Genomic DNA, 72,089 nt, shown 5'->3' on the forward strand with positions numbered 1-72,089 from the left:
ATCATATCATCATTTGGGGTCTCAAGTTGAGCTTGCTTCTGTGGTAGCTGACCTTTGCTTGATGGATCTAGTTCAGGAGCATCTGTGCATTAATCTTAGTGTTTCTGTGATGCAGAGGCTTTATCTCCTGAAAGGAGGTTGTAGCCAGGTGGATGCTGCTCTCCTCTTCCTAACAACAAGAGGAAATGGCCTCAAGTTATGCCAGGAAAGGTTCAGTTTGGATATTAGGAAAAGTTTCTTTACTGAAAGGCATTGGAACAGGCTGCCTAGGGAGCTGGTGGAGTCCCATCCCTGGAGATGCCACAAAAAAAAAGTGTAGCTGTGGGACTTTGAGATCTGGTTTAGTGGGCATGGTAATGTTGGATTGATGGTTGGACATCAATCAAGATCTTAGAGTTTTCTCCTGACCTTAATGATTCTGTGATTCTATGGTTCATCTGGAAAGAGGGACCCCAGGGACTGAAGCACGTTGTTTGGGGGGCTGGGAAGAAAGTTTCTCCTGCTGCTGAAGAGTCTCTTTTCCTTTCCTCTGACCTCTAGATAGATTTCACCCATCCTCTGCATTATGCTTTCCTCAGTTCACCTATTTTTCATCCTTGCATTTGAAGAGTTGTTTGCTCAGAAATGTGTGCTCCTGTTTCTCTGGTATTTGTTTGTTAACTGCCAGCTCCAGAGTTGGTTTTGCAGGTTTAATTTGATTGTGTTCATGGCTGGCAAGGAAGGCTCTGTAAAAAGGAATCGTTCCACAGAGTGGTAGAAATGTGTTTGCAGCTGGATTAATGACACTGAATATCAACCTCTTCTCATTTATGCTTACCCCTTAAGGTTTGTTTAATGAACTAAAGTTTCACATATTACATAAAGGTGCAGTTCTTTCTACCCATCCAGGAAGGGTACAGAACTCAATATGCCTTTACAGCTGCTGTCTCCTGTAGAACCTTTTTAGGCTCTAAGATCCATGGATCTTTGGGACTTGTGGCAATTCCTCTACTCTTTTCTTTTACTTACTCTTTCCCTTTGAACCTGGAACTCTTTTATGATGAGCACAGAACTGAAAATGACCAACCATGTGGAAAACGTGGATCGGAGCTGTGAAGCTGCCTCCAAATGTTGATGCAGAGGTTTTAAGTCTCCAAGTTGCTCTGACACTGCCTGTGAACAAACAGCCACCATTCCCCAGTGCCAATAACTTATTGAATTTACATATAATATTTTTCCCTGGCAGCGGGGTAGTATTAATTAAAATGCTCATTACAACTTCTAATCTGATACTTAGCAGGAGGCACTTCCTTAGGCTATTACTGAGGGCCCTAATGAAAACCTCCTGTTTCCGACACTGTTTCTTACATTGGTGTCTAGAGGCTGGAAGTGGTCCTCTCTAATGCTGCTCCATCCAGGACTCATCTTAATGCTTAATTAGTTTCCTGGTGAGGTTGCATGGCTGTGCCAGGTCATGCAGAGAAACTGGGAAAGATAAGATGTGTAAAACAGAGCCTGAAGTGGGAGAATTTTGACCATGCTGCTTTCCCCTGTCCAGGTACTGTCATGCAGCCAGTGCTTCATTAAGGGATAGATCTTTTGTCCATCGTCTCAGCTGACCTGTATTTTAATGTGAACATTAAAAACAGTTATAAGATGATGTTGCATAAAAGGCAGTGTCTCATGTTCTCACTTAATCCTCCTGTGTTGCTCCTTTTTGTACCTCTGGCATTTGTGTGTTGACAGGGAACTGCAATTGGTTAGCCTTCTCACTCTCTACACCTCCCTGAAAGGAGGTTGGAGCCAGGTGGTAGCTGATGTCTTCTCCCAAGTAACAAGTGATAGGTCAAGAGGAAACAATCTCAAGTTGCACTAGGGGATTTTTCACTTGGATATTAGGAAACAATGCTTCTCCAAAAGGGTTGTCAAGGCATGGAAGAGGCTGCCCAAGGAAGTGGTGGAACCCCCACCCCTGGCGTTTACAGAATACAGAATTAACCAGGGTGGAAAAGACCTTCGAGATCATTGAGTCCACCCTATCACCCAACACCATCTAATCAACTAAACCATGGCACCAAGTGCCTCAGCCAGTCTCTGAGGTGGTGCTAAGGGACGTGGTTTAGTGATGAACTTGGCAGTACTGGGTTAGCAGTTGGACTTGAAGATCTTAAAGGTGCCTTCCAACCAAAATGATTCTACAGTTCTGTGACAGCAGCTTCAGATCGAATAACTTCAATTTGGGCAAAAGTCAATAATTGAGCAAATCCCTGCACATCTGAAGTGCAAATGAGTGTGCAGAGCAGAGGAGGGTGACCTCAGGCTTGTTTGTGTGGACTGGTTGGAAGAAGCTGTCACAGGAAGTAAATCAGGGGCAGAACTACAGGAGATATGCTCAAGAACATAGAGGTTACCATTTCCAATCACTAATGTGTGTTGCATCAAGAAGATGCCATATGCCTCACTGAGTATCTGATAGACATAGGAGACTTTGAACAGAAAGAGGTTTTGATCCAATGTCTTATCAAAGGCTGTCAGAATAATAGTTTTCCCCCCTTGATTTCAATCAATTGCTGTCTGACAATTGAAAAGCAAACCTCTTCAAGGAGCGTCCTCCCACGCTGGTGCCTGATCCTCAGTGCTCTGCAGCCACAGGCTTGGAAGCAAAAAGGAAAAGTACACATATGAAGAACCAAATGGAGGTTGTTAAACATGAACCATATGTGTTATTTAGCTTTGGAACTCAGTGAGGTTATGAAACCATTCTTGGAAAAGAAGACAAAGCCATTTCCTGTGCATCGAAACAATTGGTGAAAAGCTCGCTGAAAAATGGGGCAAAATCATGGTGACAGAGCCCTGAAATTCCCCTTAGGACTGGAGGCTCTCCCTACTGAGATGCTGAATCAGGGAGTTGTAGGAATGTGATGAAACATGGACATCATAATGATTGGTAAAGGATTCTAAATTCCCTTTCAAGGACTTTGTAGTCCTTGATGTGTGGATTGGAAGCACACTTCTGGTTCTCACCAGCTTTATGGAATCTGATCTCAGTATTGCTTAGTAATAATACTGAACTCAGTATGAATCAGTGTCAACCAGGGATTCAGAATCAAAACATGAGCCAGCACTGTGCCCAGGTGGCCAAGAAGGCCAATGGCATCCTGGCCTGGATCAGGAATAGTGTGGCCAGCAGGAGCAGGGAGGTCATTCTGTCCCTGTACTCAGCACTGGTTAGGCCACACCTTGAGTCCTGTGTCCAGTTCTGGGCTCCTCAGCTTAGGAAAGATGTTGAGTTGCTGGAATGTGTCCAGAGAAGGGCAACAAAGATGGGGAGGGGTTTGGAGCATAGCCCTGTGAGGAGAGGCTGAGGGAGCTGGGGTTACTTAGCCTGGAGAAGAGAAGGCTCAAGGGAGACCTTCTTGCTCTCTACAACTACCTGAAGGGAGGTTGTAGCCAGGTGAGGGTTGGTTTCTTCTCCCAGGCAACCAGCACCCGAACAAGAGGACACAGTCTCAAGCTGTGGCAGGGGAGGTTTAGGCTGGATGTTAGGAAGAAATTCTTCACAGAGAGATTGGCCATTGGAATGTGCTGCCCAGGGAGGTGGTGGAGTCACCATCCCTGGAGGTGTATGGGAAGAGCCTGGATGAGGCACTTGGTGCCATGGTTTAGTTGATTAGATGGTGCTGGGTTGGACTTGATGATCTCAAAGGTCTTTTCCAACCTGGTGAATTATGTGTAAAATAACAAAGTTTAGACTTACCTGTCCTTGGAGTTCTCAAAGCATACAGTGGATGTCAGTGGGCAGCATCATTATTATTTTTTTTAATTGCATGAGAAGGGTGACAAGAAGATGCCAAAGGCTACCCACAAGCCAAACACTGTATGGTGCCTAGTCAAATGAAATCTGAACATCAGTGATTACATTTTTAGTAGGATGAGTGTTCTGACTGAAATGCAGCAATCTGTCACTTGGCCTTTCTGTGACATTCAGTGTATTGAAATTACCAGGGAGAGATTGGTTTTTGACATGCTAAATTAACTAAGTTGGAAATCTGAGCGTTATCATCTCTGCTAATTGTTACAGGGAGAGGGAAGAGTTGTTTGTCTTTTATAGTCTCAGCAGGCTCTTCACAGAGAAATTAATAAAACAATTAAAAATGTTCTCCAAAAAGTTCATCCTTGGAGGTAGAAGAATTGGTTGATTATAGGAAAAACAGCTCTTAATCTGGAGGCTCTTCCTTGCAGTCCAACCTAACCACAACTGGTGTTTATCTGCATGAGATTTCTCATTGTGTAAGTTGCTGCCTTGTCTTGTGGTGTTCAGCGCTGCAGTTCAACCACGAAGTCATAGAATCCCAGCATGGTGGGAGTTAGAAGAGACCTCTGGACACCATCTAGACCAACTCCCCATTGCTACATCATGGTAACTCACAGCAGATGGGGGGAACATGTCCAGAGAAGGGCAACAAATCTGGCGAGGGGTTTGGAGCACAGCCCTGTGAGGAGAGGCTGAGGGAGCTAGAGGTGTTTAGTCTGGAGAAGAGGAAGCTCAGGGGAGACCATATTGCTGTCTACAACTACTTGAAGGAAGGTTGTAGCCAGGAGGGGTTTGGTCTCTTCTCCCAGGCAACCCATGATAGAAGGAGAGGACACAGTCTCAAGCTGTGCCAGGGGAAGTTTAGGCTGGATGTCAGGAAGAAATTCTTCCCAGAAAGAGAGGCTGGCCATTGGAATGTGCTGCCCAGGGAGGTGGTGGAGTCCCCATCCCTGGAAGTGTTTAAGAAGAGACTGGATGAGGCACTAGCTGCCATGGTTTAGTTGATGAGATGGTGTTGGGTGATAGGTTGGATGTGATGATCTTGAAGGTCTTTTCCAACCTGGTTAATTCTGTAGTTTTCTATTTAAATTGTGGACCTGTTGTGAGGGTATATAACAAAAGGGTCCCTTTCTTTAGTGTTCCCTAGGTCATAGATCACTGCTTTCTTCTGTATTCTATTCTGAAGGTGGCCCAAGATATGTGTCTGGGAATCTCTCCAGAGAAGGGGACTCCACAACTTCTCTGGGCAGCCTGCTCCAGAGTTTTGTCACCCTCAAAGTAACAGAAGATAAATAGAATTCTTTCTGTGTAAAATGGAACCTCCATGGTTCCAGTTTGTGCCCGTTGCACCTTCTTCTGTCACTGGATACCACTGAGTGTCTGGCTCTATTCTCTTCTCCCCCATTGGAAGATCCCCTCTGGGGCTGCTCTTCCCCAGCCTCGACAGCCCTACGGCTCTCAGCCTTTCCTCCTCACAGAGATGCTCCAGGCCCCTCAGCATCTTTGTAGCTTCTGCTGGGCTTTCTCCAGTAGTTCCCTGTCTGTCTTGAACTAGGAAGATCAGAATTGTGCTCTACTCCAGGTGTGGCCTCTTCTTTCACAGAGAGAAGGAAGATCTAGCAGCTACAGTAGTAGGTGATGTAGAAGACTTTGGTATCTGGAGACTCTGTTGTTGCTCATGAATAATATTTTTTCATCCTTTTTGTTGTTTGATTTTCTTTTGTTGTAAGGTCTCCAAAGGCCTTGACTTCCTATTTGTAGGTCTTAGATAAGAATTCCTACACCTTATGCTAATAAATACTTGGACAAATATTTGGTGTGGTAGGGAATTAAAGATAATCTAGTTCCAGCTCCCCCACCATGGGCAGGGATGCCTTCCACTCAACCAGGTTGCTCATGGCCTTGTACAACCTGGCCATGATCACCTCCAGGGAGGGGATATCCACAACTTCCCTGCACAACCTGTTCCAGTGTCTCACCACCCTCCCTGGAAAGATTCTCGTCCTAATCTCCAGTCTAAACCTGCCCTCCTCAAGCTCAAATCCATTCTCTCTCATTCCATCACTAGAAGCCTATGTAAAAAGTCCCTCTTCTGCTCTAAGATTCTTTCAAGTACTGGAATGCCTCTGTAAGGTCTCCCCCAAGCCTTCTCTTCTCCAGGCTGTACATTCCCAACCCTCTCATCCTGTTCCCATAGGGGTGGTGCTCCAGCCCTCTGATCATCTTCTTGGTCTTCTATGGACCCACGTTGACGGTTAAACATCCATGTTGTTCTGGGGCCCCCAGGACTGGACACAGTGCTGCAAGTAGGATTCACAAGTGAATGCTGAACCTAAGCATTACTTTTTAGTGTGGTTTTTTTATGTTCAGCATGAAGAGGTTAAATTTAAAGCTGTGCTTAAAAGTGAATGTTTATGTATTTAGAGAGTGACTTTGGCACTATCCTGCACTAGGCGAGGGGCGTGGGCAAAGCCATCATTGCAGCCGTGCATGTGTAGCTGTTAATAGACAATTCTGTGGGCAGCCTGACTTATTGCCAGGCAAATTTAGATGAATGGAAGCATCAGCTATGCCATTTTTGATGGGGTATACAAGTGCATGAATTAGAGGTGGCTCCTTCGCGCACACATCCCGCTCTAGCTCTTGGGAGGCAGCTTCAGGTAGCGACGGCAGTTCATCACGGGCCTGTGACATCCCAATTTATGATGTGTTGCCTGCAGTGGGGTTGTGGTGAGAGCAGTTGCAGTGCCAGGGCTTCAGCACACCCAGCCTCCCTGTGGTAGAGCCATCCTGAGAGCACAGGCTGAATTAATAGGAAAGAGATGAAGATTAAAGGAAGGTGAAGTACAGCGTGTGATTTGTGTGCACGTGTACATCCCTACAGGCACACATAAATCTACAGAGTTCCCTGCTTCCACCCAAGGAAAAGGTTTCAGATAACTCTGGATGAAACCACAGGAATTCAAGGGGATAGTGTGAGCAGCATCCTCTCCCAAACAATGTGGTCAAAGGTGGGCAGCATTATAAAAGCTTTTTGCAAAGCTCTTGAGAGGCAGAGATTGATGAGAGGAGGACAATATATTTAGATGGCTAATGGAGGAAAGTGAAAATAGGTCTTTTAGGAGACCAAGAGGATGTTTCTTTGTCAAATCTTTACTCTTTTTTTCCTCTTATTTTCTATCATATATGGGGAGAAAGGGAGTACAAGGCACTGACAGTTTGATCCAACTGCTATAATTAAATATGTGTGTGAGGAAGGAAGGAGTGCAGCTGGTCTCAGGAAAGCTTTGCTTTCCATTACAGAATCACAGAAAAAATCCAGCTGGAAGAGACCTCAAAGGTCATCCATTACTTCATGCTTGCTCAGTACTGACTTCACAAGACATTTAATTCCCATAAGCAGAGAGGTGGTAGATGCCCCATCCCTGGAAACATTCCAGGTTAGGTTGGATGGGGCTCTGAACAGACAGATCTAGTTTCAGATGTCTCTGTTGACTGCAGAGGGGTTGGACTAGATGACCTTTAAAGGTTCCTTCCAACCCAAACTGTCCTATGATGATGTCCCTGCCCATGGCAGGGGGGTTGGAACTAGATGATCCTTGTGGTCCCTTCCAACCCTGAATGAAACTATGAAACTATTTCATGATGAATACCTGGACACACAAGCACTGCTCCTCTGAAGGCATCCTTGGCTTGCCTGAGCTCCGCCTGAAGGTACAAGAGCCCCAGTGCCAAGGCTGCTCCTCATGTGCACACTGGGAGAAGGCCACAGCATGAGATTTGTAGGGAAGGCAGAGGAGAAGGGCAGGATTTCTCACTGCTGAACCCAGCTGAAATGTTCTTTTGCTCTTTATTAATTAGAGAATCACAGAAAACATCTGGCTGGAAGAGACCTCTCAGATCATCCAGTCCAGCCTTCAACCCAGCACTGAAGGGTCAACACTAAACCATGTTCCTAAGAGCCAGGTCCGTACACTGCTGAAACACCCACAGGGATGGTGACTCTACCACTGGAGGGTTTGAGAACCCTCTCTGTGAAGAGAGCCTGAACCATCCCTGGTGCATCTTGAAACCATTTTCTCTGGTCCTGTTCCTTCCTGCTAAGGAGAAGAGGCTGCCCCCTCCTAGCTCCAATCTCCCTTCAGGTAGCCATAGAGAGCAAGGAGGTCTCACCTCAGCCTCAGTCTTTCCCCCTTAGCTTTCTCTTCTCCAGACTGCTCAACCCCAGCTCCCTCAGGTGCTCTTCACAGGCCATGTGCTCCATGCCCTTCATGAGCCTCATTGCCCTTCTCTGGACATGCTCCAGAACCTCAGTGTCCTTCTTGTAGTGAGTAGCCCAGAACCAAACACAATACTCGAGGTGTGGCCTCACTAGTGCTGAGCACAGGGGGATGGATGTTCACCTCCCTGTCCTTGCTGGCCACTTGTTTCTAATCCAAGCCAGGCTGCCACTGTCTCAGGATGATCCTGCAGAGTGCAACACAGTACATCAGCACCCACTTGAAGGGTAAAGCAGTCATGTTTCTTCATCACAACAGATTTCAGCTGTTCTTTTAATTACAGCCCAAGTTAGTTAATAAAAGTGAAGTAGATGAGACCTCTTCTGAGAAGTATACAGCCCATTGTCACATCTTTCCCTATTTAATGGTAATTAGTAGGTGGAAGAGTGTGGTTCTGCCACAGCACACGTTTGTATACACAGACTCAAATAACTGAGCAGCTGAATTTGGTGTAGGTGGAAGTTGTGTCTCAGAAGTTTTGTCTTGAAGCTTTTGGATTGTGTGGCCTCACAAGCAGCGAGAAACTGAGGACAGATATATAATAATGTGCCCTAATATTATGGCTTGCTGTGTGAAGACACCTGCTTTAAGCTAGTTGTTATCCTTAGAGGTTGCAAAACGTGTGAAGCTCTGTGAAGCTCTCAGAGAGTAGTATGAGCTAGGAGAAATGTCCTTGTCTCAAGAAAGATTGGGCCAGGTGATACTTGAGGTCCCTTCCAACCTGATATTTTGTATGGTTCTATGACTCAGAATCATTGAATGGCTTAGGTTGGAAGGAACCTTTATAGATCATCTATTCCAATCTCCCCACCACAGGCAGGGACGCCATTCAACTAGACTCAGCTGCTGAAGGTCTCGTCCCATCTGGCCTTGAACACCCCCAGGGAGGAGGCATCCACAATCTCCCTGGACAACCTGTTCCAGAGTCTCACCACCCTCATGCTGAAAAACTTCTCCCTAAGATCCAGTCTAAACCTACTCTCCCTTCAAACCATTCCCCCTTGTCCTGTTGCCACCCTTATGAAAAGTCCCTCTGCAGCCTTCCTGTAGGATCCCTTCAGGTATTGGAAGGCAGCTCTAAGGTCCCCTGGAATCTTCTCTAATATTTCAGAAAGACTCTTGAAAAATGATACATCTACTTTATTAGACATTAAAAAAGCACAATGAAAATACTTCCTCTCTATCATACAGTCCCAGGATTGCTTTGGTTGGAAAAGACCTTTAAGTCCAAATTTATCTAACTACCAAGTCTGTGCTTGACCATGTCCTTCAGCACTACATCTCTGCCTCTCTTAAACACCTCCAGGGATGGGGATCCAACTCCTTGGGAAGCCTGTTCTGTGGTTGAGAGCTCTTTCAGGGAAGAATTTTATTCTAATGTCCAACCTAAACCTCCCCTGGTGTACCTTGAGGCCATTTCTTCTGATGCTGTCACTTCTTACTAAGGAGAAGAGACAAACCCCTGCCTGTCTCCAACTTCTTTTCAGGGAGTTGTAGGGATCAAGATCTTCTCTCAGCCTCCTTTTGCCTAGGCTGAATAATCTCAGTTCATTTTGCTGCTCCTCACCAGATCTGTTCTCCAGACCCTTCACCAGCTTCATTGACCTTCTCAGTATATGCTTTAGCACCTCAATGTCTTATAGTGAGGGTGCCAAAACTGGTCCCAGGACTCAAGGTGTGGCTCACCAGTGCTGAATGCAGTAGGACAATCAATTCCCTGGTCATGCTGTTCCTGATACAGACCTTTAATTCTTCTGAGGGCAACCAGGCAAGGCAGAGTAGCACCTGCCATTAGTAGGGTTCACTCAGGTTTTTGATTCTTGGCTTTTCCAGGATTGGGGCTCTGATGTTTAGGAAGTGAATGCCCTCAGACTGGGGAGGAGCTGCATCTCTCCACCACATTTGTCCCTGAGGACTTGCCAAGGGTTGAGTGCTGATAACATTTTCTTTCCATGTTTGCTGGCATCAACCATCTGCAGTGATAAGTGAAGATGAAGAAGCTGGTTGTGGGCTCTTCTGCAGTGGAAATTGAACAGGCTTCCAATAAAGCACCGTTATTTAGGTTTCAAATTAAGGTTTGAGCATGAGGTAGGACCAGATTCAAAGCTGTGTGAACTTCACCCAGCTCCCTTCTCTGCACGTGGTAAGATGTAGTCTGTAATTAAACCTTGTCTGCAGGAGCCCAGTCACAGTGCACATGACAACAGCAGCAAGCAGAAGATTAAAACACCAAATCAAGCTCAGTTTTAATCATTTAAATTTGTGGTTTAAATAGTGTAAATGCTTCTGTATGTGCCCAAGCTTTGCACATCTTGGAGTGGAAAAATCACCTTGGCTGCAATAGGACCTACTTGGTAATTAAATAAGTTCAGCGTAGGGTGTGGGAGAGATGCAGGCTGTGTGGTTCAAGTGCTTTGGTATGAACACTGCACAAATAAAGTTAAAAGTGCAAAGACAGCAGTGCTGGAGCTGCTGGAAATGCTGGAGGCCAAGCAGTTGTGGGAGGGGAAAGCTGCCTCATGGGGTGATAGCAAACGTGGTAGCACAATTCATGGGGGAAAGTATCAAAGTCTTCTGCCTCTGAATTCATAGTTCCACAGTTAGATTTGTCTTATTCTTTTCCTGTGAGTTTGATCACTGCTGTTACTGCCTTGAGTTTGAGTTTGCTTTTTGAGTGTCCAGAAGATGGGCAACAAAGCTGAGAAGAGGTCTCGAGCACAGCCCTTTGAGGAGAGGCTGAGGGAGCTGGGGTTGCTTAGCCTGGAGAAGAGGAGGCTCAGGGGAGACCTTCTTGCTCTCTACAACTCCCTGAAGGGAGGTTGTAGCCAGGTGGGGGTTGGTCTCTTCTCCCAGGCAACCTGTGAGAGAACATGAGGACACAGTCTCAAGCTGTGCCAGGGGAGGTTTAGGCTTGAGGTGAGGAGAAAGTTCTTCCCAGGAAGAGAGATTGGCCATTGGAATGTGCTGCCCAGGGAGGTCATGGAGTCCCCGTCCCTGGAGGTGTTCAAAAAAGGACTGGCTGTGGCACTTGGTGCCATGGTTTAGTAGTCATGAGGTGTTGGGTGACAGGTTGGACTTGATAATCTTTGAGGTCTTTTCCAGCCTTATTGATTCTATGAATGCTGCACCTCACCATCATGACTACTGCTGTAAACTTGCTGTGTGTATGTTCACCTTAGAGTAGCTGTTAAAAAGGGGTTTCTCTCCCCAGTTGAGAGTATTATCACCCTGTGGCTATCCGGAAGGATTGTCTGGAGTGATGTGGGGCTTGGGATGCTGGCCCTGGAGCAGGGGCCGTGCGCCTTGCAGTCTCCCGGGTTCTATAGCGTTGTGCTTGCTTTGGTTTCTGCGCCTCGGCACCTGGGAATTTTTGAGGGGATGGCGCCCTCCTGTGGTGACTCCACGCAAATGCCACCTCCTGCTTCCCCTCCAAACAAAACCGGCAATCGCTCGTTTTTACCTTAGCAACATTTTAAATACAGTATGAAGTCACCTTCTCCACTGCTCGAGAGGCCGATAAAGAGGAAAGGGGGAAAAAAAAAAAGGTTTAGGTTAGATACAAAGAACAACTTTTTTTTTTGGCACTGAGTGATAAGGCATTGGCCCAGGTTGCCCGGGGGGGTGGTAAATGCATCATTCCTGGAAACGTTCCAGGGCAGTTTGGACAGGGCTTTGAGCAACCTGATCTGGTTGAAGATGTCTCTGTGGACTGCAGGGAGGTTGGGCCATGAAAATGATCAGGGGGTTGGAGCACATCTGCTATGAGGACATGCTGAGGGAGCTGGGGGTGTTCAGCCTGGAGAAGAGGAGGTGCTGGGGAGATCTAATAGCAGCCTTCCAGTACCTGAAGAGGGTCTTCAGAAGGATGGGGAGAGACTGTTATCAAGGGCCTGTGGTGACAGGATGAGAGGTAGTGGCTTCAAACTAGAGAAGGGCAGATTTAGATTGGATATCAGGAAGAAGCTCTTTACTGGGAGGGTGATGGAACACTGGAACAGGATGCCCAGGGAGGTAGTTGAGGCCCCTTCCCTGGAGACTGTCAAGGTGAGGCTGGACGAGGCCCTGGGCAACCTGATCTAGTTGGGGATGTCCCTGCTGCCTGCAGGGAAGTTAGACTGCATGACCTTTGGAGGACCCTGGACCATTCTATGGTCTGTAAGGGTCTTTTCCACCCCAAACCACTCTGTGATTCTGTGATCTCTCTGTTGTGCTCAAGGCCACCATGTCATCCATCACTTGCATTTGAGAAAGAGGTTGAAACCTGCTAATAAAGTTCCTACTAAAGCAGAATGTATCATCTCCCTGCATTAAGCTGCCTGGACACCTGGCTGCTGGGGACTCCATATTCAGAGTGGTTATTAGTGTATTGTTTTACTGATGGGCCAGGCAGTGATTGAGCTGAGCAGGAGAATCCTAAATAAAAGATGATGATGTAGAAGTCTCTAAAGCATTATAGAGAAATCTGGAGACCTTTGAGAAGAAACAACAAATGTTTTCAACCACTTTTTTTTCTTCTTTATTTTTCTTTAGTTGCATGTAAGCTACTCCTGAGGCTCTGCAGAGTAAATTCTTCAACTTAAAGTTAGGTAGTAGAAAATAGTGTGTGCTACTTGTGCAGCATTATAGGATAATTAATAATCCTAATGAAAATCAGTGTTCTCAGGACCACAGAGAACTTTACAATCCACTGCTGGTGCCCAGTGAATATTAATTACAGGAAATCAATATTGAGCTTTGGTTTTATTGATTATTTAATCTATTAAAAGTTCAGAATGAAGGCTCTGGCTGTGGTTATGCACACAGTGACCGAGAGAGTCATTGATCATAGGAATGTGCTGCCCAGGGAGGTGGTGGAGTCACCATCCCTGGAGGTGTTCAAGAAGGGATTGGATGTGGCACTTGGGGCCATGGTCTAGTCATGGGGTCTGTGGTGCCAGGTTGGACTCGATGATCCTCGAGGTCTCTTCCAACCTTAGTGATACTGTGATACAAACACGTGCGGAGGAGGGCAACAAAGCTGATGAAGGGGCTGGAGAACTAATCTTATGATGAGCAACTGAAGGAGCTGGGGATAGTCTGAAACAAAAGAGGCTGAGAGGAGACCTCATTGCTCTCTACAACTACCTGAAAGGATGAAGTAGAAAGGCTGATGCTGGTCTCTTCTCACAGGTAATTAGTGATAGAACAAGAGGGAACAGCTTCAATCTGTGAATGGGTAGGTTTAGACTGGACATCAGGAAGAATTTTTTTCCCAGCCAGAGTGGTCAGGCATTGGAACAAGAGGACACAGTATTAAGCTGTGCCAGGGGAGGTTTAGGCTGGATGTTAGGAAGAAGTTCTATACAGAGAGTGATTGCCCATTGGAATGGGCTGCCTGGGGAGGTGGTTGAGTCACCAACCCTGGATGTGTTTGAAGGTGGCTTGGATGTGGTGCTTGGGGATGTGGTGATCCTTGTAGAGTAGGGTTCTTAGTTGTGAATAGAATAGAACAGACCAGGTTGGAAGAGACCTTCAAGATCGTGTCCAACCCATCAACCAATCCAACCCACCTAAACAACTGAACCATGGCACCAAGCACCCCAGCAAGTCTCCTCCTGAACACCTCCAGTGATGGTGACTCCACCACCTCCCCAGGCAGCCCATTCCAATGGGCAATCACTCTCTCTGTATAGAACTTCTTCCTAACACCCAGCCTAAACCTCCCCTGGTGCAGCCTGAGACTGTGTCCTGTTGTTCTGGTTCTGGCTGCCTGGGAGAAGAGACCAACCTCTGCCTGTCTACACCTTCCCTTCAGGTAGTTATAGAGAGCAATAAGGTCACCCCTGAGTCTCCTCTTCTCCAGGCTAAGCAACCCCAGCTCCCTCAGCCTCTCCTCACAGGGCTTGTGTTCCAAACCCCTCACCAACTTTGTTGCCCTTGGTGATCCTGGGGGTCTTTTCCAACCTGAATGTCTCTGTGGTAGACATTGGACCTAGTCAGTGTGCAGTGCTGCTCTGGCATTGCCCCTGAGAGACTTGCAGTTTCTGTCCTGGAAAAGAACTGTAGCTATTTTTCCTTCAAATTCAGCTAGGGAACTTGTCTCCCTTTTACATGCAGTGGGCATTATGCCTGTCTTGGAGAACTGAACTGGCTTGGAAGTTTGTCTCCATGAGAGACCTCTCACTGCTTCAGTGTCACAAGGGAGTTCTGTTTTTCGTGTTTTATAATGAGCTTGCAGCACCTTTTAAAATATTTGTCCCTTTTTTAATACCCTTGTTTTGGGGTGGGCTGGGGGAATTACTGTTTCTTGCCTCCTTTCACAAGTACCCAAAATGACTTTTCCCTTAACAAAGGCTGGACTGAGAGTGTTTTTTAAGTTTTATTTTTATTAAATCCCCTGTCAGAAGTATTTCACTTATCAGAAGTATTTCTCTTACAGATTCAAAACCATTTTCTTTCTCTCTCTCTGAATGTTTTGCTGGAAGATGTCCAGAGAAGGGCAACAATGCTGGGGAGAGCTCTGGAGCACAGCCCTGTGAGGAGAGGCTGAGGGAGCTGGGGTTGCTTAGCCTGGAGAAGAGGAGGCTCAGGGGAGACCTCATTGCTCTCTACAACTACCTGAAAGGAGGTTGTAGCCAGGTGGGGGTGGGTCTCTCTTCCCAGGCACCCAGCACCAGAACAAGAGGACACAGTCTCAAGCTGTGCCAGAGGAGGTTTAGGCTCAAGGTGAGGAGAAAGCTCTTCCCAGCAAGAGTGATTTGCCATTGGAATCTGCTGCCCAGAGAGGTAGTGGAATCACCATCCCTGGAGGTGTTCAAGAAGGGATAGAATAGGATAGACCAGACCAGGTTGGAAGAGACCTTCAAGATCATCGTGTCCAACCCATCAACCAATCCAACCCACCTAAACAACTAACCCATGGCACCAAGCACCCCATGTGACACTTGAAGCCATGGTTTAGTTAGTCATGAGGTGTTGGGTGATAGGTTGGACTTGATCTTTGAGGTCTTTTCCAAGCTTATTGATTCTAGGATTCTCGCATCCCTGAGTGGAAAGCATCCCGAGGCACCTCTCTGTGCTGCACTGCCAGGGATCACTCTGGAGACAGATGCCTTTGCCAACACAGAAGTATGTGTTCCTGGTTCCTAAGAGAGAATTAAAATTGGGAGGGTGAATGGAGGGAAAGCCACTCAGACTCCTGTGACTTAGACAGCTGGGCTGGCAGTTGGTACCGGGATGGCCTATTCAAATATTTATGCCATTTGTTATTTAACTTCCTTAGGGGTTTGCTGGGAATTATTTTGTTATTTTTTGTCTTTTTATTTGGAAGTAGGCTGACTTAATCCGACAGTTGTCAGGTCACTGTGCTTGGGAGTGACATGGGTTGGCAGGAATCTGGGGGCACTGGCAGCGCAGGGGACTCATATCCTGTCTTTCGCTCCGCTCTGCTCCAGTCATTTTGTTTCTGTTGGGAGCAAGAGGAGGTGCTGATAAATATGCTGAAAATATTTTCACACTTCTGCTGGGTGGAATTTTGATTGGGGAGCTGGTGCATGAAGGTCTGGCTTCAGGAAAGCTTCTGAGTCAGTGACAAGGCTCCTCTTGGCTCGGCTGTAGCGGTGGAAATCAACGTTAGAAATGACACCCCCCCACACCTTGAGGCTTCGGTGGGTTGTTGTTTTTAGGGCTTCAGAAAATTCACTTTGTGGGTTTTAACAAAGGATCTAACTTCTGTTGCCCTCTACAACTCCCTGAAGGGAGGTTGTAGCCAGCAGGGGATAGGTCTCTTCTCCCAGGCACCCAGCACTGGAACAAGAGGACATAGTCTCAAGATGAGCCAGGGGAAAGTTTAGACTCAAGGTGAGGAGAAAGTTCCTCACAGAGAGAGCTGAAAGGCATTGGAATATGCTGCCCAGGGAGGTGGTGGAGTCACCATCCCTGGAGGTATTCAAGGGGGGATTGGATGTGGCACTTGGTGCCATGGTTTAGTAGTCATGAGGTGTTGGGTGACAGGTTGGACTTGATGATGTTTGAGGTCTTTTCCAACCTTATTGATTCTGTGATTCTATGTTCAGCTCTTGGTTTTTATTAACTGTGAGTGTTGTGAAAACTGTAGACCAAAGACCAAGAGGTCAACTGTGATCTGTGTTCAGAGATAGTGTTACAGCATGAATAAATGGTGCTAGACATATGGAGATCAAATTAGTAAAGCCTGGTTTCAAGTTATCCATAGATAATACAGTGTGAAATGATTTAATTAGTAAAAATCCCTAGGTATTCTGGGAAACAAAGAGGAACAGATTAGAAGAGACACTATGTCAGTGTGGACAAGGAGATGAGTGAAGGAGCCTCTGTAGCTTGATATTGTTGCTAGAGGAGTGGCAAAAAGGGGAAATCTTGGTTTTGGGTGAGCTGGAGATGTGTTACCTCTGTAGGACGTGCATGGGGAGGAATTGTCACACAAGCGACACATCTGTACAGCTAAGTGTCAGGGTACCTGATAGTCACACCTCTGGTGCTGCATCAGGACATCAATCTCTCCTGATGTCCTCCTTTCCCCAGCATTTCATGATATTTCTAAGTTATTCCTATACTTTAAGGTGGTTATTTGTAATTTGATAGTTTTTTGAGGTGTGTTCATTTTGGAGAGCTGCTGTCTAGAGGCTGATCTTTCTTAAGGCTTTTACAGGTAACTCTGGGTAACTTGTTGTTCATGGAATCATAGAACTGTTAGGGTTGGAAGGGACCTCAAGGAACATCTAGTTGCAACCTCCCTGCCATGGGCAGGGACACCTCACACTACAGCAGGTTGCCCAGAGTCACGTCCAGCCTGGCCTTCAAAACCTCCAGGGATGAGGCTTCTACCACCTCCCTGGGCAACCTGTTCCAGTGTCTCACCACCCTTGTGGGGAAGAACTTCTTCCTAACAGCCAATCTGAATCTACCTATTTATAGTTTTGTTTTTTTTTTTCTTCCTATTCCCCCTACTCCTATCACTCCCTGACACCTTAAAAATTCCCTCCCCAGCTTTATTGTAGCCCACTTCAGATACTGGAAAGTCACAAATAAGTCTCCTTGGAGCCTTCCCTTCTCCAGACTGAGCAAACCCAACTCACTGAGTCTGTCCTCATAGGAGAGGAGCTCCAGCCCTCTGCTCATCCTTGTGAACCTTCTCTGGACACCTTCCAGCACCTCCAGATCCTTTCTGTATTAAGGGCTCCAGAACTGGATGCAGTGCTCCAGGTGTGGTCTCACCAGAGTGGAGCAGAGGGTGAGAATCATCTCCCTGGCCCTGCTGGCTCTGCTTCTCTTGATGCAGCCCAGGATGTGATTTGCTTTCTGGGCTGCAAGTGCTCACTGCTGGCTCCGGTTGAGCTTCTCATCCACCAGCACCCTGAGGTTCTTTTCTTTAGGGCTGCTCTCAAGCCAGTCCCTGCACAGCCTATATTGGTGCCTTGGATTGGCCTGACCCAGATGCAGGACCTTGCACTTGGTCTTGTTGCACCTCATGAGACTGTCATGGGCTCACCTCTCCAGCCTGTCAAGGTCCCTCTGCATAGTCTCCCTTCCCTGCAGCATGTCTGCTGCACCACACAGCTTGGTGTCATCAGCAAACTTGCTGAGGGTGCACTCAATGCCACTGTCCCTGGCTCCAACAGAGATATTAAACAAGCCTGGTCCCAGTACTGATCTCTGAGGGACTCCACTCATCACTGGCCTCCACTTGGACATGGAGCCCTTGACAGCCACCCTTCAGGTGTGGCCATCAAGCCAGTTCTTTATCCACTGAATGTTCTATCCATCAAACCCATCCTGCACCAGCCTGGGGACTGGGTTTTAACAAAGGATCTAACTTCTGTTGCTCTCTACAGCTACCTGAAGGGAGGTTGTAGACAGGTGGGGATTGGTCTCTTCTCCCAGGCACCCAGCACCAGAACAAGAGGACACAGTCTCAAGCTGTGCCAGGGGAGATTTAGGCTGGAGGTGAGGAAGAAGTTCTTCCCAGAAAGAGAGGTTGACCATTGGAATGTGCTGCCCAGGGAGGTGGTGGAGTCACCATCCCTGGAGGTGTTTAGGAAGAGCCTGGCTGAGGCACTTGGTGCCATGGTTTAGTTGATCAGATGGTGTTGGGTGATAGGTTGGACTCTATAATCTCGAAGGTCTTTTCCAACCTGGTTAATTCTGTATTCTGGTTTTGGTTTTCATCTTCAGTGTAGCATCACAGGAAAAATTTAGACTCAAAACTTTGCAACAACCTAGAATGAAAGATCCAAAAATAATTGGGAGAGAAGCACTCACGTAAGAAGTGGCAAGGTTTAAAGTGATTATAGTGGAGCTGTATGTCCCACTTCTTCCACACTTTCACTCCTGAAGTTCAGAGAAGCACTTTACAGCCTGAAGACCTCTGAGAATTTTTAATGGTTCTGTTGAATCCTGTATTCTTTCTTTCTTAAATAATGGGTGTCATATAGAGTAGAATTAACTGGGTTGGAAAAGACCTTTGAGACCATCAAGTCCAACCTATCACCCAACACCATCTCATCAACTAAACCATGGCACCAAGTGCCTCAGCCAGTCTCTTCCTAAACACCTCCAGTGATGGTGACTCCCCCACCTCCCTGGGCAGCACATTCCAGTGTCCAATCTCTCTTTCTGGGAAGAATTTCTTCCTAACATTCAGCCTAAACCTCCCCTGGCACAGCTTGAGACTGTGACCTCTTGTTCTGGTGATTTTCTGTATTTTCCTTTTATATATGCAGGATAGAAGAACTGGGAAGGATCCAGGCTAAGAGAGCTGCTTAGGGAAAGCAGAATTGCACTTTTTTGTGGTGACTTGAACAAAAAGTCCTTGTAGGCAGCTCAGTGAGCTCTGTGTCTTTTCAGTCATAGTGGTTCTACTGGTGTTGACTGAGGAGAATATTGGCCTGATGGTCACGGTAGTTGGGTTATAGTTGCACTCATCTTAGAGGTCTTTTCCAACCTTAATGACTCTATGAGTCTATGTAGACATGGGACTTTGGGGCACAGTGATGCTGGGTTAGCAGTTGAGCTTGATGACCTCGGAGGTCTTTTCCAGCCTTAATGATTCAATGATTCCATGATTCTGGTGTTGATTGTGTTAAAAAAGTGAACAGAAAATGCAACTACGCATGGCCTTGACAGTGCTTGTCTGTGTAAAGCATCATTAGATGTGTCAGCAGTTCCTCTTCAAATCTGCCAATAGAGGAGCTTGAAAATTCTCTTCTGATACCATGTGCTGCATAAGTCAGTTTAGGAGCTAAAAATAAAGTGAAGTTCTTTCCAATCCTGTGCAAACACAGCCATGAACTCGTGTCAAATCTGTTCTGGGTTGTCTGATTGAAACGATCTCAGCGTGAAGGAAGAGGGCAGGGAGGTCAGAGAGAAGCACTTTTGAGAGCAGAGAGGTGTTGGAATGCTCTTGAACATTAAAGCTGTGCATCTAAGCCGCGTGTTAACATTATTAGGTCTTGTGTGGGTGCAAAAGATGTTGACAGCTTGAAATTTCGTTAAGCTAGGCATTAAATTTGTATTAAATCTGGAGGTGAAACTGTGTTTGATGAAGTTGTCTGACCAATTGCTTCGAAGCCTGGCATTTTGTTTTCCAAACATAGTGCTGTGGATAGGGAAACAACCAGCAAAAAGTGACTGCAAGTTATTTCCATGTTCAACAAGGAGACAAAAGGCTCTTCATAGCCCTGCTCCGTGGCTTAATTTTAAGGGCATGTATAAGTAGAATTCAGTCCACCAATTGGAAGAGGATCATCCATCAGTATTCAATTGGGTAGGAAAGAAAGGGCTTTAAATTAATACAATGCAACTTGGATGCACCATTGGATTCCACTGTTAAATGTGGATGGATAATAGCAGTGGCCTTCTGGTTGTTATTTTGATAATCCTAATTAACTTTTGGTAATTGTGGTGGATCTGCTGTCACCTACCCCAGAGATGTCCATTAGTCAGGGTTATTATTTTCAGCAGAGAGTCAGCCAGGGCGTATAGGAAGTTTTATGGCAAACTGAACTTAAATAGCACAGGAAGGGTTTTCTGGTTGAAGAAAAATGCCTCCTGGTGGACTTCATCTTGATCTGTCCACGTTTAAGAGCTGCTGAGAGATTCAGGCAATCTTTATGATAATGTAGCAATTTACAAAGCCCCTATAAAGAGCATTTCACTCTTTCTCCCTGATTATTGATGATTAGTGAGATTTGCATGAAGCAGCACAAGCTTTCTCCCTCACAATTATCCTGCTCCTCTTTCCTCTGTCTTTTTATGGTCCTACACTCCATTTTGTTATACCACAGTGGTGGCTGTAATAGTGATAAACGGAGTCACACCAGCCTGAGCTGCTGCAAACATCTTTGCCACAGCAAACTAATCCATTTATGCATGCAGTGACAAATTCTCCACTTAAGCTGAACGGCTCTTTGTTGCCCAAGAAATCCACGGCAGTAGGGAGCTGCTGGTGTGGATGGCCCTGAGAAAGGAGCTTATGTTGTTGGGTTGGTTTTTTTTCTCTTTCCCTTTGTGAGGCTGTGAGACTTCTCTCACACTGGAGATGGCATTTTGGAGCAGAAGAGCAGGTTTGCTTGTCTGGGTTCAGTCTTTCTGTAGCTGTAAAACCGAACCCAGTAAATGAAATGAGAGACCAAAATGCTACAGCATCCTGAATTCTCCTGCCAGTTCATTGGAGATAGAAGAGAATAGAATTCACCAGGTCAGAAAAGACCTTTGAGGTCATAGAGTCCAACCTATCACCCAACACCATCTAGTCAACTAAACCATGGCACCAAGTGTCTCATCCAGTCTCCTCTTAACCACCTCCAGTGATGGTGACTCCACCACCTCCCTGGGCAGCACATTCCAATGGCCAATCTCTCTTTCTATGAGGAATTTTTTCCTAACAGTCATCCTAAACCTTCCCTGGCACAGCATGAGACTATGTCCTCTTGTTCTGGTGCTGCTTGCTTGGGAGAAGAGACCAACCCCCACCTGGCTACAACCTCCCTTCAGGGAGTTGTAGACAGCAATAAGGTCTCCCCTGAGCCTCCTCTCCTCCAGGCTAAGCAACCCCAGCTCCCTCAGCCTCTCCTCACAGGGCTGTGCTCCAGACCCCTCCCCAGCTTTGTTGCCCTTCTCTGGACACCTTCCAGCATCTCAACATCTTTCCTAAACTGCGGGGCCCAGAACTGGACACAGGACTCAGGCTGTGGCTATCTATAGAACTTAGAGGGATTTATTTTAATGCCATAGCAGCTTATCTATGGGAAGGAATACTTGCAAACCCAGATGTTTATGTAGTTTATCATTGGAAAAAAAAAAGCAGCTCACTGGAATTTGAGTTACTGGGATTTGTCAAGGGTAACTTCTCAGTGGTCCTCAGGGTAAATCACTGGAGTGAGTGAAACTCTATTTGTTTCTGCCTTGGAGCACAAAACCTTCCTAAGCACGTTCTGTTTCTTAAAGGTTGGTATAGATCCTCTGAAATGTTACTCTCACAGAATGTTAGGGGTGAGAAGGGACCCTGGGAGATCATCCAGTCCAACCCCTCTGCCAGAGCAGGATCACCTAGAGCAGGTCACACAGGAACACATTCAGGCAGGTCTTGAATATCTCCAGAGAGGGAGACTCCGCAACCTCCCTGGGCAGCCTGCCCCAGTGTTCCATCACCCTCAGTGAAAAATGATTCTTCATGTTTATATGGAACTTCCTATGCCTCAGCTTCCACCCATTGCCCCTTGTCCTGTCATTTGGCATCACTGCACTGAGCAGAGCCTGGCTCCATCCTCTTGGTACTCACCCTTTACAACTTTATAAACATGAATGAGGTCACCCCTTAGTCTCCTCATCTCCAAGCTGAAGAGACCCAGCTCTCTGTCTCTCCTCTCATCTCTTTAGCTTAAAAATCATAGAATGATTTGGGTTGGAAGGGACCTTAAATACTGTCTAGCTTCAACTATCACCAGGGGCAGGGACAGTTCCCATTAGACTGGGTTGTAGAAAGCACAATCCAATCATGCCTTGAAGTAATGTGTTAAAGGTAAAGAAGAGCAGCTGATATGTCTGGGAGCAGCCAAGCTCAAACCTCACATAATGGGAGACCTTATTGTGGCCTTCCAGTATCTTAAAGGGACCTACAAGAGCGCTGGGGAGGGACTTTCTAGGGTTTCAGGTAATGATAGGACTGGGGGGAATGGAACAAAATAGAAATGGGTAGATTCAGATTGGATGTTAGGAAGAAGTTCTTCACCATGTTGGGGTGGTGAGACACTGGCACAGGTTGCTGATGGAAGTGGTGGAAGCCTCATCCCTGGAGGCTTTGAAGACCAGGCTGGCTGTGATCCTGGGCAGCCTGATGTAGTGTGAGGTGTCCTTGCCCATGGCAGGGGGGTTGGAACTGGATGATGCTTGAATTCCCATCCAGGGCCAGGGGAAGTTTAGGCTAGAGGTGAGGAGAAAGTTCTTCACAGAGACAGTTGTTAGCCTTTGGAATGGACTGCCCAGGGAGGTGGTGGAGTCACCATCCCTGGAGGTGTTCCAGAGGGGATTGGATGTGGCACTTAGAGCCATGGTTTAGTAGTCATGAGGTGTTGGGTGACAGGTTGGACTTGGTGATCTTTGAGGTCTCTTCCAACCTTGTTGATTCTATGATTCTTTTCGATGACAAAGACTCAAGGTCTGTTAAGACCTGAAATACAGTGCTGGCAAAGAAACAAGCACCTTTCTAGCAGTTCAGGTTTAAAGGCGATATATTATTGTGTATTTTTAGTATGGAAATAGAAAGTTTTGTGAGTAAACAGAACGAATCCCAAAGGAGTGTTTGGGGTTTAATTTAAGCCTCTAAAATAAAAAGGGAGCTCAGAATAAATTTACAGGTCACAGCTGTTGAGGAAGCTGCATATATGACACCCTATGAGTACAAAGTCAGTCTGTCATCTGATGGAATTATTAGCACAGAGGCATAGTCATCATTAAAGTGACTGCTAATTTCTTATGCTGCCAAGCTAGCTGACTGCTCTTTCTTCAAAGCACTTTGTGCTGCCGAGACAATTATTGAACTTATTCTAAGCCTCTAGACAATGCTCAGCTTCAATTTGCCCACCAGAACATCCACACAATTATTTGGGGTATCTTCAAAGTGTTTCATTGCTTTTGAGTGGATCATTGAGATAATGTGCTCTCCTTTGATAGTGGCATGCCTCCTGGATGACAATGGGTGAAAATGAAGCCTCCATCTCCCAGCGATGGTTTCCTTTCTTCCTGCACATCACTCAAACAACTGCAAACTTTGAGATCATATATAACCTATAGATTCCTCAAAAGAAGTTAATCCTAACTGGTTTTAATCTCATTTTTTCTCTCTACTGCCTGCTGCAGTTTGGTCAATTAATTTGTTTTTGCAAATGATTAGTTTGATTTCCTGCTATCAATGAGTGTCTGCCTTTCAGTAGGCTGCAAACATGACTGGCATAAGGAACTCCTTATTGCACTGGGGATCTAAGTTTTTATAGTGAGAACTCTCTAATAAGTAAGATCAGGTGCCAGTCTCAGGCTGCACCAGGGGAGGTTTAGGCTGGAGGTCAGGAGGAAGTTTTACACAGAGAGAGTGATTGCCCATTGGAATGGGCTGCCCGAGGAGGTGGTGGAGTCACCATCACTGAAGGTGTTCAGGAGGAGACTTGATAGGGTGCTTGGTGCCATGGTTTAGTTGATTAGGTGGTGTTGGATGATAGGTTGGACACGATGATCTTGAAGGTCTCTTCCAACCTGGTTTATTCTATTCTAATTCTCTACTTCACATCAGCAGGAAGATACTCAGTCAGCTCTAGGAAATCAGGGCTCCATTACACATCATGTTGCTTGAGAAGGCAAATGTCATCACTCCAAAAGTCCCTTGATTTCTTCTTCTTCCCCCAGGTTTATGTGCTGAGTATGATGTCATGTGGTAGGACATATCCCTTCAGTTAGCTGGAGTCAGCCTTCTCAGCTGTGTCCCCTCCCAGCTTCTTGTGCACCCTTAGGCTACTCAATGGTGGGATAGGGAGATTGCAGCCAGGTAGGGGTTGGTCTCTTCTCCTAGGCAACAAGCACCAGAACAAGAGGACACAGTCTCAAGCTGTGCCAGGGGAGCTTTAGACTGGGTGTTAGGAAGAAGTTCTTCACAGAAAGAGAGATTGCCCATTGGAAAGGGCTGCCCAGGGAGGAGGTGGAGTCATCATCACTGGAGGTGCTTAAGAGGAGACTGGATTGAGGTGCTATGGTTTAGTTGATGAGATGGTGTTGGGTGATAGGTTGGACTTGATGATCTCAGAGATCTTTTCCAACCTGGTTAATTCTATGATCTTCCTACACTTTCACTCCTAGGTGTGGCTCATCTTTATCATCAAAGTGAATGAGAATAATGCTTATTATGAGGGTACAGCAAAAGCAGAGAAAAGAAACAGATATGTGGAGCATCTATTGAGTGACAAATTTCAGCACACCGCTTCTGCTGACTTTCTCTACTATCCAGGTCTTTAAAGTGTTGCTGCTACAAAAACATTTGTGCTCTATCAAGGGTTTCTTTTGGTTGCTGGATATAGGTCATGGGAGTGTTTAGGTTGGACAAGACCTGTAAAGTCATTAAGTCCAGCTGTTAAGCCAGCACTGCCAGGTCATCACCAAACCATGTCCCTGAGCACCACATCTTCATGGCTTTTCAGACCTTCCAGGCATGAGGACTTCACAGCTGTCCTGTGCTGCCTGCTCCTGTGTTTGAAAAAGGAATAAATTGTTCATAATGTCCAACCTAAAGCTCCTCTGGAGCAACTTGTCCTGTCACTCTTTACTTCATGTTTATGATGTTAATTTTATGATATTTGATACTTGTTAACATCATTTTAATGATATTTGAATATGGAATTCAGTACTGTGTTCAGCTCTGGGCTCCCCAGTTCAGGAGGGACAGGGATCTGCTGGAGAAGGTCCAGCAGAGGGCTATGAGGATGATTAGGGGACTGGAGCACTGCCTGGTGAGGAGAGGCTGAGGGACCTGGGGATTTTTTAGTCTGGAAAAGAGAAGACTTAGAGGGGATTTAGTCAATACTTATCAATATCTGAGAGCTGGGGGTCAGGAGGGAGGGGACAGGCTCTGCTCACTTGCTCCCTGTGATAGGAGAAGGAGCAATGGATGCAAGCTGCAGCACAGGAGGTTCCACCTCAACACAAGAGGGAACTTCTTTACTGTAAAGGTCACAGAGCACTGGAACAGGCTGCCTAGAGAGGTTGTGGAGTCTCCTTCTCTGGAGACTTTGAAGGCCCATCTGGATGTGTTCCTGTGTGACCTGAGCTAGATTGTATGGCCCTACTCTGGCAAGGGGTTTGGACTTGCTGATCTTTTTGGGTCCCTTCCAACCCCGGACATCCTGTGAGCCTGTGAATTGTTGGTTGAGACTGAGCATTGCTTTACAACCTGGGACACCTCTTGTCCTGTCACTTGTTATCTGGGAGAAGACATTAACCTCCACCTCACTACAGCCTCCTGTCAGGTAGATGTGGGTAGATCTTGAGATTTACTTTTATTTTTTTCCTCTACGTATTAAAAATAAATATCTTGTGGTGGTGTTTAGGAAGCAACTATAAAAGTATTCTGGTTTCTATTTGGCAGGGACAACACAAATTAAACATCATACTATTCAGTTGGCTGTAGAGAACAATAAGGTGTCCCTTCCACCCCCTCTTCTCCAGACTAAACCGTCAGATGGCCAAGAAGGCCAGTGGCATCCTGGCCTGGATAAGGATTAGTGTGGCCAGCAGGAGCAGGGAAGTCATTCTGTCCCTGTACTCAGCACTGGTTAGGCCACATCTTGAGTCCTGTGTCCAGTTCTGGGCCCCTCAGTTTAAGAAAGATGTTGAGTTGCTGGAAGGTGTCCAGAGAAGGGCAACAAAGCTGGGGAGGGGTTTGGAACACAGCCCTGTGAGGAGAGGCTGAGGGAGCTGGGATTGTTTAGCCTGGAGAAGAGGAGGCTCATGGGGAGACCTTGCTCTCTACAACTACCTGAAGGGAGGTTGTAGCCAGGAGGAGGTTGGTCTCTTCTCCCAGGCAACCAGCACTGGAACAAGAGGACACAGTCTCAAGCTGTGCCAGGGGAGGTTTAGGCTGGATGTTGGGAAGAAGTTCTTCCCAGCAAGAGAGATTGACCATTGGGATGTGCTGCCCAGGGAGGTGGTGGAGTCACCATCACTGGAGGTGTTTAGGAAGACTTGATGGGGTGCTTGGTGCCATGGTTTAGTTGATGAGATGGTGTTGGGTGATAGGTTGGACTTGATGATCTCAAAGGTCTTTTCTAACTTGGTCCATTCCATTCCATTCCATTCCATTCCATTCCATTCCATTCCATTCCATTCCATTCCATTCCATTCCATTCCATTCCATTCCATTCCATTCCATTCCATTCCATTCCTCAATTCATGGAACTCCAAACAGAGAAGTTCTCAAATCTACAGCAGCTTAAACTTGGCACTTTATTTTGTATTTTAGTGTGTTTTTTTTTATTCTCTGCACATCTCAATTACATAGCAAGAGGTTCTCTTTAAAAACTTGTTTGTTATTATGATATAAATCTACTTATTTTAGTCGTGTAGTGCATGCCAGCGTAATGCAATACAAGAAGATTACAAGCTGATGGTTAGATGTTAATAACAGTAACACAAAACATTAAGGCAAGTGACATTTACATAAGTATCTTGATCTTAATACATGTAATTTACATATGAAAATTTAATCACCATAGAGATAAACAGCTGCAATGTTTAATTAAACTCTCCACACAAAATCAGCCTGCACGAAGTAGTTTGTCACTGCTAATTTATCACAATTCTCATAAGTATTCTTTAAAATAAAAATGCAAAATAAATGACTCTTATTGATAATTTAACTTCTGGTTACTTTATCGTATTCTCAACAGGCTTTGATGATACAATTACCACAGGAAGATCCCAGGCTCATTTTCTCACCATTTAGGAGACAAAAAAACATAAATACGGGGAGAACAAATGCATTTGTTTACAGACTTCAAGGGTCAGCAGCATGGCAGCACCGGAGCCCAATTTAGGCAGATTTAATGCCAGGATAAGTTATGTGTAATGAAGGGCTGGGAGCCTCTCCCTCTGCGGGGCTGTTGAAGGAGGAAACAATTAGAGGTGGAAATTAACGCCGGCGTTATCGCCGAGTCGGAAGGGGCTCCTCGCTCGCAGCGTCGCTGGCTGCACCACACGTTCTAGGAATCAGAGATGCGCTGCTGACATTCAGGAGTTCTTGAAGCCCAGGCTTTGCTGCCAGGGATGGGGTTGGTTGCTCTTTAAAGCCAAACAAAGCGCTCGGGATCTTGAAAGAAGCAATTTGCATCTCTTTCCGGAGACTCTTCAGGAAAATGAAAATTAGAGGCTTGGCTGAATCCTCTTCACAGCATTAAGAGGGAGAGAAGCTTTATTTATTTATTGCAACTTCAGGGTAGGTAGGAATGGAGACAAGCTATTGAAGATTTTGCACCTCAAAGGACTTATTTTTAGGTGGGAAGTTGCATTTTATCTCAAGTAGGACAAACAAGAGAGCCAACAGGATCCTGGGGTGCAGCAAGACAAGTGTGGCCAGCACGGATAGGGAGGTTCTTCTCCCCTTCTGCTCTGTGCTGCTGAGACCACACCATGAATACTGTGTCCAGTTTTGGGCTCCCCAGTTCAAAAGAGACAGAGACCTCCTGGAGAGAGTCCAATGGAGACCCACGAGGATGATTAGGGGACTTGAGCACCTCCTCTGTGAAGAGAGTCTGAGAAACCTGGGGCTGTTTAGTCTGGAGAAGACTGAGGGGAACTGATCAATGTGTATAAATATCTGAGGGGTGGGTGTCAAGTGGATGGGGCCAATCTCTATGCAATAATAAGACAAGGAACAAAGGGTACAAGATTAAGCATAAAGGGTTTCACCTCAGCATGAGGAGAAACTTCTCTACAGTGAGGGTCACAGAGCCCTGGAGCAGGCTGCCCAGAGAGGTTGTGGAGTCTCCTTCTCTGGGCACATCCAAAACTCTCCTGGATGCATTCCTGTGCATATTACCCTAAGTGATCTTGCTCTGGCAGAGGGGTTGGACCCAATCATCTCTTGAGGTCCCTTCCAACTTCTAATGTATTGTGATACTGTAATACTATAATGAGGCTGCAAACCATGCTGAGGGCATCAGACATGCCTTTTGCTTGTGCTTTCCCTGTTCATATAGAGATTGGGTGCTCTGGCTAGTTCCCAGCTTAAGGAATTGAGTCAGGCTTCAGAAATGGAGAGAGGTTTTAAGTGGCTTCATTACAGATGGTAAAATTCATACCTGGGAGAGAGGACAATTTCCCAATAAGTGATTCCCCCCTTCAGAGGAACTGGGGGAGGAATAACCTCTATACCAACTTCAATAGGAAAGATTCTCATTATCAGGCAAAGACTGTTTCATCTTTGGGTTTGGTGTGGCTGTGATGTGTTGGCAGACAACTGATCCTAAGTGGCAATTTCCTGGCTATGCTGCTATTAATTGCTTTGTGCTAGAATACATATGGTCATGATTTGAACTAGAACGTGGTGTATTAGGCACAGTTCCCTAGCAATTATAATGTTTGTATTCAACAAAGCAGAAGAAGAGTCATGAAGGCTGCAGGATGGAAGGAATTTTGTAACCCCAGCACTTTAAATTGCAGCTCGGGACTGCTTGCTGAGATCTGTAGGTGCTGAAATCTGTCAGTGATAAGAGAAGAGAGGCTAGTCACAAATGGAATTAGAATCATGGAATTGTTGGGGTTGGAAGGGAACTCAAGGATCATCTAGTTCCAACCCTCCTGCCATGGGACACCTCACACAGAGTCACATCCAGCCTGGATGCCAAAGCCTCCAGGGATGAGGCTGCCACCTCCTCCCCGGGCAACCTGTGCCAGTGTCTTACCACCGTCATGGGGAAGAACTACTTCCTAATATTCAATCTGAACCTAACCATTTCTAGTTTTGTTCCATTCTCCCTAGTCCTCCCACTCCTTGACACCCTCAAAAGTCCCTCCCCAGCTTTCTTGTAGCCCCCTTCAGATGCTGGAAGGCCACAATAAGGTCTCCTCGGAGCCTTCTGGAACTACAGTTAGATAACGGTTGGACTCAGTGATCTTAAAGGTCTTTTCCAACCAAAAAGATTCTATCATTATAAATATATAAAATTACAGCCAGAAAAAAACCTAAACACACACACACACAAAACTCCCCAAAACCCCCAACAAAACCAAACTGAACAAACTCCCCCCCAAAAAACCCCAGTGCCAGATGGGGGTTGGTTTCTTCTCCCAGGCAACCAGCAGCAGAACAAGAGGACACAGTCTCAAGCTGCATCAGGGGAGGTTTAGCCTGGATATTAGGAAGAAGTTCCTCATAGAAAGAGAGATTGGCCTTTGGAATGTGCTGCCCAGGGAAGTGGTGGAGTCACCAGCATTGGAGGTATTTGGGAAGAGACTGGATGGGGTGCTTGGTGCCATGGTTTAGTTGATTAGGTAGTGTTGGATGATAGGTTGGATTCACTGATCTCAAAGGTCTTTTCCAGCTTGGTCTATTCTATTCTAAACAGCAGGCCTTCATGATATTAAAGGTCTCTTCCAATAAAAACTCTTCTATGATTCTATGAAAATGAATTGCTTTGGGAAACCTTTCCAATTGCATGTGACAGGGTTTGACTGTCTGTTATCTCACTCTACCTCCTTGAACTTCAGGTACCTAACCCCAGATCCCCTGGCCAGCATCCTTAGCTATGCTCTGCAGACCCCATGCTGTTGTGGCTGACACCCCAAGGCCTTCCCTCTTCCATCTGCGGCATCCTTTTGGTCCCATGGCAGGCTGCTAGAGAGCCATCTATATCCTGATTAAGAGGAGGCTTTATGTTGGCTGTGGATGAATTAACTGCTGTGTTGATTAGATTTACCAAATCTTTCTGGGATAAAAGTATTAAGTAAACACAAAATGATTAAAATCCAGCTCTGCACAAAAACTCAGTGTCCCTTGTATTGCCTCTTCTGGCTGGGAAACCACTGATGGCAGTAAAACTGTGGGCTGGGAGTCAGTAAGGAGAGGATTTTGCTTATGTTTCTTAAGGGACAGAGTATGACAACTGGCCCAAGTCTGAAGGGAGTGGGCTATCAAGGACTGCCCCCTTTATCTGCCATCTACACCTTGCTGAATTCAAATCATTGTCACCAACAGGAGAAATATGTATTTCCAGGGTAATTAAACAAGCATGCAAGAACACTTTCTTTATTTGCAAAATACACCTTAACCCCCTGCTATCAGCAGAGATCTTTCTCCTGTGAGAAGCGATCGGTCCCTTGGGAGATCTTTTCTCCCTGTCCCCTGATGATGTCAGTGAGTAGCTGATTAGCTGCTGACACATGAAATTATGGGGGGGATCAGCAAGGTTAATAAAAGGCTTCTCTATACAGCCATGCCCATAGGCTGTCTCACTCTGTCCTCCTCGGCTTTGGGTTGTATGGTGACCTCGGTGACAAAGTCAAGAGAGAAAACATACACTATGATATCAGTACAGTTTAATCAGCGGTTCTCTTCTAATATCTAATTATTTAATAAGGGAGTAGTGAATTATTTGTGGCCCAGAGTATTTAGAAAGCGGGCCTGGTCTCCATGGAAGTGCTGTTCAACTGTCTCCACAGTATTGTCATTGATTAACTCTGTCATGTTGAATATATTTTTGCAGGTGTGACTTGCATAGGAAATTCTCCTTTCAGCCTGCTGATGAAGGCAGACAGAGTATGTCATTGCTGGGAAGAAAATAGGGTTGTGCTGGAGTCACCAGGAGGACAGATTGACCTGTGCAAGTCAGGTGAGTTTGTCTATGCCCGTAGTGGAATTCAGCTAGGAGAGCTGTTATTGCCAGCCTGCTGCTGGTGGTGTTTAATCACTCTAACTCTTCTGTGCTCTTCCTAAGTATACTGCAAGAGAGAAATGTACTGACAAGAACCCACTGATTATACAGCTTCTCATCTACATCTCTGTGTTGTCAGATAGGGCTTTGAAGGACCAGGCTTCCTGTTGCCCTCAAGAGGATGCAGTCAGGTCAGCCTTTGCTTTGGACAATCTGCTCTCTTCTCCCTCGGCCTGGAATTGCAGTCCCTGTTGTGCAGCCTGGGTAGCTGAGGGTATTTGTACCTATTAATTTTAATCATCCTCCTTTAAGGATTCAGCTTAGAAAAGATTTTCTGGGTTGGGATGACCTTAACATATGCCAGGCTTTCTTCAGAGTGGGTGAAGATTATTTCCATATTAATTGCTGCTGCAGCAAAGTTTTTTTCCCTCTCCTTCCCAGCCACACACAGTTCCCGTCTGGTGCTCTCTCTTTGGATTTATCACACTTCTTCCCTGTTGGCCTCAGCCATCTTACTGTGGAAAAAAATAATGATTCTTTGTTTTGTTGAAAGTATTATTCTTAATTTAAATACACATCTACATCTATCTATATAGCTATAAAAATAAATATGTATATAAAGAGAGAGAGAGAGATTCCTCTTCCCCCAGCCCAGCAGGGGACATGGAGTGTGACTGTGTGGGCTTTTTCACTTTGAGTTTCACAGAATCACAGAATGATTTGGGTTGGAAGAGACCTTTGAAGCTCATCTAGTTCAACCCCACTGCAGTCAGCAGGGATGTCTTCAAATACAGCAGGTTGCTCAGAGCACCAGACAGCCTGACCTGGAGTTGTTCCAGGGATCTACCACTTCTGTGAACAACCTGGGAAAGGTTCTCACCATCCTTAGTAGAAAATATTCCTTCTTTCTTCATAGTGTGGATCTCCCCTCTTTTAGTTTCAAACCATCACCCTTTGTCCTGTCACAATAGGCCCTGCTGAACAGTCTGCCCCTAGCTTTCACACTGGGTCTTTTAGAATAGAACAGAATTTACCAGGTTGGAAGAGATCTCTGAGATCATTAAGTCCAACCTATCACCCAACACCATGTAATCAACTAAACCATGGCACCAAGTGCCTCATCCAGGCTCTTCCTAAACACCTCCAGTGATGGTGACTCCACCACCTCCCTGGGCAGCACATTCCAATGGCCAATCTCTTTCTGTAAAGAATTTCTTCCTAACATTCAGCCTCAGTTTACCCAGAGACTGAAAAATAAACACTCCACAGGCACAAGAAAGTCTCTCCAGAGCCTGCCCTTCTCCAAGATGAGCAACCCCAGGACTCTCAGCCTTTCTTCATAAGAAAGGTGTTTTATTGCTCTGATTATTGCTATGGTCTCCTCTGGCCTCGCTCCAACTGCTCTGTATCTTTCCAGTGCTGAAGACTCCAGAGCTGGAGTCACCACAGAATAGTCAGTCCCAGTCTATATGAGGTGTTTTGAAATGAGGAGCATGGAAATAAGTTGTGTTGCAAGTCCCAAAGGATGGGAATCATCTCACAGGCAAGGATGATAAGACCCTTAATGGGAAGGTCGTGAGTTCAAGCCTGCAGTGGGCAGTAGTGTATTCCCTACTCTAGTCATGAGGTCTGTGGTGACAGGTTGGACTTGATGATCTTTGAGGTCTCTTCCAACCTTAGTGATACTGATACTGATGTGGGAATAATTCACCTGGGCTGAATAAAAACTGTTACAGAGTTCTGAATGTTCAATGTGTGGGTGTGCAGGATGGTAATGTGGCTGTTACAAGTCTCCGATTCTAGGTGTGATGCGACGTAAGCTTTAGATACTTCCTGGGATCAAAGCAGCTGTACAAAGGGAAGTGGCTCTCTTTTCCTTTGCTTTTGATTTTGCCTGCTTTTGTTTTCAAGCTGGTGTTTAGCAGCTTAGGTCACTAAAGTGGGCTAGATCCATGGGCTCAGGGGAGACCTTATTGCTCTCTACAACTACCTGAAGGGAGGTTGTAGACAGGAGGGGGTTGGTCTCTTAGAGTAGAATAAACCAGGTTGGAAGAGACCTTCAAGATCATCGTGTCCAACCCATCATCCAACACCCTCTAATCAACTAAACCATTCAACCAAGCACCCTATCAAGTCTCCTCCTAAACACCTCCAATGATGGTGACTTCACCATCTCCCCAGGCAGCACATTCCAATGGCCAATCTCTCTTCCTATGAAGAACTTCTTCCTGACATCCAGACTGAACCTCCCCTGGCACAGCTTGAGACTGTGTTCTCTTGTTCTGGTGCTTGTTACCTGGGAGAAGAGACCAACCCCCACCTGCCTACAACCTCCTTTCAGGTAGTTGTAGAGAGCAAGAAGGTCTCCCCTGAGCCTTCTCTTCTCCAGGCTAAACAACCCCAGCTCCCTCAGCCTCTCCTCACAGGGCTTGTGTTCCAAACCCCTCACCAACTTCCTTGCCTTTCCCTGGACACCTTCCAGCAACAAAACATTTTTCCTAAACTGATGGGCCCAGAACTGGACACAAGATTCAAGGTGTGGCCTAACCATGCTGAGTACATGAGCAGAATGATCTCCCTGCTCCTGCTGGCCACACTGCTCCTGTTACAGACCAGGATGCCATTGCTATCTCTTCTCTCAGGCAGCCAGCACCAAAACAAGAGGTCACAGTCTCAAGCTGTGCTAAGGGAAGTTTAGGCTGGAGGTGAGGAAGAAGTTCTTCCCTGAAAGAGTAATTGGCCATTGGAATGTGCTGCCCAGGGAGGTGGAGGAGTCACTGTCCCTGGAGGTGTTCAGAAAGGGATTGGATGTGGCACTTGGTGCCATGGTTTACTTAGTCATGAGGTGTTGGGTGGTAGGTTGGACTTGACATTCTCAAAGCTGGACTCAATCTCAAAGGTCTCTTACCAACCAAAAGGATTGTATGATGTGTTGTGTGTTTGTGTCACCCCAAATAGACAAGAATATGAGAGCACACTTCTGATTAGAATCATAGAATCAATAAGGTTAGAAAAGACCTCAGAGATCATTGAGTCCAACCTGTCACCCAACACCTCATCACTAACTAAACCATGGCTCCAAGTGCCACGTCCCATCCTATTTTGAAGGTCTCTAGGGATGGTGATTCCACCATCTACCTGGGCTGAACATTCCAATGGGCAATTACTCTGTCTGGGAAGAACATTCTCCTAGAGGAATTGGCATCCAAAACAGCTTCCAGACACCATCTGTTTCAAAAGTCTTATTGGTTTTATATCTTCCAGTGCCTGACTGGAGCAATCTGTGCTGACCCTTTCTTAACACTGTGTTTTCTCACAGCATCTTGAATTAAGCACAATGAGGTGATTTAGTCTGGAAGCTTCTAGGCAGGAGATAATTGTTCCTTTATTATTATAATAGATCAAAACAAAATCAGCTTGCACTTCTGAAGTGGAGAGTTGGGTTGTTGGTTTTTTTTTAGCTGCAGAAGTGTACAGTAATTCTTTTACAGTGTTATCAAAGTGGCCTAATAAAAAAGCAAAGAGCATCTCATTTTCTAGGCTGTTTATTTTACAGATCCTCTTTGAACTGATCAATATTTATATTCGAATCTGGGATTCTGTTTGGAGCGTTCCACCCTGGAAATGCCACCAGGAAGTATCTCTTGATCTTCAAAGAGCTGATTTCTGGCTGTGCAAAACTGTGCAAATGATTTCCTGCCTGTGTTTGCACAAACAGTTCGCTCACAAGTGTGGCTGCAAACCACATTTTAATGCATGCTTAATGGTAGTTCAGCATCTGAAGTGCCACTTCTGTATGCAAATACCTGAATAATGATGTTAAAAGTGTTACTGGCGTTTACTCAGTACCTGTGGTATCTGACATACAGCTGAAAGGATATTGAGACACTTGAATGTGTCCAGAGAAGGGCAATGAGGCTGGTGACAGGTCTTGAGCACAGGCCCTATAAGAAGAGGCTGAGAGAGATGGGGTTGCTTAGCCTGGTGAAGAGGAGGCTCATAGGAGACCTCATTGCTCTCTACAACTCCCTGAAGGGAGGGTGTAGACAGGAGGGGGTTGGTCTCTTCTCCCAGGCAGCCAGCACCAGAACAAGAGGACACAGTCTCAAGCTATACCAGGGGAAGTTTAGGCTGGAGGTGAGGAGAAAGTTCTTCCCAGTAAGAGTAATTGGCCATTGGAATGTGCTGCTCAGGGAGGTGGTGCAGTCATTATCCCTGGAGGTGTTCAAAAAAGGATTGGATGTGGCACTTGAAGCCATATTTTAGTTGTCATGAGGTGTTAGGTAATATCACAGTATAACTAAGGTTGGAAGAGACCTCAAGGATCGTGTCCAACCTATCAACACAGACCTCATGACTAGACCATGGCACCAAGTGCCACATCCAATCCCCTCTTGAACACCTCCAGGGATGGTGACTCCACCACCTCCCTGGGCAGCACATTCCAATGACTAATGACTCGCTCGGTGAAGAACTTTCTCCTCACCTCGAGTCTAAACCTCCCCTGGCACAGCTTGAGACTGTGTCCCCTTGTTCTGGTGCTGGTTTCCTGGGAGAAGAGACCAACCCCTTCCCACCTACAACCACCTTTCAGGTAATTGTAGAGGGCAATGAGGTCACCCCTGAGCCTCCTCCAGGCTAAACAACCCCAGCTCCCTCAGCCTCTCCTCATAGGGCTTGTGTTCAAGGCCTCTCCCCAGCCTTGTTGCCCTTCTCTGGACATGTTGAAGTATTTCGATGTCCTTCTTAAACTGAGGGGCCCAGAACTGGACACAGTACTCAAATAGGTTGGACTTGATGATCTCTGAGGTCTTTTCCAACCTGGTTGATTCTATGAAGTAATTAGCAAAATGGGCAGGGAATTGCTTTGGCTTAAATCTAAGAAATACTTCTTTGTTCTGCTGCATTGTTCTAAGGAAAACTTCTAAAACTTCAGATTATCCTCAAATCCTGCATTGCTATGCTTTCTGTTTCTCTATTTGTTTTTAATTCCTCCCCCAGATTTGGCATTCTTTAAGAACTGATTGGAACCAGAACTAAAATATACCAGGTTTGGGATTCCCCAGCATATGTGGTAGAGATTTAGAGATGCACAAAGTTTGTGGAGCAGCTCCTGAAGAGCTGAGCAGCACCTGGGACTTGCCAAGCCCTGAGAAATTGCCCCTTGAGATGCTTCCCAGCTCTGCCCGTTGTGCAGTGAAATGCAGCATTTCAACCTCAAAATATATGAAGCAGCTGTTTAAAACACCCTAAAAGTTGGGCTTTCATCTAGATACCTTTTAACAGTGCTTTTCCCACCCTGTTCAGGTGTTTGAGGTTCAGGGTACATCTCCTAGTGTCTCCTATTTCAGTACCCACTTGTCCCAGAATGGTGGTTGACGAGAAAAACAAACAGATAAAATTTAGCAGATTTTGTGCCCCAATTAGCACTGTTAATTGGGGCACACAAGTAAATTACACTGTACCCTCTGGAGCTTGTCAGCCAATGAACCAGATCACTGAGTCACCAAGTGCATGATTCCAACCCTTAGTTACTATTTAATCAGGTGCAAAATCAGAGGTCCCTCCAGGAAGGACACAGTCCTGTCACTGGGTATCAATGAGGGAAGCTGCTTGGAGCTTTCCCCCTGACTAATGATTAATTAATTAATTTTAAACAAACCCCTAAATAGATAGGAAGGGGACTGCTGGTATTTCAGCATCATGTGCAAGGGCAGATTAGGCTTTGTTGGGTGCAGTCAAATTCTTACAGAGGTATTTTGGTTAAGGAAATACTATTGTATCTGCAAGAGGAAGCATGGTAATGGCCTCTATCAGGAATAGCGTGGCCAGCAGGAGCAGGGAAGTCATTCTGCCCCTGTGCTCAGCACTGGTTAGGCCACACCTTGAGTACTGTGTCCAGTTCTGGGCTCCTCAATTTAATTAGGACATTTTGATACTTGAATATGTCCAGAGAAGGGCAATGAGGCTGGGGAGAGGCCTCGAGCACAGCCCTTTGAGGAGAAGCTGAGGGAGCTGGGGTTGCTTAGCCTGGAGATGAGGCTCACAGGAGACCTCATTGGGGCTGAAAGGAGGTTGTAGCCAGGTGGGGGTTGGTCTCTTCTCCTAGGCAACCACCAACAGAACAAGAGGACACAGTCTCAAGCTGCACCAGGGAAGGTTTAGGATCAAGGTGAGGAGAAAGTTATTCCCAGCAAGAGAGATTGGCCATTGGAATGTGCTGCCCAGGGAGGTGGTGGAGTCCCCATCTCTGGAGGTGCTCAAAAAAGGATTGGACACAGTTTAGTTGTCATGAGGTGTTAGGTATTAGGTAATAGGTAGGACTAGATGATCTCTGAGGTCTTTTCCAACCTAGCTGAGTCTATGATTCTGTGAGCATGCTTGTGTACACTCCCTGGCAGTTGGTCCAGTGGAAGAGAAAGGGACTTGGGATCACACTTATGATGTTGCCTTCAAATACTGTAAAGCAGTTAGATAAATATCATAGAGTTGTCAAAGTTATTTAGGTTGGAAGAGACCTTTAATATTATTGAGTCCAACTGTTAAAATAATGCTGCCAGGTCACTACTAAACAGTGTGCCTCGGCACCACGTCTACACAGCTTTTCTATCCCCCCCGCAGTGGTTACTCCATCACTGCCCTTGGCAACCTGTTCCAGTGCTTCACAGCCATTTTGGGGAAAAAATTGATTCCAGTGTCCAACCTAAACCTCTCATGGCAAAACTTGGGGCTGTTGCCCCTTGTCCTATCATTTTTTATTTGGGACAAGAGACCAATTCCCAGTTCATTCCAGCCTCCTCTTAGGGAGTTGTAGAGAGCAAGAAAGTCTCCCTTGGGGCTCCTTTTCTTCAATCTAAACAACAATTGTTTTGAGACAAAATCTCCAGTGTCTTAGTATGTGCATAACATTTCATTTGGGCATCTGTGTGCTTCATAAACTTGGGGATCAGAGCTGCCCAGTCTGGGGGAAGGTGGAGAAAGCCACAAATGGCTGCAGGGCATAGTGCCACCTCCACTCACTGCTTAAAAATTTGCTCTTTGTAGTGAGATTACAGTATTGAGAGAATCATAGAATGGTTTGGGTTTGAAAGGACCTTTAAAGGTCATCTAATCCAAACCCCCTGCACTCAGCAAGGCTATCTGCAACTAGAGCAGGTTGCTCAGAGCCTCATTCAATCTGACCTAGAATGTTTCCAGGAATGGGGCATCTACCACCTCTCTGGGCAAGCTCTGATGGTTTCTCACCAGTCTTCTCCTGTAGACACACACATCTATCTCTGTACACAACAGTATAAGGCAGTTGTGGATGTAGATCATTACCAAGCCATATTAAGATATTATTTATTTCCTATGCTCCAGTTTGTGCCTGTTTCTCCTTGCCCTGTTGCTGGCCAGGGCTGATGAATGGACATAGTCTGTTTAAGAGCAAACCAGAACATCAGTAGCTGATGCATTGGGCCAGACTCTTCTCAGTGGTGCCCAGCAAAAGGACAAGGGGCAATGGGCACAAACTGAAACCAAAGAAGTTCCATCTGAGCATGAGGAAAATCATCTTTGTTGTGAAAGTCATGGAGCCCTGGCTGCCAAGAAAGGCTGTGGAGTCTCCTTCTCTGGAGAGATTCCAAACCCACCTGGCCATTGTGATCCTGGGCAAGCTGCTGTGGGTGCCCCTGGTTTAGCAGGGGGGTTGGCCTGGATGATCTCCAGAAGTCCCTTCCACTCCCCTACCATTCTATGAGTAGTGTTTTGCTTGCTCTCTTATCACAAGAAAAAGAAAGTAAAAGTCCTGCAGGTACATTTGAGTGATAGAACTTTTGGAGCTGGCTGGAAGAAATGACACATTTTCAAGGGAGGGTATCAGGGATGCACATTGTAAGTTCTCTCTGGTTTGACAATGTGTGATTTTAATGGGGGTGCTTTCTGCAAAGACCTGGGGTGAAGATCCCTGTGCAGAAGTAGATCCTGAAAGTTCCCCATTTAGGGTGGTAAAGCTTTATCTGTCCTATCTGGAGCAGGCAGCAAGCATGGTGGGAGCTGATCATGGACTTCCCATGGGCATGCTCTAGAAGCTCATCAAAGCACATGCAGAGGAATAACTGGTGTGCTGCTTAAACAACTGACAGTGCAGCTGTGAACTTCTGAGAAACTTCATCAGTCCTTCAGAGGAGAAATAATTTATACTTCAGGCTCTTCAGTTTGTAAGAGATGCTGGTGACTTGCTGCTCATGTTTTAAAGTTTGGAATGATATTTGTGTGTTATAAAAATAACTGTGAGCTCTGTGACATACTCTATACTAGGCTGAACTCTATACTGTGCTGAACATGAGCCAGCAGTGTGCCCTGGTGGCCAAGAAGGCCAGTGGCATCCTGGCCTGGATCAGGAATAGTGTGGCCAGCAGGAGCAGGGAAGTCATTCTGCCCTGTGCTCAGCATTGGTTAGGCCATTCCTTGAGTCCTGTGTCCAGTTCTGGGCTCCTCAGTCTAGCAAAGATTTTGAGTTGCTGGAACATGTCCAGAGAAGGGCAACAAAGCTGGGGAGAGGTCTGGAGCACAGCCTTGTGAGGAGAGGCTGAGGGAGCTGGGGTTGCTTAGCCTGGAGAAGAGGAGGCTCAGGGGAGAGCTTCTTGCTGTCTACAACTTCCTGAAGGGAGGCTGTAGCCAGGTGAGGGTTGGTCTCTTCTCCCAGGCAACCAGCACCAGAACAAGAGGACACAGTCTCAAGCTGTGGAGAGGAGGTTTATGCTGGATGTTAGGAAGAAGTTCTTCCCAGTAAGAGAGATTGGCCATTGGAATGTGCTGCCCAGGGAGGTGGTGGAGTCACCATCACTGGAGGTGTTTAGGAAGAGACTGGATGAGGCACTTGGTGCCATGGTTTAGTTGATGAGATGGTGTTGGGCGATAGGTTGGACTCGATGATCGCAAAGGTCTTTTCCAACCTGGTCTGGTCTGGTCTGGTCTATTCTATTCTATTCTCCCATTTATTAATTTTATATTTTAAAGACCCTCTCCCTTGGAGTTTTTCCATTTGTAATGAAGAGATGGTGTTGTATCACAGACTGCCACACATGGAAGTAAATCCAAGGTGATAACTGATGTAGTATGTTGCATAAGATGGGTAAAATCCAGTTATGTGCCAGGTTACATGTTTTGGTTTTGGTCTCTCCTCTGCATCGCCGTGACTTGCTGTAAGTAATTAAATCCACTAGATGGTGGTAAAGACCATCGACTGTGGTCTTCTGTATCGGTGGGGGTGTGTGCGTGTATGTGTAAATCAAGTGGAAAAAGTTAGGAACGCGTTTAAAAACGACCCTAAACAACCCCAAAAACTCAAACTAAATGAACACACCTACCTCTCTATGATATAAATGAAAAAGCAAACTCAAGTGATGCTTTTGGGCACCATTATTAAACGAGCAAGAGCTCTCTGCCTTCAACAGTTTTGTCAGGATAAATATTGAGCCAAGTGATTATGAATCATTGTGGCAAGTTCTAATACAGATCAGAAACGAAATTAAGCCTGCTCCAACTCATGGATCAAGGCTCTCTTTTTCTTCAGATATAAATGAATGGTAAACAATATTTTGGCAATTTTTAGGTTAATCATGTAGAACTGATTACTCAAGAAGAGGGCTATTAACATTTGGTCTATTTATACCCCACTCTGTGACAAATGAAAATGAATGCTGCTGTTTTTAAGATATCAAATGGGTCATGGTTTTAAGAGAAATGATTACCCCTAAAGATAACTGAGAGTGATGGCTGAAGGCAAGGAGCACCCAGCAGGACAGAGTTGGGGCTTTTCAGTCTGGAGAAGAGAAGGCTCCAGGTGACCTAATTGTGGCCTTCCAGTATCTGAAGGGGGCTACAGGACGGCTGGGGAGGGACTGCTCAGGATCTCAGGTAGTGACAGGACTAGGGGGAATGGAATGAAGCTGGAGGTGGGGAGATTCAGGCTGGAGGTGAGAAGGAAGTTCTTCACCATGAGAGTGGTGAAGCACTGGAATGGGTTGTCCAGGGAGGTGGTTGAGGCCCCATCCCTGGAGGTGTTTAAGAGCAGGCTGGATGAGGCTCTGGGCAGCCTGATGTAGTGTGGGGTGTCCCTGCCCATGGCAGGGGGGTTGGAACTAGATGATCCTTGTGGTCCCTTCCAACCCTGACTGATACTATGATCTCAAAGGTCTCTTCCATCTGGGTCGGGTCGGGTCTATTCTATTCTTAATTCCCTAAACAAATCCTATGGAAAAGCAAATACAGCTTATTCAGTCTGCTGGCTGCATAGGCAGCACATTAGGTATTATCTGTTGGGTCTTTTTGGGGTTGTTTTAAGTTTAACACTCAATGTTTGTAATTTGTTAGTCGTTTCTCATGAGGAAAAACCAAACCAAACCAAAAAGGCATGATAATGGCTTCTCAGTGTTGAATAAGACAAAGCAGATCTCTGAATACTGTGTGCTTGTAAGAGTTTGTATTTCAGAATCAGTTACACTTGTTGGTGAAAGCAAGCTAGGGAGGGAGTTGTCACCTGGGCTTCTAGTGATATGACAAGGGGGAATGGATTAAAGCTTGAGGAGGGGAGATTTAGACTGGAGAGTAGGAAGAAATTCTTTCCAGTGAGGGTGGTGAGACACTGGAGCAGGTTGCCTGGGGAAGGTGGAGATACTTCCTCCATGGAAGCATCCAGGGCCAAGTTGGCTGGGGTTTTGAGCAATCTGGGCCAGTCAAAGGTGTCCATGCCCATGACAGGGGGGTTGGAACTAGATATCTTTAAGGTCCCTTCCAACCCAAACCATTCTCTGATTCTGAAGTGTTACTGAGCCTGTCTCTCTGCTGTCTATGGCTATAGAGAAGTTTTGCTATAATCACCAGAAGTGATGCAATGAAAATCTCTAGGGGACCATTGCAGCAAGTGGGGTGTGAGAAGTGCAAGTGAAACAAGAAGGGACAAAGGTTCTCAGGGAGAAGAAAATATCCTTCATTCTAGAAAGATGTTTTATATCATGAAACTGTCTTGAAATTAGAACATTTGAAGGAGTTTTGAACAGCTGTTAAGGCGGTATGAATTTATCTCCTATCATATCCTGTTAGGGGGGGAACTGGTTACCCACATCTCATGCAGCATTGGGGTCACTGAAGGGCTCTGACTTACAAAATACACAATTAACCAGGTTGGGAAAGGCCTTTGAGATAATCGAGTCCAACCTATCACCCAACACCATCTCATCAACTAAACCATGGCACCAAGTGCCTCATCCAGGCTCTTCTTAAACACTTCCAGTGATGATGACTCCACCACCTCCCTGGGCAGCACATTCCAATGGCCAGTCTCTCCTTTAGTCATGAGGTCTCTGGTGACAGGTTGGACTTGATGATCTTTGAGATGTCCTCCAACCTTGGTGGTACTGTGATTCTTTCTGGGAATAACTTCTTCCTAACATCCAGACTAAACCTCCCCTGGCACAGCTTGGGATTGTGTCCTCTTGTTCTGGTGCTGGTTGCCTGGAAGAAGAGACCAACCCCCACCTGGTAACAACCTCCCTTCAGGGAGTTGTAGACAGCAAGAAGGTCTCCCCTGAGCCTCCTCTTCTGCAGGCTAAGCAACCCCAGCTCTCACAGGGCTGTGCTCCAAACCCTTCCCCAGCTTTATTGCCCTTCTCTGGACACATCTGAGCAGCTCACCATCTCTCATGGTGTGCCTGTGAAGCGTTGCTGCACTTTCCCCATAAAATGATTTTAAAAGGCCTTGACCTTTTGCAGAACCAGAAGGAAAAAAACCACCAACCCACAACCCTGCCAGCCCAGTCCCTCCTCCGCAGCCTCGGGAGTGATTAACGAGCGCTTTCGAATCAGCGTGCAGGAGCTTTCTAATGGAGCTGCTGCACTAAGGGCAGCACTTCCCTGTGCGTTTTAAATCCCTTTTCATGTCTTAGATTATTTTGCATTATCAGATACCTAGGATGAGGTAGAGAAACAAACAAAAGCATCCTGATTTGAACAGGTTTTTGCACTGTAGACATATGGAGGAGATTTTTCTGGGGGAGTTTTAAGGTGCTTATGGCTCTTTTAGGATGGCAGACAAACACTCAGCCCCTGACTCTGCTGTGTAACGAGATACTTGGTATTTGTGCTCCCGTGGAGTGATTGCTTTGCTGCTCTTCTGCTCAATCCACTGCAGTCCAAACCCAATCTGTGTGATATATAGGGTCCTTTGCAGCCTTACAACAGCGCAGCCATCACCAAGTGGAATCTATCTGTAACCGTGCCAGAGCCAACCTTTGCAACCCGAGACACTGGTGATTTGTGGAGGCTTGTTGAAGTTGGTGATCTCTGAAGTTGGTCATTTCTCATTGCTTACAGCAGCGTTTTCAGTTCACTTTATTTATTTGTTTTCTGAGTGCTGACCAGCTTTAGGATCTTCAGTAAGATTCTTAAAAGGCTTTAAAGGAGCAGTTGTGTTGAGAGCACCGCTGAGATTCTGATTTCCTTGGAGGACTGCTCCTGGTAGAGTTTCCTTTATACGTTACTGAGGGAGGGAGGAGTCATAGCTACATCTCAGATCTCTTGCAGGGAAATCTGAAAACTACCTGAGCTTCCCTGAAAATTCCTTATGTGAAAAATTTGCTGCCTACTTGAGTAAATGACAAATATAAACACTTTGCAATTATTATTAGGAATTTCCTAGGAAGAAGTTTTTCCCCATGAGAGTGGTGAGACACTGGAACAAGTTGCCCAGGGAGGTGGTGGAAGCCTCGTCCCTGGAGGTTTTTGAGACCAGGCTGGATGTGGCTCTGAGAAACCTGGTGTAGTGTGAGGTGTCCCTGCCCATGTCAGGGGGGTTGGAACTGGCTGATCCTTGAGGTCCCTTCTAACCCTAACAATTCTATGATCCTATGGTTTCTTTTAATGTTTTTTTTCCTTCTCTAGCAGAGAGGTCACAGCATGATGGTGATTGGAAGGCACCTCTGGAGATCATCCAGTCCAACCACTCTGCTAAAGCAGGGTCACTCACAGCAGGTTGTCATAATGTCCATGTGGATTTGGAATCTCTGCAGAGAAGGAAATTCCAGGAGATATTTCCTTCCAACCCCCCCTTATCTTGTTTTCCTTTCACATTTGTCTTTCTTGGAAGAGACTTTTTCTGGGTTTGAGGAACACAGCCCAGGTGGCCTGCATGAGTCCAAGCTGAGGGATTGTTTCTCACCTGGCTCAAAGTGGTAAGTGAAGCTTGCCACTGCTTTCTTCACTTGTTTCAGCCAGCATCAAGAGTTCATTACGTGTGAAAGTAGTTTTCTTCAGTGCTCAAGGTCAATTGAACTATTTGAGGGGAGGGTCTGTGAGCCCAGGTAACTTGAAAACAGTTTCTTTACTTGCAGATGAGAGCAGACTGGCAGATACCTCAGAATCATAGAATAGTTTTGGTTGGAAAAGATCTTTAAGATCATAGACTTCAACCATTCTCTAGCTGTGCCAAGACTGGTGCTAAACCATTCCCCTCAGCACCACATCTCTGAAGCTTTTAAAATCTTCCAGGGATGAGGGTTCAACCACCTCCCTGGGGAGCCTGTTCCAGTGTTTGAGAACCCTTTCAGGGAAGAAATTTCTTCTAATATCCTGCCTATGCCTCCCCTGGTGCAACTTGAGGCTGTTTCCTCTTGTTCTATCACTTGTCACTAGGGAACATTGAGACAGAGGAGACCATAAATGGTCTCTTGGTACAGTTATCAGTAAAATGTTATACTCACCTTTAAGTACATGAGCTTCAGCAAATACATTTATCATTGCTGCAGTTTTGGCATTAAGTTAGAGATGAGGCTCTCCAGTGTGTGCAAACAATGAGTGGATTTCACTGCCTCAGTGGTGCTTTTGAACCTGGTTGAGTCCCTGATGCTGAAAAGTGAATTCTCTTGTTTTCTTAGGAATCTTTGAAATTAGAGCTTCTTTAACCTGCTTTAGTAGATGTTGGACCAGATGGTCTCCAGAGGTCCATTCTAACTCCCACCAATCTCTGGTTGTGTGATTCCTGAAGATGTAGTATTCTGCTTTTTCATAAAGGGAGGGTCCTTCAGCACTTAGCCCTATCCTTGGTTACTGTTTCATTTACTGCAGCTATATCTTAACAGTCATGATAAAACCAAACATGGTGGGTGAGGAAATAGATGCTGCTAATCCTTGTCAGGATATTGTTTCATTTGTTCCTAAGTGGCTCCAGGGAACAAGCCATAACAGTAAAGGGAATTCAAAGCAAAAGTGATGTCAAATTTCACTGTCAAATCCTTGCTTCAGAGAATTAAATTCTTCTGTGCTAGAAACCAGGGATTCTTCACCAAGACTTGAGATTGAAGAGGAGTGACTTAGCTTCAGAGAAAAGCTACACAAGTTACCAGCATTAAACTGCCACAAAAGTCCAGGGAAACCTCTAGTTCAGTTATGAGAGCAGCAGTTTGAAAGAGCATTGTTTCACTCACTCTGATATTGGACTGAGTTCGCAAAACTATGAATTGCTTCCCAGAAACCAAAGCCATCAGAGTGATGGGAAGAGATTAAAGGCAGGAGAGCAAGTGGCTGAGTTTATTATTTACAAACAGGGGAGAAATAAGATGAAAAGGTTGCAATTAAGAAGTCTCAGAGGCAAAATAAGCCTGGCAGACATGTTGCTGCAAGGGGAGGGCACATGTGTCACCACGAGCTGGAGAAGGGATGAGGGACTTGCAGCTCAGCAGCCACCGGCAGCCGAGCCCGGTGAGATGTGACCAGGAGCCACAGCAGAAGCAAGGCAGGAGGTCAGGTTTTTCCCATCAAAGGGTATGACACTGCAAGAGGACTGAAAAATGAGCAGAAAAAGAGACAGAAACATATGAAGATAAAAGGTGAGATGACAGTGGTGAGGGAAAGCTGCGTTGTGCAGGCTGTTGAGCGGAGCAGGGGTTGTCTGAGGCTGCTGGGCAATAAAACACTTCAAAGAACCTCTTGTTAGTCCTGCACATGCTTTAAGACAATTATTTTTGTTTATCACAGGCATTTAAAAATAAATGCATTGGAAGGCAGATCCCATTTAATGGGACAAATCCTGCAAAGTTTAATTGTTTTTATTAGCTTTCTACTTATTTTTTTTAATGCATGTAAAGTCCATCAGATCAGAGTCAGCATCTCACATCAGAAATGCTTTTATTAGTGTGTGGGTTTTGGTAGTGCTGTAATCCCATGTTTTCCCAGACATATAGTCAAGAAACAGTCTCTAGAAGGGTTTGCTCCACTTATGCTGCATTGTTTCTGAAGCATGGTGACTCCTGGAAAGCAGTGGATGGTCTGATCCTTACAGTGCCTTGAGAAGTGACTTAACTTTTCTTCTTCCAAGAGAATTAACCAGGGTTCCTGTTAATCCAGGTTCCAGGGCAAGCCTAGGCTCAATGTGAGGAGAAAGTTCTTCCCAGAGAGAGTAACTGGCCGTTGGAATGTGCTGCCCAGGGAGGTGGTGGATGGTGGAGTACCCACCCCTGGAGGTGTTCAAACAAGGATTGGATGTGGCCCTTGAAGCCATGGTTTAGTTAGTCACACAGTGTTAGTTATTAGGTTGGACTTGCTGATCTCTGAGGTCTTTTCCAACCTTATTGATTCTATGAACCTACCAAACTTAACTTGGTCACAGTTTCTAGAACATGTCTTACTTATGAGTTGCTACTGAGAGTGGAAAGTCCCAAGCCCATAGCTTCTGAAATAGAGGTTTTGGAATCCTACTCAAACATTATTTACCTAAGCCAGTCTGACTTACTCAGCTCTTAAGTATGGTGATAGGAGTCTTGCTTACATAACTTAATCACCTTTTAGTTAGCACTGAACCAGTTAAAAGAAAAACAAATTGAGGCTTTCAAGAAAAGATTAGATGTGGCACTTGGCGGCATGGTGGGGTAGTTTTAGGCTATGCCTTTAACATTTTTCACAGATCTTGAGCAGAAAAGTAGTGGAATGTAAATAAATCCCTTTTGGGTGTGAAAAAGAAAACAAAGATAATTCTAAACAATTCCATTGGAGAGATAGAATAGAATTAGCCAGGTTGGAAAAGATCTTTGAGATCATGGCAGGGGGGTTGGAGCTAGATGATCCTTGTGGTCCCTTCCAACCCTGACTGATATGATGATGATCATCGAGTCCAACCTGTCACCCAACACCATCTCATCAACTAAACCATGGCACCAAGTGCCTCATCCAGTCTCTACCTAAACACCACCAGTGATGGTGACTCCACCATAAGATTGGTTGTACCAAAACAATCTCTGTTCTCACTTCCTCACTCTGGAGAGATCCTAACTTCCTTCTGCTTGACCTTGTCTGCATTGTTTTGGTGAAGTCTAACAGCAACTTTCTCCACTCCTTTCTCCCTTCTTTTTGTACAGGAGGGTCTGGGTAGGCAGAAAAGGAGAAGCTAACAGGTTCCCCCAGTCAAAGACCTTGTGCTTCTGGTCCTTGTGCTGTTTGTCAATTGTAAATACCTGTAAATGTTGTAAATCCTTTGTGTTTTGTACATACTCATTGAATTCCATGGTAGGTTGTAAATACAGCTTTCATTTGCTTCCAGCTGGGATGGTCTGGCAAAGTTAGTGTTGGGGGGGGGAGGGGAATTTCAACCCACCATACATGGTTTAACTGATGTTGTGTTGTTAGGTCACAGGCTGGACTTGATGATCACAGGATCACAGTGAGGGGTTGGAAGGGAACCAAAAAGATCATCATGTCCAACCCCCGTGCCAGAGCAGGACCATACAGTCCAGCTCAGGTCACAGAGGAACACATCCAGACAGGCCTTGAAAGTCTCCAGAGAAGGAGAATGATCTCAGAGTTCTTTTCCAGCCTCAATAATTCTGTGCTTTTGTGATTCTGTTCCTTGATTTATTTATTTTTTATTAACCAGCTCTAGCTCCACTCAGGCCTGAATTATTATTATTATTATTTTTTTTTTCCTTCAGAAATGGGCATTTTAATGTGTCACTTCTCAGTTCCAGCTCAGTAACCAACCATTTATTTACAATTTTAAAGCAATCTTCAGGCTAGTCAGGTAAGAATTATTTCAAAAGAATATATATAAAAAAAAAAGAAAAGGCAACACACAAAACATTTTCATTTCCCATCACTGCCAAAACTGAAAAGAACATGAGTTATGAGTCTTGCTGTGTTGTCTTAAGTTGATTACTATGGAATGATTAAAAAACTAGCTGTGCTGTCATAGCAGAAGAGTACATTATAAGTGTAATAACAGCTTAGGGATACAATCCATCAATGCCTTACTTGGAAGAAGAGGGAGGGGGGAAAAAAAAAAAAGAGGGAAAAAAAGTTGATCTATTTCTTTGGTCATCATTTTCAGCATATTAGATGACAAATAATTGTACATTCATCAATAACAATAGATTAAAGTTGAAATGATTTATTGCCATTACACTGCTGCTATGATGGAGCGCTAGGTCACTCGAGCATTGATGGGGGTCTGTATTTAATTTTCACGGGTCTCTTAGCAGAAATAATAGACAGAGAGGAAACCACCTGAAACAAGGTAGATCAAAGTTGGTGACAAGTGATTTGTAGGTTTGTGCTTGGGGAGTGGTGGGTTGGAGGTGGCAGTTCTGCTCGGCGCTCTGAACCGCTAAATCAGGCGGCCCCTCGCGTCCTTGCTCAGCCAAGCAGCCCCAGAAGACAACCTTGGATGCTGCTTCTCAGGGTCAGGCCAGTTCATATGAGGAAAATTATAGTGAAACTTACTCACTCTTTCTTTCTTTCTTTTTTTTTTTTTTGATGTGAAAATTCATCTGTGAAGCATTTTCATTTGCTCTGAAGGTAACAGACAGAAAAGAGAACGGCGCCGGTTTTCAAAGGTGTGAGTAGCAGTCCTGTCAAAAATGTTAATCTGGAGCGGGTCACAATCTGGTTTTAAACACCAAATCAGTCATTTTATAATATTATATAGTATTATGTAAGAAGAGTGTGTCCAGCAGATCGAGAGAGGTTCTCCTCCCCCTCTACTCTGCCCTAGGGAGACCTGATTTTGGGTAGTACTTTCACTTCTGGACTCCCCAGTTCAAGAGGGACAGGGATCTGCTGGAGAGGGTCCAGCAGAGGGCAACCAGGATGATTAGGGGTCTGGAGCACTGCCTGGTGAGGAGAGGCTGAGGGACCTGAGGCTTTTTAGTCTGGAAAAGAGAAGACTTAGTGGGGATTTAATCAATGTCTATAAATATCTGAGGGCTGGGAGTCAGGAGGGAGGGGACAGGCTCTGCTCAGTTGCACCCTGTGATAGGAGAAGGAGCAATGGATGTAAGCTGCAGCTCAGGAGGTTCCACCTCAACACAAGGGGGAACTTCTTTACTGTAAGGGTCACAGAGCACTGGAACAGGCTGCCCAGAGAGGTTGTGGAGTCTCCTTCTCTGGAGACTTTGAAGGCCCATCTGGATGTGTTCCTGAGCTAGATTGTATGGCCCTACTCTGGCAAGGGTTTGGACTTGCTGATCTCTTTGAGTCCCTTCCAACTCTTGATATCCTGTGATCTTGTGATTTTTTCTGAAGGTTTCCTCTGAAGAAACTTTGTGTACGAATCTGGCAAGAGCTGTGTCATATAAGAGAATCCCAGCATGGTGAGAGGTTTGAAGGGACCTCTTGAGATCTGGTCCAACCCCCCCGGCTAAAGCAAGGTCACTCACAGCAGTTTACCCAAGCTCAGGCTGTGGAGGGGAGGTTTATGCTGGATGTTAGGAAGAAATTCTTCATAGAAAGAGAGGTTGGCCATTGGAATGTGCTGCCCGGGGAGGGGGAGGAGTCACCATCACTGGAGGTGTTTAGAAAGAGACTGGATGGGGTGCTTGGTGCCATGGTTGAGTTGGTGAGATTGTGTTGGGTGATAGGTTGGACTCAATGCTCTCAAAGGAGTTTTCCAACCTGGCTAGTTCTGTTCTATGCTATTGTATTCTTTTCTATTCTATTCTGTTGTGTTCTGTTTGAGAGAGAAGACAGAGAGACCATCTCTCAGGATGCTAGTGGAATGTTATCCCAGCTGGGAAGAAGTCAGGAGCCCTCTGTGTATGCCTAAGGCTTTAGGATATGTATTAAAAATGCTGACCAAAATTAGGATGCATTATCATTTGCTTAATTACAATGTCTCTGAAGGGCTCTGGGATATTGCTTATTTATTTTCTGACAACATTTATAAGCTTGTCTTAGGATTGTCAATAGTTTTATGCATAAGAGAGTTGAATTCAGCATTGGATGGCTCAGAAATAATTTATTAATAGTAGTAATAATGATGATAATTATTATCTCCTATGCTAAGATAGTTGCCTTAACTTTGGAATAGTTATTGATTGCCCAAATGATTGATATTGTGGGATTTGTAATTTCCAAAGTAGCCTCAACACATAGCAATGCACTAATGACCTGGGAGGGTAGAAGCAAGCACTGCATTTTAAAGCAGCAGTTGAATCCACAAGGTTTTTCCAGTTGAAGCTCTATGGCCCTGGATTTCTGCTCTGTCCCTCTGGGAAACAGAGACAGAGCCTGCAACCTCCTCTGTGCCATTAAAAGTTAGGAGGAGTTGATGAGGTCTTCACACTACAGAAATGTCTGGATTCACACTGTTCTGAGCAGACATACCTGCCAATAAGTTGCCAAAAGTAAGTGACACGAATAGCCAAACAGTTTTAATTTTCTGTCTGGTCAAATCTTAGAGCTTCACACTCCATTTTCCTTCCCCAGTAATCTAAATAATTTCCCACCTTGCTCATGATGAATGTCTTGCCAGTTCCTACTCAGTCCTTCCACTTTACACAACCTAATTAAAGAAAACATTCCATGATTGCCTATTTTTCCTCATGCATGACAACCTATTATTTTTTTTTCTACCACCTGATTAGGGCTTTATTATCCTTGGATTTAGATTGATTTGCTGGGCACTTTAATAAAACACTACTTAGTTTGATTTAAAGGGCTACAGGTTTCAGTCATTCATAGAATTTCTCTTATAAGTACAGAATGGAATACAGAATGAACCAGGTTAGAAAAGACCTTTGAGATCATCAAGTCCAACCCACCACCCAACACCATCTAATCAACTGAACCATGGCACCAAGTGCCTCATCCAGTCTCTTCTTAAAGACCTCCAGGGATGGTGACTCTACCACCTCCCTGGGCAGCACATTCCAATGGCCAATCTCTCTTGCTAGGAAGAATTTCTTCCTAACATCCAGCCTAACCCTCTCCTAGTGCAGCTTGAGAATGTGTCCTCTTGTTCTGGTGCTGGTTGCCTGGGAGAAGAGACCAACCCCCACCTGGCTACAACCTCCCTTCAAGTAGTTGTAGACAGCAGTATGGTCTCCCTTGAGCCTCCTCTTCTCCAGGCTAAGCAACATTCCATCTCCAGCCTCCATGAAGTGCTGTTTCAGGGTGCCCTGAGAGGAGCCCCAGGAGCTGAGGCTCACAGGTGGTGTTGCAATTGTGTCTGCTGTTAATATTTCTGTTGTAAGCAGGCAGGAGAGGACGTTCTGCAATATAATTTGTCAAGGGTGATAAATCTGTTTCATCATTTCTGTCAAGAATGGATCCCTCGTATTAAAACTACTATAAATATTTTCTCCAGATAACCCAAAACTTTCATATGATTAAATACTAATGCGTTTCTGATGACAAATTGCATTTACTGGGTGTTATCTGCAAGGCGAGACAAAATTAGGTAGTTAAAGTTCAAATGGATAGAGATCAGTTTTGATTTAAAATCAGAGGAATTTTATTAAGTAAATGAGATTCCCATCATTATTTTGTTATATCTAACATTCTCTTCTTTCAGAAATATTACTTCTGAGCTTAGATGGTTGGGAAAAAAAACACCCCACAACACAAAACAACCAACCAACTGAGCTTGATAGCAAAATGTAGTCCAGAGAAGAAGTTCAGGAGAAGTTAAAGCTGTGGTTGTTTCTGTCACTCCTGTTTATAGTTTCATAGTTTCATTCAGGGTTGGAAGGGACCACAAGGATCATCTAGTTCCAACCCCCCTGCCATGGGCAGGGACACCCCACAGTAGATCAGGCTGGACAGAGACTCATCCAGCCTGGGCTTAAACACCTCCAGGGACGGGGCCTCGACCACCTCCCTGGACAACCCATTCCAGGGCTTCACCACTCTCATGGGGAAGAACCTCCTCCTCACATCTAGCCTGAATCTCCCCACCTCCAGCTTCGTTCCATTCCCCCTAGTCCTATCACTACCTGAGATCCTGAATCCTGAGATCAGTTTATGGCTCTGAGCAGTAGCAAGGTGGGGAATGGTCCACAGGCTGCTGTTCCTGCTCCACTCAAGTGATACTTTGGGATCAGTCTCTACCAGGAAGGAGGTTGTAGTGAGGCTGGTGTTGGTCTCTTTTCCCAAGCAGGAGGGTGTGAGGAAGTGGGTTTGAGTAGTGCCAGGAGAGGTTTAGATTGGACACGAGGAAAAACCAAGACAACATTGGAATGTGCTGCCCAGGGAGGTGATGGAGTTGCCATTCCTGGAGGTGTTTAAAAAGCTGTAGATGTGGCACTTCAGGATATGGTTTAGTGGTCGTGGTAGCTGGGTTATGGTTGGACTTGATGATCTTAAAGGTCTTTTCCAGCCTTAGTGATTCTGTGGTAGAATAGAGTAAAATAGAACAGAATCAACCAGGTTGGAAAAGACCTTTGAGATCATCAAGTCCAACCTATCACCCAACACCATCTAATCAACTAAACCATGGCACCAAGCACCCCATCCAGTCTCTTCTTAAACACCCCCAGTGATGGTGACTCCACCACCTCCCTGGGCAGCACATTCCAATGGCCAATCTCTCTTCCTGGGAAGAATTTCTTCCTAACATCCAGACTAAACCTCCCCTGGCTCAGCTTGGGACTGTGTCCTCTTATTCTGGTGCTGGTTGCCTGCACCAGAAGAGACCAACCAACTAGTCACACCTTTTTGAGTATTTCTGACCACTTTCTGATGCTCTGAGTGCTTTCAGCTAAATTTTCCAAAGCTTTTCTTCTAGATATGGGTGTGAAAAGGCTTGGGGAGCACAGCAGAGCTTTGCTATCTCCCTTTAACAAAGTTAGTTCAGTAAAACAATGGGTAGTAGGGAACTGGAGCACTCTGATAAGGAGAGACTGATAGTCTGGGAACTCTTCAGAATGAAGAAGAGCATCCTAAGAGGGGATCTTCTAATAGCTTATTAATATCTAAAGAGTGGCTATCAAGAAATTGTGGCCAGGCTCTTTTCAGCAGTGCCCAGCAAAAGATGAAGGGGCAACAGGCACGAACTGGAACCAAGAAGTTACTGTCTTAAACAGAATGAAAATCATCTTTACTTTGGAGGTGACAGAGCACAGGAACAGGCTGCCTGGGGAGGTTGTGGAGTCTGCTTCTCTGGAGAGATTCCAAACCCACCTGGCCCCATTGTGATCCTGGGCAGGCTGCTGTGGGTGATCCCCAGGGGTTGGGCTACCTGATCTCCAGAGGTCCTTTCCAACCATCACCATGCTAATATTCTGTAATATTGACATAGCAAAGCTTGTTTTATAGAAAACAATGTTGGTTCAGCTCTTGCCACTGTATGCTTTTGTCAGGATATTTTTCAGCATCCTTGGTAAGAGTGAGACTTTCTTAACCTAAAAATGGGTGCAAGGCAACTACCTGGCAGCAGATTTTAGGGTTTGCTTCAGCTTGTAAGAAATGTATGCAGTAGAATACTTTGGAAGGCCTTAAGTTGTGCCAGGGGAGGTTTAGGCTGGACAATAGGAGCAAATGTTCCCTAAAAGGGTTGTCAAGCCCTGGAAGAGGCTGCTCAGGGCAGTGGTGGAGTCCTCATCCCTGGAGGAATTTCAAAGCTGTGCAGGTGTGATGCTGAGGGACATGGTTTAGTGGCGACCCGGCAGTGCTGGGTTAATGCTTAGACTTGATGATCTTAAAGGTCTTTTCCAACTAAAATTTCTCTACTTTATTCCATTCCATTCTCTTTGATTCAATTTTATTCTAGACCATTCCAGTCTTTCTTATTCCAGTCTTTCTTATTCCAGTCCTTCTTATTCCAGTCCTTCTTATTCCAGTCCTTCTTATTCCAGTCCTTCTTATTCCAGTCCTTCTTATTCCATTCCATGTATTTATGAGCCTGATCCACTTGACAACCTATTTAAACTTAGTTCTGGCTTTTTATCTTACTCCATAGCAACTTTAATGTTTGACACTTAAGATTTATTTATTATGAATGCATTATTTGCTGGCCAGTGGGGTACCAGATGGTAGCTGTGGCATGCAGCAGATCAGTGTGAATTGCAAAGATGCTTTGTACCTAGCCCAGATGTGTTACTCTGGCAGTGCTAACACATCTACAGAGGGACAGCAACAATAACTGCTTAAGATATGGAAAATCTTGGATCCACTGCAGCATTTAAAAACTTGCTCAAAGGGAATCATGGTGAAAAGAAACTTCATTTTGTACCCACATGCTGTGAAATTGCTTCATCCTCCTAGTGTGGGATTGCTCCAGCAATGGAACTGCATCTATTTCTTTCTGGAAAATGGGACAAAAGAAACTGTAGTCTTCTTAATGTGACATATAAAATATGCTGTCTGCTGGTGCTCATCATTTCTTCCTGACTAGAAGCCTGTGTAGAGCATAGAATCATGGAATTGTTAGGGTTGGAAGGGACCTCATCTAGTTCCAACCCCACTGCAATGGGCAGGGACACCTCACACTGGATACACCTTATACTCCTGGCCATCCCACTACATCTGTTAATACAATTACTCACTTGCTTAAATTTAATCACTTCTGCAGTCAGAGAAGGCAAAGAGCTTCCTTGAAGGAGAAATAATTTTGTCTGGTGGTTGTTTGCTCATTTCTCTGTTTTTTAGGCACTTGAAGAAGTTGGGAAGAAGGGGTTTGCATTTGCATGAGGGCAGGCTGCAGAAACCATTAGAGTGAAAATAAACAAAAGGATCATATAAAAGCCAAGCTGTAGTGCTAAAGAGAGTTAATAGCTATAAACTGGTAGCTATTAGCTTCTAATTACTCTCAAATAATTACTGAATAGAATAGTAAATGTTATTAGCTCACTTTAATATTCAACATAAAATGTTGCTCCCCACAATAATTTACTGTTTGCTCAGCTTCACTATATACACACATGAAACTGGGCTACTCTGTAAACAGCCTTAATAAATTGAATTATGGTCAGAGTTGTGTGCAGGAGACCTCTGTGCTGCACCTTCAGATTCTGCTTGCACCAAAGTTCAATTACCAGCCCACTTACTCTGGAAGCAAATTAAATACTGCAAAAGGAACTACCAACCAACCACCTCCCCCAATCCAAACCCAGGAGTAGGAGTTAAATGTGGAAGTACGGTTCTGATACCCAGAATTTGGGAAGGGTGTTTTATAGCTCAGGTGTTGCATGTTGGCTGGGAATTTGGGCAGAGGGGAACCTCATGAAGTTCAGTGTGGGCAAGTGCAGAGTCCTGCTCCTGGGGAGGAATAACCCCCTGTAACAGTACAGGTCAGCTACTGGGAAGAAGCTCTGAGGAGAAGGACCTGGGAATGCCTGTTGACAAATTCACTGTGAGCCAGAAATGTGCCCTCATGGCCAGTGGTCTCCTGTGGTGCTTTAAGAAGGGTGAAACCAGAAGGTCAAGGGAGGTTCTCCTTTCCCTCTAATCTGCCCTAGTGAGGCAATAGTTGGAGTATTGGGTCCAGTTTTGGGCTTGCCTGTTCAAGAGAGACAGGGAACTACTGGAGAGAGTCCAACAGAGGCTACAAAGATGCTGAGGGGACTGAAACACCTCTGTGATGAAGAAAGGCTGAGAGACCTGGGGCTGTTGAGCCTGGAGAAGAGCAGCCTGAGAGGGGATTTTCTCAATGCCCAGCAAGAGCAGGGGGAGCAAGGGGCTGGGGCCAGATTCTTGTCTGTGGTGCCCAGTGACTGGACAAGGGACAACAGGCACAAACTGGAACCAAGGAGGTTCCATCTGAAATTTTCCTCCATCTGAGGAAAAACTTGTTTGCTGTGAGGGTGTGGAGCCCTGGAGCAAGCTGTCCAGAGAGGTTGTGGAGTCTCTGGAGAGATTCCAAACATACTTGGACATCGTGATCCTGGGGAGCCTGCTGTGGGTGCCTATGTTTTAGCAGGAAGATTGGACTGGATGCTCTCCAGAGGTCACTTCCAACCCTACCATGCTGTGATTCTGCCATCACATGTGAGCTGAGGTGCATGTATACCTGTTGCATGCTCAATTACACACCTCCAACCATCAAATTCTGCCTTTCATTCATGCTGGAGGATTCCCACTCTGGGGCTGAGGGGGAGGGAGAAGGGGATAGAGAAAAAGGGGTACTGGAGCTTATTGCCAACTCTGCTATGTAAGGCCTGTTATGCATTTGGTATGCATTCATCTCATTTTCTTTGCTTTTGCCTGAGACTGATAATGGGTAACTTTTTGCTTTTCTATTTGTGATAATGAAGCTTTCCTGATGTGGCCAATTAACAACTCCTTTTTTTTTGTTGCTCATTGGAAATGATCTAGGTGCCTCACTCAACAGTCGGCACAGCTGCAGCTCCAGCCAGCTCCCTGCCAAAGGCTTCTCAGCTCATTCGTGAGAAGAATCCACAAGGTCTGTACTTAGCAAAGCTTGATTTCACTTCTCTTTATTTTTTGCTTTCTGCCTTCTATTTTTCCTGCCATTTTAACTTGCAAGCAAAAAGTATGCTCTGAGCAAGAGACAGATAGGCAGAGCGGGAGGGCAGTCGTGGGACGAGAGATGAGATGGGAATCTTCAGTCTTGCTGCAGCCCAAGATGCTGCTGTTCCTTTTAACATCCTGAGATTTATCATGGGATTCATGTTTTTTGCAAGTATTGGTTCTCATTGAGAGAGGTCTAAGGAACCATTGTTTGAAAGGTTCTCACAGCAGACAGAATTTGGCCTCTAAAGCTCTTTTAAAAGTGGGCAGAGAGGCCAAAATTTACATTTAGATCATAGAATTGTCAGGGTTGGAAGGGACCTCAAGGATCATCTAGTTCCAACCCCCTGCCATGGGAAGGGAGACCTCACACTACATCAGGTTGCTCACAGCCACATCCAGCCTGGCCTTCAAAACCTCCAGGGATGAGGCTTCCACCACCTCCCTGGGCAACCTGTGCCAGTCTCTCACTACCCACTTAGGGAAGGACTTCTTCCTAACATCCAATCTGAATCTACTCATTTCTAGTTTTGCTCCATTCTCCCCAGTCCTCTCATTCTCTGGTACCCTCAAAAGTTCCTCCCCAAATTTCTTGTAGCCCCCTTCAGATACTGGAAGGCCACAATAAGTTCTCCTTGAAGCCTTCTCTTCTCCAGTCTGAACCGCCCCAACTCCCTCAGTTTGTCCTCATAGGAGAGGTGCTCCAGCCCTCTGATCATTCTTGTGGCCCTTCTTGAGGTCCATATAATGGGATTATGCAGTCTGGAGAAGAAGACACTGAGAGGTAACCTTATTGCTTTCTACAACCACCTGAAAGGAGCTTTTAGTGAGGTGGGTGTTGATCTCTTCTCCCTTGTATCAAATGATAGGACCCAAAGAAATGGCATCAGGGTGTGTGTGTGGCGTTCAAAAATGTGTAAACATGGCACTTTGGCCATGGTGGAGCTAGGTCAGTGGTTGGACTGGATGACCTCCAGACATCCTGGCTTGTATTAGGAATAGTGTGGCCCACAGGAGCAGGGGAGATATTCTTCCCCTCTACTGCCTAAGCTACACCTTGACTACTGTGTTCAGTTCTGGGCCCTTCAATTGAAGATAGATGTTGAGATGCTGGAATGTGTCCAGAGAAGGGCAACAAGGCTGCTGAGGGGTCTGGAACAGAAGCCCTATGAGGAGAGGCTGAAGGAGCTGGGGTTGCTTAGCCTGGAGAAGAGGAGGCTCAGGGGAAACCTTTTTGCTCTTTACAACTACCTGAAAGGAGGCTGTAACTAGGTGGGGGTCAGTCTCTTTCCCCAGGCAATCAGTGACAGAACGAGTGGATGGACTCTCAAGCTGTTTAGGCTGATGTTGGGAAGGAAGAGTGACTGGCCATTGGAATGTGCTGCCCAGGGAGGTGGTGGAGTCACTATCCCTTGAAGTGTTTTTAAAAAGGCTGGATGAGGCACTTGGTGCCATAGTTTAGTTGATCAGAAGGTGTTGGGTAATAGTTTGGACCTGATGACCTTGAAGGTCTTTTCCCAGCTGGTTCATTCTGTGATCTTTCCCAAACGAAGCAGTTTGGTGATTCTATAACCACTGCATATTCACAACCCAGTCTGCCTTTCCTCCAGCACCAGATAAATGCAGTGCTTCAGCATCTCTTAAACTCCACTGTTGGAGATAATAACCTGCATACATTGGTGGCAACAGCATCACACCAGCACGAGCGAAGACGTTTGAGGGTTTTATTTGTTGTATTTTATGTATTTTTGTTGTTGTAACACAAGAGAGTGCTTCCAAAAATCCCAAGCTGAATTGCTTTTCAGTGGCAGATAAGCATCAAAGAAAAAACCCAACCAACCTCACTACATTTCCTGCTTTGGGTGAAGGTGCAATAAGGTGCTCTATCAGTGTAATAGTTCAGAATGATATGCTCTAGTAGTATTTTGATGAATTACATGATTATAGCTAAAATGAACACTTTCATCATGCCTGAATTAATAATGGTGGTGTGATTTGGCAAGTACTCCTGCGGTGTTCTTTAACTCATCACTTCAGAAGATGGAGTTTTAGAGCCCATCTTTTGTCTCGGGCGAGCAGAGGGATCCTTTATGCTTTAAAAACACAAGGAGCAGGAGAGATGTGACAGCTTTAAAAGGAAAAACAGAACTAATGCATGCATACCTTCTCAGGCTCATCATGACTTAATTGGTTTATTTTTCACTGCCTTATTCCAATGTCTAAGGCACCTACAACTGTGTGAGGAAGGAAAAGACCAGGCTTTTTTCATGTGAGAATAGGTTTGATGCATTTTCATTTCACTGCATGTGCTGTGATTCCAAATGATTCCAAAGGCTTTATAAGGACATAATTTTCTCTTAAACCAGTGGTTTTACTGTAGAATTTGGCTAATCAGGTTGTTTGTCTCTGTGTCTTCCTCATTACTTCATGTGTGACTGAATCCACACCACAGCTTTAGGTGCCTAATTCAGTTTTTGGCTCTTTGAGACAAGAATAAAATAGAATTAACCAGGTTGGAAAAGACCTTTGAGATCATCAAGTCCAACCTATCACCCAACACCATCTAATCGACTAAACCATGGCACCAAGCGCCCCATCCAGTCTCTTCCTAAACACCTCCAGTGATGGTGACTCCACCACCTCCTGGGCAGCACATTCCAAAGGCCAATCTCTCTGTCTGGGAAGAACTTTTTCCTAACATCCAGCCTAAACCTCCCCTGGCTCAGCCTGAGACTGTGTCTTCTTGTTCTGGTGCTGGCCACCTGGAAGAAGAGAAGGGCATTGAGATGATGAACTGTGTCCAGAGAAGGGTTGTTTAGCTTGGAGAAGAGAAGGCACAGGAGAGACGTTATTGCTCTTTACAACTACCTGAAGGGAGGTTGTACCCAGGTCAGGGTTGGTCTCTTCTCCCAGGCAACCAGCACCAGAACAAGAGGACACAATCTCAAGCTGTGCCAGGGGAAGTTTAGGCTGGAGGTGAGGAGAAAGTTCTTCCTAGAAAGAGTTGTTGGCCATTGGAATGTGTTGCCCAGGGAGGTGGTGGAGTCCCTGTCCCTGCAGGTGTTCAAAAAAGGCTTGGATGTGGTACTTGGAGCCATGGTTTAGCTGTCAGGAGGTATTACATATTAGGTAAGAGGTTGGACTTGATGATCTCTCAGGTCTTTTCCAGCCTGGTTGATTCTGTGAGAATTAGTTTTACTCAAAATATTAAGAATAGCTAAGAATACCAACATCTGCTGTGGATAAGAAATGCAGATTGTGCAGGCTGTTGTGAAAAAAGGGTGATGCACAATGCATCAAAAACATCTGCAACAGATGTTTCTGCAATCATGTTACACTTGATGATTTTGCTCTGTTCACTGGCTTTTGCTGGTGCCTTCAGAGCTGGGTGATGTTGCAAGCTTGTGCTGGTGCACTGTCCTGGAAGAGAGGACATACTGTCTGGGGCAAGACCTCTCCTCTCTGCTTTCTTAAGTGTTTTCTGTCCATTGAGTTTTGGCCTTGGTTAATTATTTCCTTCTCTGTTTGTATCCAATTGTAGTTTTCTGCCACCAAATATCTCAAGTCTGTTGACACAGAAAGGCAAGCCAACATAAGCACACTGTTCTCTCAACCCTAGCTAACAGGAGAAGCAGTATTTGGTGCAAATATAAGCAACATCTTGGAGGGGGTTGCAATAGTTTTATATATATATATAATAATCTATGCAACTGTGCATAACTTTGTATCAATCTGTTTAAAGGATTTTATAGTTGAAGGTAAAAGTACATGAAAGACTTTAAGATCCCTTGTAGAATAGAATGGCATTAATCAGGTTGGAAGAGACCTTGGAGGTCATTGAGTCCTACCTATTATCCAACACTCTCTAATCAACTGAACCATGGAACCAAGCACCCCATCCAGTCTCTTCCTAAACACCTCTAGGGGTGGTGACTCCACCACCTCCCTGGGCAGCACATTCCCATGGTTAATCTCTCTTTCTGTGAAAAACTTCTTCCTAACCTCCAGCCTAAACTTCCCCTGGCACAGCTTGAAACTGCATCCTCTTGTTCTGGTGCTGGCTGCCTGGGAGAAGAGACCAACCCCCACCTGGTTACAACCTCCCTTCAGGGAGTTGTAGAGAGCAAGAAGGTCTCCCCTGAGGCTTCTCTTCTCCAGGCTAAGCAACCCCAGCTCCCTCAGCCTCTCCTTATGGGGCTTGTGCTCCAAACCCCTCCCCAGCTTTGTCGCCTTTCTCTGGACACAGTCCAGCAACTCAACATCTTTCCTAAACTGAGGGGGAGTCCCCAGCCGGAGCACTCCATTCACTGCTGGTGCCCTGAGCATAAGAGGGACATCAAACTGCTGGAGTGCATCCAGAACAGGGCCCAGATCAGAAGGTTGGAAAACCTCTCTAACTGGGACCGGCTGAGAGAGTTGGGGCTGGAGAAGAGAAAACTGCAGGGAGACCTTCGAGCAGCCATCCAGTACCTGAAGGGGGACCTACAAGAAAGCTGGGGGGGGTCTTTTTCACAATGGCCTGTAGTGATAGGATGAGAGGGAATGGATTGAAACTGGAGGGCAGATTTAGACTGGAGATTAGGAAGAAATTCTTTACAGTGATGGTGATGAGAAGATGTTGCCAGGGAGGTCATAGCTGGTCTAGTGGAGCTTGTCGCTGCCCATGGCAGAAGCGTTGGAACTAGATGATCTTTAAGGACCTTTCCTTCCTAAACCATTCTGTGAATCTACCAATCTCTGAATCTGAGTGGATCACATCTAATGAGAGCAGAAGGTTAGCTTAATCGCTTTTATAAATATCTTTTGCCTAGTGCTATTAGAAATGGCCATGGTTGGGCCATGGTTGGCTTTGACAAGTGCCAGGCTTCTAGTCACTGCTAAGTAGCTGTCCAGAACCCAGGAGGAAACTTGGCAAAATAAAGGAAGCCATGTGGATGCTCAGTGAGATATCATAATTACCTCTGCAGAAGATTTAGCAAAGGAGGAGTAATGTCCAAAACATAAAATGGGTCAGTTAGGTAGGTGATGGCCACTAATTGAGTATCTCTTACCCTCCCTGCAATGAAATGCCTTTAGAAATCATTTAGATTCCTTGGAAGGATAAGAGCTAAGCCAAGTGGATTTGTTTGGGACAGCAATGTGCCCGGGTGGCCAAGCAGACAAATTGGATCCTGGGGTGTATTAAGAAGAGTGTGTCCAGCAGATGCAGGGAGGTTCTCCTCCCCCTCTACTCTGCCCTGGGGAGACCTCATCTTCAGTACTGTGTTCAGTTTTGGGCTCCTCGGTTCAAGAGGGACAGGGATCTGCTGGAGAGGGTCCAGCGGAAGGCTATGAGGATGACTAGGTGACTGGAGCACTGCAGGGTGAGGAGAGGCTGAGGGACCTGGGGCTGTTTAGTCTGGAAAAGAGAAGACTTAGAGGTGATTTAATCAATGTTTATCAATATCTGAGGGCTGGGGGTCAGGAGGGGGGGAACAGGCTCTGCTCACTTGCTCCCTGTGATAGGAGAAGGAGCAATGGAGGTAAGCTGCAGCACAGGAGGTTCCACCTCAACACAAGGGGGAACTTCTTTCCTGTAAGGGTCACAGAGCACTGGAACAGGCTGCCCAGGAAGGTTGTGGAGTCTCCTTCTCTGGAGACTTTGAAGGCCCATCTGGATGTGTTCCTGAGCTAGATTGTATGGTCCTGCTCTGGCAGTGGGGTTGGACTTGCTGATCTTTTTGGGTCCCTTCCAACTCTTGATATCCTGGGATCTTGTGATTTTTCTGAAGGCTTTCTCTGAAGAAACTTTGTGTACCAATCTGGCAAGAGCTGTGTCACATAAGAGAATCCCAGCCTGGTCTAGTGTAGGCATGGCAGGGGGGTTGGAACTAGATGATCCTTGTGGTCCCTTCCAACCCTGAATGAAGCTATGAAACTCCTCAGATCCTGTGATCCTGTGTTTGCTCCCTACAATTGCACCACTTTGGAAGTGTGTGCGTGTCAAAGTCTGGCTTCTGCCCCTCAGCCTGAGGTGGGCAGAGAAACAATATGCAAACTGCCTGACCATGTTTGTGGTCCACAGCAGCTGATTAACTTAACTGCTGGGTTTGGCATTTTTATTTTTTGATAGAGTTTAGTGCAGGACATATTAATTTTTGACACTTTAATAGTGTAAAATCTGTTAATAGGAGATGTGTAGGGGTACAGCCCCAATTTAGCTCCTGCAATAACGAGACAAACTGTAATTCTTAATTGACTTCTCCTATGGAAATACCAGCGAAATAAATTACAGTGTCACTTAGAACAAGAGACGGGGGGCAAAGCCCTTCTTTACAAGCCTCAGGATGATAATTCATAAATAAGCTGAAATAAGAAGCCTTAACAAAAAAATCCCCATGGACTAGGACATTAATAGCCTGTACTTTTAATCTGATACAATAAATCTTGCAGCTATGTATCCACAGCAGAAATAACAGAAACCAGAGCACGCTGGAGTAGGTATGGGGGAGCTGGAGGGAAACATGCCTCCTTTAGTTTTTTTTTTTCCCTTCCATTAAAAGTTTATGGTGATTTTTCTGGTATTCCAAAGTCAACAAGTCATTGCTGCCAGCTTGCTGCCAATCAGTTTCCTCCATAGAAGGTTTGTATTTGGTTGAACTCTTTGCCTAATAGCAATGCAGCATTGCCAGAGCTTCACAATTCACGTTTGGTGGAATTTTCAGTATTCATCTTGAGAGTTGGGCTCTAGAATCATAGAATAGAATCATAGAATCAACCAGGTTGGAAAAGACCTCAAAGATCATCAATTCCAACCTCTTACCTCATATGTAATACCTCCTGACAGTTAAACCATGGCTCCAAGTGCCACAGCCAAGCCTTTTTTGAACACCTCCAGGAACAGTGACTCCACCACCTCCCTGGGCAGCACATTCCAATGGCCAACAACTCTTTCTGGGAAGAACTTTCTCCTCACCTCCAGCCTAAACTACTCCTGGCACAGCTCGAGACTGTGTCCTCTTGTTGTGTTGCTGGTTGCCTGTGAGAAGTTACTATCCCCACCTGGCTACAATCTCCTTTCAGGTAGTTGTAGAGAGCAGTAAGGTCACCCCTGAGCCTCCTCTTCTCCAGGCTAAACAACCCCAGCTCCTTCAGCCTCTCCTCATGGGTCTTGTGCATGAGACCTCTGCCCAGCCTTGTTGCCCTTCCCTGGACACAGTCACGTGTGTCAATGTCCTTCTTAAATTGAGGATTATGTACAAATCTCCAGTGTTGGATGATAGTACAAAAAGAAATGGCCTCAGGTTGTGCTAGGGGAGATTTACGTTGGGTATTAGGAACAATTTCTTCCTCAAAGGTTTGTCAAGCCCTGGAACAGGCTGCCCAGGGAAGTGGTGAAGTCCCCATTCCTGAAGGGATTTAAAAGCCAACACAGAATCAGAATTATTGAGGCTGGAGTTGACCTCTGAGATCAAGCCCAGCCTATGAGCTAACACCACTATATCAACTAGACCATGTCACTTAGTGCCACATCCAATCTTTCCTTGAACACATCCAGGGATGGTAACTCCACCTCCCTGGGCAGACCATTCCAGTGTCTAATTCCCCTTTTCATGAGGAAGTGTTTCCTAACATCCAATCTAAGCCTTCCCTAGCTCAGCTTGAGGCCCTGCCCTCTCATCTTGTCGTAAGTTGCCTGGGAAAAGAGCCTGACCCCTACTTTACTACAACTTCCCTTCAGGTCATTCTAGAATGCAACAAGATCCCCCCTGGGTCTCCTCTTCTCCAAGCTAAACAACCCCAGCTCCCTCAGCCTCTCTTCATAAGACAGATGTGGTGCTGATAGACATGGTTTAGTGGTGGCCTGGCAGTGTTGGGTTAATGTTTGGACTTGATGACCTTCAAGGTCTCTTCCAACCAAATGGATTGTATTCCATGAGTGTACTGCTGCTTGGTTTTGAAGGTCTTTACCAGAGGAGCTACGCCAAGGCTTTATCTTATTTTGTTTTGAGTATAATTTTGTAATAGCAGTAGCAGAGAAGTGGCATAGACTTAAATCCCATTCCTAAACGAGAGCAAACTGAGAAAGCCACAGAATCAGCGGCTGGGCTGCCTTGTGCTTTCTGGAATGTGAAAACATCTGACCAAAATTGCATTAACTGAAGGTGAAGTGGAAAAAAAAAAAACAAGTAAAAAGAAAAGAAATGTCACCCTTTTTGCAAGAGCAGAGCCCTGCCAGGAGCAAGCATTACTCCATTGTCATGCACTCAGTTGTTATTGCCTGTCTGAGGGGGGTGAGCTGGGAGATGAGCATCACAGCTCTCAAACCATAGGCTCCAGAGGCCAGAGTGTGGCTGCGCTGCGTCAAGCCACTTAGGCATGAAGCATCAGGGTACAGAGTGTTACTAACCACTCTTATTTTGTAGGTCATGCAGATCATCCTGAATATTTATCTGGATAAACTGCTAATGGCTACCTTCATGGAATCATAGAATCAATCATTGGAGGTGTTCAGGAGAAGACTTGATAGGGTGCTTGGTTGCATCGTTTAGTTGATTAGGTGGTGTTGGATGATAGGTTGGATGTGATGATCTTGAAGGTCTCTTACAGTCTCGTCTATTCTGTTCTGTTCTGTTCTGTTCTGTTCTGTTCTGTTCTATTCTATTCTATTCTATTCTATTCTATTCTATTCTATTCTATTCTATTCTATTCTATTCTATTCCCTAACAGCTCATGACAACTAAACCATGGCTTCAAGTACCACATCCAATCCTTTTTTGGACATCTCCAGGGATGGTGACTCCACCACCTCCCTGGGCAGCACTTTCCAATGGCCAATTACTCTTTCTGGGAAGAACTTTCTTCTCACCTCCAGCCTTAACTTCCCCTGGTGCAGTGTGAGACTGTGTCCTCTTGTTCTGGTGCTGGTTGCCTGGGAGAAGAGACCAACCCCCACCTGGCTACAACCTCCCTTCAGGGAGTTGTAGCCAGCAGTAAGGTCTCCCCTGAGCCTCCTCTTCTCCAGGCTAAGCAACCCCAGCTCCCTCAGCCTCTCCTCACAGGGCTGTGCTCCAGACCTCTCCCCAGCTTTGTTGCCCTTCTCTGGACATCTTCCAGCATCTCAACATCTTTCCTAAACTGAGGGGCTCAGCACTGGACACAGGACTCAAGATGTGGCCTAACCAGTGCTGAGTACAGGGCACAATGACTTCCCTGCTCCTGCTGGCCACACTATTGGTGATGCAGGCCAGGATGCCATTGGCCTTCTTGGCCACCTGGGCACACTGCTGTTCCAAATCCGTTGGGCTTTTCCCCTGTGCTGCATCTGATGGTGATTTTTATTTCTTTTCCTCTTTCTTTCAAGGCAGCACAAGCAATAATCTGAAGCTCACTTATGAGACCAGCATAAAATGGTGTATAACAACCCAGTACAGTAAATTAAACATGATACTCATTACATAAATACAATTATATTTATCAGCCTTTTATAACCACACAAAGCATTTACCAGTAAGAGTTATTTTGGAGGAGATAATTCCCAATTAACTTTTACTACTTTAGTTAGTTACTTTTTTTTCCTCCCCCTAATTTAGTTAGATTTAATTTTTCAAATAATAATAAAAAAAACCAGGGGAAAGAAGAGAAAGAACAGGCTGTATCAAATGGCATCTCTAACTATTACACTGGAGATGAGATATAATTAAAATGTTATGTATATGGGACTGCAGCTGATGGGAACCTCGGCTTCAACTCTTTTCCTTGTCTTTATTTGGCTGTTGCCTGCACTGCACAGATAAGCTGATTGCATTGCAAGATGGATGGGAGCCCACAGTGCCAGCACCATGAGCTTGGAGGAGCAAGGGGAGGGAAGAGCTTGAAAGAAAGATTACCTGGAAAATCAAAGCAGTCAAGGTCTGACCTCAAACATGCTGAGCAGCCCCATGAGAAATCCTCTGACCATTCTGTTTGCTTGTGTAGGGCTCTTTGTATTGCTAGGGTTGAGAACAGGAATGGTGGACTTCCCTGTGTCCAAGCTGAGAGTGGCAATGATGTGTTGGTGCCTTTCTGCACTGTGCATGCACATCTCATCAATGTGTATAAATATCTGAGGGGTGGGTGTGAAGTGGAAGGGGCCAAGTTCTTTTCAGTGGTGCACACTAATAGGACAATGAACAGCAGGTTCAAAGTTGAGCATAAAAGGTTGCACCACAACATGAGGAGAAACTGCTTTATAATGAGGGTGACACAGTACTGGAGCAGGCAGCCCAGAGAGGTTGGGGAGTCTCCTTCTCTGGAGACTTTCAAGGCTCTCCTGGATGCTTTCCTGTGTGGACTACCCTAAGTGATCCTGCTTTGGCAGAGGTGTTGGACTTGATGATCTCCTGAGGTCCTTTCCAACCTCTAATGTGCTGTGATACTGTGGTCCAGGACATGGCTTGGGGGCATCTCTGCACCCTGGGAGGTGGGGCAGACACGCTCAGTGATTGTTCCCAGCGGGAGGTGCGGTGGAAAGGAGCAGCGTTGTTAACCCAAACCTCTCTTAATTTCATCTGTCACTAATAATTAAAACCTTGGTACAGGGTTGCTAATTCTGTTTCAGACAATATGATTTTTTGTAAAACAAAATAAATGTGAACTCTGAGTGTTCAGCACCGCTCTAAGACAGGAATTAATGTGTTTCACCAGGGAAGGGGTGAGGAGCAGCAGGGGGGGGGGGGTTCTTCTCTCTGGTGGTGAATATCAGAGCTATCTTTCTGAAGGCAAGGACAGTTACAGGCCCACTGCTCATTACTTTGGATGTGTCACATTTGTTAGTCTGACAAGATGTATTATGGAAGAGGAATTTTACAGATGGAGAGAAATATCCACGTGAGTTGTTTGTTTGATTTTGGCTTTCTTTTATTTATTATTATTTCAATATTTCTATCCCTCCCTTTCTTTTCTGCACTACCCTGTCCAACCTTGGGATAATGGCATCATTTCATGCCTTCTGTGCTATCATCAGGCTTTGGATGGTTGCACAAAGGCCACTGGCAACAGGAGAAGATGGCTGTAAAAAAATGCAAAAAATTGGGACAGGGGAATAAAAAAAAAAGAAGTAGGGGAAAAAAAGGGAAGAAAGAGAGAAAATAAAGGCAGGAAGAAAGGGGGAAAAGATAGAAAGAAAGGGGAAAAAGGCAGAAAGAAAGGGGGAAAAAGGCAGAAAGGGAAAAGAGGCACAAAGAAAGGGGGAAAAAGGCAGAAAGGGAAAAAAGGCAGAGAGAAAGGGAAAAAAGGCAGAAAGTGAAAAAAGGCAGAAAGAAGGGGGGAAAAGGCAGAAAGAAGGGGGGAAAGGCAGAAAGAAAGGGGGAAAAAGGCAGAAAGAAAGGGGGAAAAAGGCAGAAAGAAGGGGGGGAAAGGCAGAAAGAAAGGGGGAAAAAGGCAGAAAGAAGGGGGGAAAGGCAGAAGGAAAGGGGAAAAAGGCAGAAAGGGGAAAAAGGCAGAAAGAAAGGGGGAAAAGGCAAAAAGAAAGGGGGAAAAAGGCAGGAAGAAGGGGGGAAAAGGGGCAGGAAGAAGGGGGGAAAAGGGGCAGGAAGAAGGGGGGAAAAGGGGCAGGAAGAAGGGGGGAAAGGGGGCAGGAAGAAAGGGGGGAAAAGGGGCAGGAAGAAAGGGGGGAAAAGGGGCAGGAAGAAGGGGGAAGGGCAGGAAGAAAGAAGGGGGGAAGGCAGGAAGAAAGAAGGGAGAGGGCAGGAAGAAAGAAGGGAGAAAAGGCAGGAAGAAAGAAGGGAGAAAAGGCAGGAAGAAAGAAGGGAGAAAAGGCAGGAAGAAAGAAGGGAGAAAAGGCAGGAAGAAAGAAGGGAGAAAAGGCAGGAAGAAAGAAGGGAGAAAAGGCAGGAAGAAAGAAGGGAGAAAAGGCAGGAAGAAAGAAGGGAGAAAAGGCAGGAAGAAAGAAGGGAGAAAAGGCAGGAAGAAAGAAGGGAGAAAAGGCAGGAAGAAAGAAGGGAGAAAAGGCAGGAAGAAAGAAGGGAGAAAAGGCAGGAAGAAAGAAGGGAAAAAGGCAGGAAGAAAGAAGGGAGAAAAGGCAGGAAGAAAGAAGGGAAAAAGGCAGGAAGAAAGAAGGGAAAAAGGCAGGAAGAAAGAAGGGAGAAAAGGCAGGAAGAAAGAAGGGAGAAAAGGCAGGAAGAAAGAAGGGAGAAAAGGCAGGAAGAAAGAAGGGAGAAAAGGCAGGAAGAAAGAAGGGGAAAAAATAGGTGCAACCAATAACTTGCCCTTAAATTTAAAAGGAACTAAATGAGGAACTTCTGGACAATTTATCTTGCTGTTTACAGATAACAAGTCACTTTGTTTTTATGTGCTCAGTCTAGTATTCCATAATTTATTTGAAAGAAGATGAGAAATAATGTAGATAAATGATGAAGTGTCAGGGTCTGACGCTCTTAAATGAAGCTATTATGGTCAAAGAGAAAACGTAAAACCTGCGGCTCATTACGAGAGCGTTCTACTTGTCAGTTAAGTGAAAAGGCCTGGAATGATTTCCAGTTTATTTGTCATTGCAGTTATTAAAGCTGTCTTTTTGGTGCCATGAAAATGAATTGAAGACTTTATTCGAAGTAAATTTGTACTAAAGCTTTCAGATGTATCTTATGTGAGCTCAGTGAGGCAGGAAAACAGCTTAAAAGCTGAAATATTACAAGGAGGCAACTACCGAAGTCCTGAAACACACACGAATATAAAGTCGGAGGAAGTTGCACAAATAAATGAAGTATTTCATCTCTGGGGAAATAAAGCTTGGTTTTACTATATTGTGCACTTAGACAAAGAAATCAGCCCTTGTTAGTGGCAGCAAAATATTGTCTTCACGGGGCTGTGCTTCGTGCTCACTTTTATATCAAGCTATTAGATTTGGGACAAGTTTATCACAGAAGTGGGGCTTCTCCGTTCCGGTCTGCACGGAGCAGCTTTAGAAATACCATCTCCAAGTCAAGGAGCAGATGTGATATCAATAGCCAGATTAGGCTTTTTGTGATTACCAGGACTAATGTGGTTCAAGAGCAGGACAAAATGACGCACAGGAGATAGAGCGTTGGTGAGAGCAGCCCGAGAGGATCCATTTCCTTAACTGAATGACCAAGCTCCAAAAGCAGCCCATCTGACTGCAGGGAATGGGAGACGGTACTGACATTTTTATCCCCCCTGAAATGGTCTTAAAACACTCCATGAACCTTGTGTAGCTCGGAGGTTAGAGTGAAATTTGAGATTCCCCACCAAGTGACATCAACTTAGCTCAGCCACCGAGGTGGTGGCTGACACTCACTTTATTGCAGGCCCTCCTTAAGCTTTATTCTTACTGAACTGTAAATCTTGAATTTATGCAGAGATGATTGATAGGTTTATTTTATTCTGTTTTGTCTGTTGCTCTGGATTTCTTTTCCAGTAGTCGTGTTCCCCACTACTGCTTCGTGTTTGCCAAGACAAATTAGTGTAGTTACACTGGGTTTGGACTGTCCAAAAGGAAATTAAGAGTCCTTTTTTATTTTAAATTGAAAGCTGTAGAAGCACTAAACTGAATGCTTAACTCCAAGCTCCAGCAGTCTTACAGCAGTAGAGCTGACACTTTATTGCAGGCATTACAAATGTTATGACATGTCTTCAGGGTCAAGTTAAAAACAAAAAGGGTTCCACATTCTCATCAGAAGTGATCTGTCAGTTTTGTCATCAGATATTACAGCAGCCCTCAGTAGCAGTGTCACAGTCAAAGGGTTTATCAGGCTTGGTACTCTATGGATACCTAGTCTGATTTTTCTTCAGGGCTTGATATCTGCAATAAAAACTCCCTCTGGGCTAAAACTTGGCATTCATAGCCCAAAGGGAGTTTTGTAATTAAGAAAAAAAAGTGAAGGGGCGGGGGGGGGGGGGGGAAGCCAACAAAAAAAACCTCAGTGAAGGTTTTCTTGAAAGATAAGGGCACAGAAAAAATATAATCTTTTCTGCCTTCATAAAATATTCTCAATCTTTTAAACTGGCAGCCTTCAACTATTTAAGCAGCCGACTCTCTTTGCATAAGAGACCATTAAAAAGGAGAAGCCGGGAAGGGGAGAGGTGGTGGAGGAGACAAGTGCTTTGTGCTCACCCTGAGCAGAAGTGTTGAGTATTTGATGAGATGTATAATTAGCCACACGTTTCTAAGGCTCTTGGTGTCTCTTTCTCTTGGAGCTGTGCACGAGGGAATTCGGATGTCTGATGCACAAATATAAATCATTTCGTCCTCACCACCCTCTGCTGCACGGTCCTGCAGAACAGGGCTGGTGACTGTGGGAGCTGCTCAGATCGGGGCAGCCCTTCTGACATACACGCTGCGTCTGTTCTGTGTTGAAACAGAGGACTTCATTTTCCACAGCTGCTAAGCTGAGACCTTTTTGCTTCTGTCTCCATTAACGGTACAAGGAAAATATGCAAAGCACGGTGGGGATATTTAGAGCTGTGGAAAAGAAAACAACAAAAAGAAATGCCCATGCAAGTGTCAGCTGTGGAAGGGATGCAAATATAGAGACCTGGTTGCTCTCTGTGACTATGGAAAAGAAAATAACCAAAAGAAATGTCCATGCAAGCAGTACCTGTAGAAGGGATGCACTTAGAGAGATCTTGATGCTCTCTGTGACTATGGAAAAGAAAATAACCAAAAGAAATGTCCATGCAAGTGCTGGCTGTGGAAGGGGTGCAAGTATAGAGACTTTGTTGCTCTCTGTGACTGCCTGGAAGCAGGGCCTGACAGGTCAGGGAATGAGGACTTTAAACTACAAGAGGAGAGATTTAGACTAGAAATGTTTTACATTGGGAGTGGTGAGACACTGACCCAGGTTGCCCAGAGAGGAGGTAGATGGCTCATCTGGGCTGGATGGGGGTCTGAGCAATGTGCTGTAGTTGAAGATGTCCCTGTTTAGTGAAGGGATGTTGGACTAGATGATCTTTAAAGGTCCATTCCTACCCAAAGTGTTCTATGATTCTATGAATAGGATTATTTTTTACATCTACTTCTGCACTTCACCAAAATGCCTTGTTCTCACTGTCTGTACTTGTTACGGTGTGCTCTGTCCATAGAGATCCACCAAGAAGGGACCCATCAGCCTTCAACATCTTCCTCAAGATTGGTTCATCCACCTGTACAGAATCTCAGGAGAATTTGTGGGCACTGGATGTGAGTGAGCATGATCAGGTACACTGCTTTCACTGACCGCCATAACCTATTTTCTCTTTGCCCTGTGGCACAAATTCCCCTAGTTCTGGGTGACAGCTGCCTGCTGTCTCTGGAAATGTCTAATATTCTCTAAGTCTTCCTAAGAAGCTCAAAGTAAAGGATGCTATTGGAAGAAGATGGAGGCTATCTGAGTGGCAGTCTGGTATTTGAAATTGACATTGCTTTTC

The sequence above is a fragment of the Melanerpes formicivorus genome, unplaced genomic scaffold (genome assembly GCF_026170545.1).
Source record: "Melanerpes formicivorus ecotype bairdi unplaced genomic scaffold, bMelFor1.0.p_v2 SCAF_41, whole genome shotgun sequence".
In the NCBI taxonomy this organism is placed as follows: domain Eukaryota; kingdom Metazoa; phylum Chordata; class Aves; order Piciformes; family Picidae; genus Melanerpes; species Melanerpes formicivorus.